Below are 72,089 nucleotides of genomic sequence, written 5' to 3'. Positions count from 1 at the left end.
GAAACACACCTTTTGCTGCACAGCTCAAATAACCTCCATGCAAAATTATTCAAGCAGTCGAGCACATTTACATGTATTAAGGGCATTTGAATGAGGTTGGTGCACTTGAACAAGCAGATGTGCACTTGCGTCTGGCTGTTAGGATTCAGCCACTGCAAACGCGACCCTGGTTCGGTCTCCGGTTTCATTCGCCAAAGAGCCAGCTCCACTATGAATAAAACATTGAATCCATTAAAAAATTTATCACCCCTACCTAAGGCATAATTATGGCACAATACGTACCTCGGGAGAGGAGAATGAAGTTGTAACGAAGAAGCATTGTGTTGTGTAATACTGCTTATTTTGTGTGCCATGAAATATTTAGCTAGTGTACATACGCCTAAACAAAGCGGTGTAAGCTGAACACGCAACTGGGATCGTATTCTCAGTCGCCGGTTGTGCAGTATATCATCCTGTATTAAAAATAAACATGGATATGTGTTGATGAAAAATCATAATTCAATCATAATTTTAAGCAAAACATGCATTTTTATGTCCAAAAGATGTTCATATTGGTTTTACAGCTTTTAAGGCGGCATTTATTCATTATTAAACAAGATTGTCAGGTGGTGCGACAACATATTCATTTAAAATAATATACATATACAATATACAAATGAATCATTGTAGTGTCTAAAATGCATATCACATGGAAAATTCCTTTTCCATTTCTTTTTGTATTGCCCTTTTAGTCTAATTCATATAAACGGACACTTTTCTGTGTTCAAACACCCAATTTTTCATAAGGAGTTGTTATGTTTTGTTTTGAACTGTAAAAATTATTTGTATACATATTTCTTACTTCATTTTGCAATTGCAGTGGGAATTGATATTTTAAATGTAAATTTGACATTTCAAACTCAATTCAAATCTAACAGGCATTAACTTGGACACCTATACAAATGTTATATTTCCAGGGGTCATACCACCCGACATTATAGGTTGAATCAACCACATCTGTCAAATGATCTAATATTTATGGGAGGGTGTCTAACATTGTTACTGCATCAAAGGGTCCTCTGGGGTCTTCTGGGTGATGTCATATGCTGTCACATGGTTTTCTTACAGTAACATTGCATAAAATGGCATTTTTATGTCGGTCGCTCTCCCTGACATTTGGAGAAGAAAATTTGTCTAGTAATAGTAATAGAATAGTTTTGAAATAGGACTGATACACTATTTTCTCTCATTTATAAGGAATTTAACGTAAAATCATTCCAATTATTTGATTAAGAATTTTACTGAGAAAATGCACTTTTTATTGCAGTTTTGTTTTCTGCTTGTATGTTCGGACGGTCGCACTCCCTGACATTTTTGGTGAACTCAAAAAGTCAGTTGAATTAAAAAAAAGAAAAGGGTTTCTTATAAAGGAAATATTGTTGATCAATTTGATATATGACATGTATTTATTAAAATTATTTTGAGGAAAAAAATGAATTCGGACACAAAAAATACAAAAAAAAAGTCATGTCATTGACCCATATTAAATATATATAAAATAAGTTTATAATATACACTCACCTAAAGGATTATTAGGAACATCATACTTATACTGTGTTTGACCCCCTTTCGCCTTCAGAACTGCCTTAATTCTATGTGGCATTGATTCAACAAGGTGCTGAAAGCATTCTTTAGAAATGTTGGCCCATATTGATAGGATAGCATCTTGCAGTTGATGGAGATTTGTGGGATGCACAACCAGGGCATGAAGCTCCCGTTCCACCACATCCCAAAGATGCTCTATTGGGTTGAGATCTGGTGACTGTGGGGGCCATTTTAGTACAGTGAACTCAATGTCATGTTCAAGAAACTAATTTGAAATGATTCGAGCTTTGTGACATGGTGCATTATCCTGCTGGAAGTAGCCATCAGAGGATGAGTACATGGTGGTCATAAAGGGATGGACATGGTCAGAAACAATGCTCAGGTAGGCCGTGGCCTTTAAACAATGCCCAATTGGCACTAAGGGGCCTAAAGTGTGCCAAGAAAACATCCCCCACACCATTACACCACCACCACCAGCCTGCACAGTGGTAACAAGGCATGATGGATCCATGTTCTCATTCTGTTTACGCCAAATTCTGACTCTACCATCTGAATTCTCAACAGAAATCGAGACTCATCAGACCAGGCAACATTTTTCCAGTCTTCAACTGTCCAATTTTGGTGAGCTTGTGCAAATTGTAGCCTCTTTTTCCTATTTGTAGTGGAGATGAGTGGTACCCGGTGGGGTCTTCTGCTGTTGTAGCCCATCCGCCTCAAGGTTGTGCGTGTTGTGGCTTCACAAATGCTTTGCTGCATACCTCGGTTGTAACGAGTGGTTATTTCAGTCAAAGTTGCTCTTCTATCAGCTTGAATCAGTCGGCCCATTCTCCTCTGACCTCTAAGGCATTTTCGCCCACAGGACTGCCGCATACTGGATGGTTTTCCCTTTTCACACCATTCTTTGTAAACCCTATAAATGCTTATGCGTGAAAATCCCAGTAACTGAGCAGATTGTGAAATACTCAGACCGGTGTCCTGACATTTCATCCTACCCGTCAGATTGTCCTACCAAGGCTTACTGCGCATGCCCACATCAATATTTTTTATTTTTATTTTTTATATTTACATTTTAAGGGTAGGTTTAGGGGTAGGTATGGATATTAATGTATATTAATAAAGCAAATCACATTAATATGATTCTGGTAGCACAATCTGTAGCATTTTACATCCATATTTAATATTTATTTATTTAAAATATTTACATAGTTTTAAGGGTAGGTTCAGGGTAGGAGTAGGAATGGATATTAATAAAGCCTCAAATCAGATGAATATGATGCTGGTAGCACAATCTGATAGGCAGCATTTTTTGCTGTCGAATCGTGCTACCTACTGTTTTAATGGGCGGTAGCAAAATCTGACAAGGTAGGACAAATCGACAGAACACCGGCCCGTCTGGCACCAACAACCATGCCACGCTCAAAATTGCTTAAATCACCTTTCTTTCCCATTCTGACATTCAGTTTGGAGTTCAGGAGATTGTCTTGACCAGGACCACACCCCTAAATGCGTTGAAGCAACTGCGATGTGATTGGTTGATTAGATTATTGCATTAATGAGAAATTGAACAGGTGTTCCTAATAATCCTTTAGGTGAGTGTATAGATGAAATATAAAACTCACAAGATGGAACTCAGATTATTTAGCTTTCTTTTATTACAAAATCACAATTCAGTCAACTTTTTCTCTGAATTAAAAAAAAGCCCCCATAAAGCTACTGTCTATGATATACATCTAAAATCAAAAATACAATAAATTTGGAATAATTCCAATCTTTTCTTGCCTTTTTGAAAATGTTTTTGATTTGAAAATCTTTTATATTTGTAATCAATTTGTAGTTTCTTTCTATATCACTTGCCTGAATGGCATCATCCTCTATGAAGTGGCTTATTTTGGTGGAAAAGTAATAGTTTTGTAGGGGTGTAACGGTACACAGAAGTCACGGTTCGGTACATACCTCGGTTTTGGGGTCACGGTTCGATACGAGTTCAGTACAATAGGAAAAAGCAAAAAATCCCCAAATGCTATAGGTGTTGCAACACATTCTCCCAGCTCGTGACATATTGATGCTTGGTCAGGACCCCTCTGCGTCACTTTTTTATGCACAGGGTACCCCTTTAGATCCCTTTTTTGACGAACAGGGTACTCCGTTGATTTCAGTGGTTATGCCCAATGTGTCAGATCAAGATGCATTTAATTCTTTGCATTTGTAAATATTTATTGGCTACCTTTATATTTTAGAGCAACTAACTCAACTCATACCCTAAACCAACCCACTTCTCAACAATATAAAAGACATTATAGGTAAATAAAAGTACAGTCACAGGTATTTATTGCAAAAACTGGCCAAAAAAAGTATTACTGATGTTGCATTCCAAGTTTTCTGAAGCCATACAATAATAGTGTCTTCGGCGGATGGAGACACTGATCACTTTTGGAGATTTTCTTTACACAAACCAGTCATTTGGCCTCCGGACACTATATCCAATATTTGTACTTTTTTAATAAATGGTGCCTGTAGTTGTATCTGCCTGTTATATCATGTGTTTCATATCATATAACACACAAAGGTTTTATGATGGGGTTGGGTTGTGTATTCAACGTGTCTGAATAGCGTAAATAAAAATGTAAATTAAATGTAAATAAAAGTATGCTGGCTGATTAAATGGAGAATCACACTCCAACATGTCATAATGGCAAAATCATAACCCAATATATAATTTCATCATGACGATAACATCCCCATGCTCAAGGCGTCTGTGTATGACGACAAAGGTTTCTCATTTAAATCAATGGAGCACCTGCGCGACAAAAAAATTACACTGTGCGTTAAAAAGTGACGTCGAAGGGTCCTGACCAAGCGTCAATATGTGACGAGTTGGGTGTGAGAACGTGTTGGTTTCTTTTAATTTATTTTAAACAGACAGTAGTGCAAATTACAGTTTGTTCCACCTAGCACATTTAGTCCCCTAGTTGGTACAGTACAGCCTCCAAGTAAACAAATGCACTCTTACATATACAGTAGGTCATTTTTTTTGTAGGGCTGATAAAAAACAAAAGGTATTTGCTCACAATCTGCTACAAAACTCAAACGCATGTTTTGTGTTATAATAGTGCAAAATAAACGGAATAATGAAAAATAATAGCCACATCTGAGCCTACTTCACCTCCCCATGAGGAGATGCCGAGTGAAGCGGCACCTGAGGCTTCCCATTTCCAGGACACACATATTTCATCACTGAACTGTAGTGAGACTTCCACGACACAAATCAGCACAAATGATTTTGTCTCATTATTACAGCAAAAACAACTTAAAGGGGTCATGAAATTGTTTTATGATGTTTCCTGGGGTGCACTTGTAATGTTAGAATGCTTTTTACATCAAGAATTGTCATGATTTATAAATAAAAGGCATTTTTCCTACCCTGATTTTAGCCCACTGCTCTGAACGCTCTGTTTTAAGGGGCGTGTCTTCTGTGAGAGTTTAGTGTAAGCACCCACTGCTGTGATTGGCTAACGTCTTTCCATTTGAAATAGTATTACTCTCTCTTTTAGCGCGTTTTTACTATTACAGCTCTCATGGTTAACTAATCGTGAAAAGTGTTGCATTACATTTAGATCTATGGCCTTATATTTCGATCTATGGCATTACATTTCGATCTATGGCATTACATTTAGATCTATGGCATTACATTTAGATCTATGGCCTTATATTTAGATCTATGGCATTATATTAAGATCGTGACATGAAAGGTTGCAGTGATGAACATTGTAGCCGATCACACACATGTTGAGCCCATGAAAGCAGTGAACTCGTCATTGCAACTCAGTTTGTGTACACTAACGAATGCTTTCATCTACACTTACAATGCAAACGTGATATACAACCCCAAATCAGAAAAAGTTGGGACAGTATGGAAAACGCAAAAAAAAAAAAAAAAAGAAGTGATTTCTAAATTTACTTTGACTTTTATTTCATTGCAGACAATATGAACACAAAATATTTCATGTTTTGTGTGGTCAGCTTCATGTCATTTGTAAATATGCACTTTCCTGTCATTCAGACCTGCAACACATTTAAAAAAAAAGTTGGGACAGTAAAGCATTTACCACTTTGTAATGTTGCCATTCCTTTTCACAACACTTAAAAGACGTTTAGGGACAGAAGACACCAAGTGATGAAGTGTTTCAGGTGTAATTTTGTCCCATTCTTCCTGTAAACAAGTCTTAAGGTGGGCAATAGTACGGGGTCTTCATTGTCGCATTTTGCACTTCAAAATGCGCCACACATTCTCTATTGGAGACAGGTCGAGACTGCAGGCAGGCCAGTCAAGTACCCGTACCCTCTTCCTCCGTAGCAATGTAATGTGTGCAGAATGTGGTTTTGCATTGTCTTGTTGAAATATGTGGATGTAACTACGTATTGTGGTACTTGACAAAGGTTTGCCAAAGTAGTCCTGAGCCCATGTGGTGATATCGCTTATAGATGAATGACGATTCTTGATGCAGTGCCGCCTGAGGGATCGGAGATCACGGTTGTTCAGCTTAGGCTTGCGCTCTTGTCCTTTACGCACTGAAATTCGTCCAGATTCCTTGAATCTTTTATTTATGTTATGCACTGTTGAATGTGAAATATCCAAATCTCTTCCTATCTTTCTTTGAGGAACATTGTTTTTAAACATTTCAATAATTTTCTCACGTATTTGTTGGCAAACTGGCGATCCTCTGCCCATCTTTGCTCCTAAAGGATTAGACCTTTCTTGGATGCTGCTTTTGTACCAAATCATACATCCAAATCATTGTACCAGTTTTCCATACTGTCCCAACTTTTTCTTATTTGGGGTTGTAGTTAAGAGATTCGTTGAATAAAACGGGAGTCACTGATAAACTCTCCTGTTTGATTGACAGGTTCCGCGCGCGCTGATCAAACGATTGCAAAGGGAGCTTTCTTTGATCACTTTCTTTATAGAATTTAATCACTGTTAAATAATAGATTATTTTCATCCTACTAAGAGAAACAACGCAAGTTGACGTTTAGTCACTGGTCTGATTTAGACAAAGAACATCTGACTACATGAATCATCACATTTCAGATCGGACATCAGAATGAACACAGTTACTTACATGTTGCATTACTGTCGAGCCCAGGCACTGCACAATATTTTGACATCTGTTGGCATGTTTATTGCTTGGTAGCTCGATCTGGTTTAACACTAGGCCTATGTTACATATGTGAATCGGCAGTGATGAAGGCAGTGATGAAGTAGGCGTTGATCTTCTTCTGCAGAGGTGGTGCTTGCCTCCCTTTGACGTCATAGATCCCCTCTTTGAAAAACCTGTCGTTTGCTGGGCTTTCTGCCGTCTTGGTTTCCTTTCCGTGAAGTTTGTGGAACGTGTCACTGAAATTAACCGAAACTCAGCGTCTCTCTTGAATCCAACATGGAAGTGACTTGAACGGAAATTCATCAGGCTCCAAAAGGGAGTCAATCCCACAGACCCCCCATGTTAAAATGCCCAACTTTACAGCAGAAAACAACATGTTTACAGCCTGGTATAAAAAAGTGGTTTTAGTCAATACAACTTAATTAACTGTGAGGGGGGTGAATTTGTTTGTAACTCATCTGTTTAAATTATATTAAGCCTTAAAGTTCTGCATAATTAAGGGTGTGGCCATATGAGTGACAGTGGATTGCCGCTGCTGTCACTACCAGCCGTTTGTCTGCTGTTTGTTAGTCTACCCACGTCCCGCCTCTTTGCCCATTTTAGGTTATCCTGGAGTAACGCGCTGCCAAAATGGTGATGGTCGGCTCCGCCCACTTTGGCATTTAAAAAATGCTCTTCAGGGGGCGTAAACGTTATATCTTTTATATCTTAACTTAAGATATGATAAGTTAATTTAGGATTTTTCACAATTTCGTATTACAGAAGCAAATCTTAACTTAATTTAGGATTCTTATCCTATCTTAAAAAATCTCATCTTATCTGTAGTTAGGAAATCTTAACCCGCTCCATTCGAGTTCGGTAATCAACTGTCAGGTCTGTAAGCAACCAACAATGCGCAAACTGCTTCTGAGGTAAACCTAAAATCAAAATGGAGAAACAACGGCGTGGTTTTAATTTCTGTGCGGCAGAAATTGAAATTTTGATAAGCTCCATTGAAAAGTTAAAGCCTGTTTTATAAATCGCCTTTTGAATTTGCATGTTCACTTGCAAAATCGCTTGGGTGTGAACACAAAGACGCACCAAAAAACGTCTCGATAATCACCCCGGTGTGCACAGGCCTTAAGACTGCATTTTTTTACTCACATCTGACACGGATCGGAATATGTTGCACATGTGTAGACACAAAAATCCACACAAGATCCGATTTCTTTGCATCCGATCTGAGCCACTTCCAAATGTGGTTTTAAATCAGATACATATCCGATATCTGGACATCCGACCTATGACTAAACATGTATATCCGATTCCCCTTTGAATTTCAAGTCACCACAAAGCGAGGGTGACACGTTTGTCCACAAATATAGCTTTTTAATGTTGTATTATGAAGCAGATGTGCTTGCGTATTCGCCAGCAGCTTTTCCATTGAGGTGGAAACTTTATAAAGGTGCGCACAAATATTCAGGAGCTGGTTTTTAACCTCTCTCCCGTGAGTTTTATCAATAAAACAGCTTCGCTACTCAAAGCTACATTATATTTCTCATTAATAAGGTGATAACTTTGCTGTAATTAAACCAACAAGCTTCACTGTTAGGCTACTCTCTCTCGTTAATTAATTCCAAAAATGTATCTTACAGTGCTTCTTTATCTATCTAACAAGCTGTAAGTTAGATAAAATAATATAAAATTATCGTTATTTTCCTGTCTGTTCGGTCAAACATCCATGTATTCATCATCTGACTGTATGCACCGAATGCCATGAATACAAGTACCTTTACACTCCTAATGTTTTGTCATATAAAATACTGTTGTCAAAGTGCAGGCGAGGGAAGATTTAGGGTATGTTTACACAACAACAAATGTACTACCAACCGAAAGTTTTTCCTTTGCATTTTTCACGCTTCAGATCTCCAGTGACAGACTTGTGCATGCAGTTATTATTAGATCATTTTAATTTGCAGGAGCCCACAAGTCATTTCTTTCTACTGCTTCCTGCACACATATTAGTACCTTCCCTCTCGCACACGCACTCAGCAAATCAAAACTTGTCCCGTGCCGCACTCCGGGTGCCGCTGGCTTATAGATGCAATAAACTGCAGCAGATTTACATTATTTACTAAATCAAAATTCCAGAAGAATAACAGTAACAGCTTTACTTATACAGATAATAGGACAAAGAGAAGAACCAAAATGAAGCCACATCCACACGAAGCCAGAGCTTTCCCTATCCAATCTTTTTTCCCTCATCTCAAGAAATATCCACGTACACACAAATCCACTGAAACCAACTCAAAACGATGGAGTATACATGCCAGACCAGTGTGTGGTATAATTTTATGAATTTCTTCACTGAGAAAATAGAAAGCATCAGAAACAAAATTGTAAATGTACAATCTTTAATGATGTCTTATGATTCAACCTCAATTATCGCCCCTCAAGAACTACTACACCGCTTTACAACTATAGGACATGAAGAGCTAAATAAACTTATCATTGCATCTAAACCAACAACATGTTTATTAGATCCAATACCCACTAAACTACTGAAAGAGTTGTTACCTATAGTGGAAGAGCCTCTTCTCAATATTATTAACTCGTCTTTATCTTTAGGTCATGTTCCAAGAATATTCAAGTTGGCAGTCATAAAACCTCTCATTAACAAGCCACAAATAGATCATAATAACCTAGCAAATTACAGACCCATTTCAAATCTTCTATTTATTGCTAAAATACTAGAAAAAGTTGTGTCCGCTCAATTGTGCTCTTTTTTGCAAGAAAATTATATCTATGAAAAATTTCAATCAGGATTCAGGCCGCATCATAGCACAGAAACTGCGCTCGTTAAAATCACAAATGATTTACTTCTAGCTTCTGACCAAGGCTGTATCTCAATACTATTTCTACTCGATCTAAGTGCTGCGTTCGATACTATAGATCATAAAATACTCTTAGATTTACTTCAAAATTACACTGGTGTTCAGGGACAGGCATTAAACTGGTTTAGATCGTACTTATCAGACCGCTACCATTTTGTCTGTCTAAATGGGGAAAAATAACGTCAGTAGACTATGGGGTGCCGCAAGGATCCGTGTTAGGCCCTCTGCTATTCTCAATATATATGCTGCCACTTGGTAATATTATAAGAAAACATGGAATTAATTTCCACTGTTATGCTGATGACACTCAATTATATATTTCATCACGACCAGATGAAAACGCTAAATTATCTACACTGACAGCGTGTGTTGAAGATATTAAATACTGGATGACGTGTAATTTTCTGCCATTAAATTCAGATAAAACGGAGGTATTACTTATTGGTCCAAAAAACTGCCCACAAAACCTCTCACAACACAACTTTAACTTGGAAGGATGTCCTGTCACTTTATCCACTACAGTAAAAGACCTGGGTGTTATATTAGACCGCAACTTGTCTTTCGAAAATCATATTTCATATGTTACAAGAACGGCATTTTTCCGCCTTAGAAACATTGCTAAGCTACGTAACATGCTATCTATTTCTGATGCAGAAAAGTTAGTTCATGCATTCATGACCTCGAGACTAGATTACTGTAATGCTTTATTAGCTGGTTGTCCTGCATCCTCAATAAACAAACTACAGTTAGTCCAAAACGCAGCTGCTAGAGTTCTTACTAGGTCAAGAAAATATGATCATATAACACCAATTTTATCATCTCTACACTGGTTACCTGTGAAGTTCCGTATCAATTACAAAGTATTGCTACTGACCTATAAAGCCCTAAATGGTTTAGCTCCAGTGTATTTAACGGATCTTCTATCGCCCTACAATCCATCGCGCTCTTTAAGATCACTAAACTCGAGGCTTCTAGTCATTCCTAGGATACCTAAGTCCACTAAAGGAGGGAGGGCATTTTCACATTTAGCTCCTAAACTCTGGAATAGTCTTCCTGATATTGTTCGAGGTTCAGACTCGCTGTCCCAGTTTAAAACTAGATTAAAGACGCATCTATTTAGCCAAGCATTCACATTATAATTACCTTTTATACTACAGTTTAATCGGATCAAAAGCATTAATATTCTGAACATCAGCTATGCTAATTATTTCCCATCTGCTTTTCTGTTGTTATCTCGGGACACTAGTCCCGAGGTAACTAGTTCGTCATCTCCTGTTTGTATCCAGCCTCTCATGGAGACTTCAGATGCCCCAACACCTGTGATGAGACGACTCGCCGCCTGTGAAGAGACGACTCAACGCCAGCGTTGTTATGGCCTAAATTAATACATGATTGATTAACTTTTTCTAACATTTTTCTTTAACATTCTCTTTCTAACATTTTTAAATGTAAATTTATGAAATGCACTTTCTGTAAAGCTGCTTTGAAACAATGTGTATTGTGAAAAGCGCTATACAAATAAATTTGAATTGAATTGAATTGAATAATTCTGCCACAGAGATGCACTAAAAACAGAGAAGAAGAGTTGTGGCTTGACGCAACAACGCCTACCCCAACCCTAAACCTGTCCTTACAATAAGGCAAATACAGTAATTAAATGACGCATATATTGATGTGTGCATGCCCAGTGGCCGTAGCTGTATCCCTTCTAGTCTTTACCTTGTGTTACCTTGTTACATCATTGTTTCACAAAATATACGGATATACAGTATATCGGTTTCAGATTTATCCACTCAAAAAATATCGGTCTCAGGCTCCTAAAACACCGGATCCGTGTGGACGAAACGCTGATACTAGTGGTGTCAACAATAATCGATTCGGCGATGCATCGCAATGCGGGGCATGCATGATTCAGCATCGATGCGGCAAAGTGCCATAATCGATTATGTCACCGTTTATTTTCTGGCCTTGAGTTAGACAATAAAGTTGTGAAGTTTCAATTACTTCCGGGGTCATAACAACAACAACAATCAAGATGGCTGAGGCGGAGGGAGATGACTGCAATAGACGGGTAATTAAAAACGCCCCCAAAGCTTGGAAAGCGGACATCTGGGCACATTTCGGATTCCGGCTTCACACCGCACGCGTTGGCAGGGCAGAAGCGGTGCGTTCGGAGAGCGGGAGCCGCGCGCCTCCGTTGTGGATTCACACTGGCAACGTTTGTCTCGTGCAGCCGAACCGCGGCTCGTATATTGCAAATACAGACGAATATTGTCCATTATGTCACATTTTCCGGTCTTCTCCTCCGAACCCCGTCTGTGTCGTGCTTTGATTTATGATGGGCAGCATATATCTGCTGCAAATGCGACCGTGTTCCCCTTTGTCTCATCCACACATGCATATAACTTGTATATAAGTAGTTCACATGATAAATGTAACATTAAAGTGAATATATGCTTCTAGTTTTAATCATTTAAACAGGCTTTTGAAGTTTGGGCAAAAACTTCTGGCAGTGTTGTGTTTATTTTATTTTTTTACTGCTGGAAAAAGTTGGCTGTTATTATTGCTTTATTTAATTTCAAATGGTTCTAAAGCAGAGAGAAGAGAAACATTTTTCATTCAAAGCACTGAAAGCAGTGATTTATGTTTTCTTTTTCAGGTTTGAAAATGCCATATCCAATACCCTGTACCATAAAATGTTATTTTATTTAATGACATTTATGTCAAAGATACAGGAGAGTGATAATACACACATAGCAGCCAATAAAATCTGTTGTTCAATATCTGACTGCTTGTATTGCCTCATGACTGATTTGCCTTGTTGTGTGCAGTAGAATTTTGATGCATCGAAATGCATCGTAGAATCGAATTGAATCGAATCGTTACCTGGCTATTCGTAATCGAATCGAATTGTGAGGGCAGTGCCAATGCACACCCCTAGCTGATACGATAAAACATTTTTACGTATACAGCTAAACGCGTCTCTGTGTGGAGTGCTTAAATACAGGGCTAAATGAGGAATCAAACCATCTACCTACCTACCTATCTATCTATCCATCCATCCATCCATCCTGAGCTTGACCATAGAGCTCCAGAGGTCACGTGACCCATTCTGTTTACGATGCCATTTTGGCAGGCAGGAACAGCCTGAGTTTCAAGGCAACGGAGTTCACTGCGCACTTTAATTCAAAAGACATAGACTTGTACATAGCAAAACTTAATATAATAAACATAACAGATCCCTATAATGCCCCCGGGGTGCTTTTCACGTGTATCGGATAGCTTTCCTGTCAGGACGCACTAGCTGTGCGCAAGTTACAACTAGCCTAGTTTTGATGTAAATGAACACTAAGTTACAACTTATGCACTACTAAATATTTTTGCGTTGAAGCCTAAATTTACGTATAAACTAAATATTTATGGAAGCCTCCGATCAGGAGTAACATTAACAGATAGAATAGCAGGCAGACTGAACTGCATCAATACACTCTTGTTTTACATAACAGACTACAATTCTTTAAACGTATATGATAATACTGACATATACACGCGCTTACATTTTAATAGAGAAAACACATGAATATATTACTATGTTAGCGGTTAACACAAACCCGTCCAAAACAGCACCGCTGTGCGCATCTGTCCCATTGGTCTGTGTTGTGCATGTAAAATAAAATCAGTTATGATCAATAAATGTAATTTCTTATTTTTTTGTTTCAGTTTATTTATTGATCCTTAATTTCGTTTCAAATTGCCTACAGTTTCTGAATTATTTATATATAAAAGCTCTTATGTTATTCATGATTAAGTGTCGTATTTAATGGGAACTTATTTTTAACATTAGTTACTACGTTACTTACTTAGTAGTTACTAACTACGATAAAATGATTTCCCCTTTGCTTTCCCCCGCCTGTTCTGGCATCCTGGCACACACCTGCTGTCCACAATGTTGAAATAATAAAGTTTAAACCGTCTGGTTTTAAATTATTGTATAGATACCAATGCTACAGCCGCTCTAGCGCTCCCCTGATTGCCTGCCAAAATGGCGGAGTTTAGGCTGTGTGACGTCAAACCTCCGGAGCTCTATAGCATCTTTCTGAATGTCTGCTTCAGAACTTTACTGATTTTATTTATGAATGTTAAAGAGCTCAAAAGATACAGCATAACAGGAATGATCCGACTGCATTAAAACAGACAGGAAGCTTGAGCAAAAAAGCTTGTGCATATTGCTCGTCGTATATTTGTTCCTGCTGGGATCCCTGAGGGATAAAATCCTAATTAAGCTGAAGAGGCCGAAAGCAGTCAGTAGCACATCAGCCCTGCTTGTGGGAAGAATTCAGCTAGGCGGGCGTTCACGTCAGAAAAGCATTTGCCATTTCATTAGTCCTCTGGGTCCTGAGAGGAATAAATTATAGACGAGAGGCTTAGCATATATATGCATGAGTGTGTGCATGTGTACGAGAGAGGGACAGAAAGTGTGCATTGACTGACAGTTTGCATTTATGCATTGTCATGTGATTATGATGTTAACTCCACTCAGACATCCCAAATGTCATCCAAACCTGTATGACTTTATTTCTTTAGTGGAACACCGAAGAATAAATTGTAACGGTACGTTTATACGACAACGATGTACAAAAATGCGTTTTCGTGTACAGGCGACAATGTTGTCAAAACGATCCCCGTTCCACGGATCCGTGAAAACCACTAAAATCGCTGTATTCTGCTGCCAGGCCAGTATGGCGACGATGTCACTTTGTAAAGAAACACATGTGCCTATAACATGGGCGTCAGAACCATTGTATGTGGGTGGGACAAGACCCACCCACTTTTTAAGACTAATGATATTGGACCCAATCACTTTTATTGGCTGCTTCCGAAACATGGAAAATGCTGGACACATTTCAAGGTAGAAAGGCATCAAGGCACGTCCGAATTTTATGTTAGCTTCACTTCCTGTCTCCTGAGATACCTTCATCTGATCGATTTTTGAAGGCAGCATATATGTATCCTTCGCTGCCTTTGATATCCCACAATCCACTGCACAAACAGTGTATAAACGGCCCCTGGTTGCTGTATTGAGTGCAGTTACAATGAATGGAACTGAGGCTTTTATGATTCAAAAAGAATGAAAAGGCTCAATAAAAGAGTCACAAAAGTATTACCAAAGTTGTGTCTGTTATTTAATGGACTTGAGATAACACAAACTAAAAATTAATAGTTGGATTTTTATTAACTAATGTTAACAAGGATTAATAAATACATTAACCAATGCATTTCTCATTGTTAGTTACTAACAAGTGGGAACTTATTGTAAAGTGTCATCCTCAATGAATCTTCCCTCTACTGCAGCTGGACTGAATCAAGTGAGGAACCGAATATTTTCTCTTGACTTTCATCCCATATCAAATGTATTTTATATACACACAGTTACAGCAGTCAGAGAAAAGATCAGGGGTCCAGAGCCCAACTAAAGCAAACAGTGATCTCGATAATGGTGACTACAAATGAAACTCAATACATCATCATCATCATCATCTAAACCCCTGTTAATCTCAATAAGAGCTTCTGTAGACGTCTGACAGAAATAAAGTCAAACTAATAGTAAGAAATGAAGCTGGTAATGCTGTTTGTGGACCTCCTCTGCTGAGATCTTCAGAGATTTAATGTCTTCTTTTATATTCAGTTGATTTCTTCAGAGATTCTGTGAATCTTGTTAACAGCAGGTGTTCATAATTGACGCTAAATCATCACTTGATTATCTGATTAACTTTAACACTGCTTCAATGGTACTTTAATTCTGTAGTGTGCACACACATGAACACTGCAGTGTTTATTTATCATGAGCATTTTGCTGTGTACTATTACATAAAACGTACCTATTTAATTTATGTATGACTGACAAATATGAATCACATTAAGTTTATTAGTTTGTTTATGTTAAAACTACGTCATCAAATGGATGGAAAATTGTAATGTAATTCAAATACATAAAACTTCAATTTAGACCAAAATAATGTGTTAATTTTACTTAACTTCGTTAAGTAGAGTTTACTTGATTCCATATGTAAAAATGTACTTAAAAAATATGCGTGCACAAACTAAAAGAACATTTTACTCCTTGTTTTTTTTTCAGTGATAGTTATGAAACTTTTATGGTGCTTTTGAGACTTTTTCTTTTGAAGAATACTCATTTGTGAATCACTGTAAAATGAAAAAGAGCAATCTTCAAAATGTCTACTTTTGTGTTTCACTGAAGAAAGAAAGAAAGAAAGAAAGAAAGAAAGAAAGAAAGAAAGAAAGAAAGAAAGAAAGAAAGAAAGAAAGAAAGAAAGAAAGAAAGAAAGAAAGAAAGAGAAAGAAAGAAAGAAGAGTTTAGAATGATGTGACGTGACCAAATACTAATGGAAGTGATCTAATCCTTTAATATCACGTTCATCGTCATACTGACACGCGTATGTCTGCGTGTCAAAACACAATAGCAATTATAGGGGCTGGCCTCCAAACTGTGATAACTCATTCTTTCTCTCCCAACCCCATGAAACGCTGACACGGCCGATCAGTCTGAGTGGCGGGCGGAAAAGCGCTGAGTCAGGCTGGACTGCACCATCCTCCTCCACAGCAGAGATGCTCAGAATGTGGCCTCATCAATAATGAAACGTTCCCTCAGCCAGCCGAGAGCCAGAGCTTCTAAAGAGCATCTCATCACCCACTGCAGTCACTTCAATATCAGCCGGGTGTCAGCGAAGGTGAAATAACGCATTTGGGCTATAACAGACGGCTTATGCAAAATGCACTGTTGGGCATTTTGGGATTGGAATAATTAAAACTGTTATTCAGCCTCATATTATAAATGACAAACTCCTGGCATGTAAGTTAATATTGCTCCAGATGTTCCCACCTCAACATTTCTGTATGAAAAGCTGCCAAACAAGGTGGTTTCCCCGGGCTTAATACAGTCTAATTTCCTTCACAAGTTGTTGCCCTACTTAAACATGGGTGTTCCTGACTGTGTCTGCTTTGAATGAAGTAAATAGCATTCAATTGTGCAGAGACGGTGAGATGTTCATCTACAGAACCTATATCGTGAAAAATGATTGCAATTTTAAAAAACTATATATAAAAAATGTATTCTTGTAATAGCAAATTAATAATAAAAAAAAACTTATGTGGAATGGAAACGTTCCATGCAGGAACACCTTAGAAGGACCATTTTTGGCTCCCCAAAGAAACTTTTCAGCAGTTCTTAAAGAAAGCATTTATTCTTAAAGTCCCCATGAAATCAAAATGGAAGTTTTTTGGCTTTTAGTATGAATATGTTAGCCTTACTGTTATCTATGAGCTAGTGTGCTCAAAAACAATGACAAAACTCACATTTAGAAGATATACATACATGTCGGATCATGTGATTGAGTCGGTCCAGAGACACGACAGCACAGAGCGGATCATGTGATCGAGTCGGTCTAGAGTCACGACAGCACAGAGCGGATCATGTGATCGAGTCGGTCTAGAGTCACGACAGCACAGAGCGGATCATGTGATCGAGTCGGTCCAGAGTCACGACAGCACAGAGCGGATCATGTGATCGAGTCGGTCCTGAGACACGATAGCACAGAGCGGATCATGTGATCGAGTCGGTCCAGAGTCACGACAGCACAGAGCGGATCATGTGATCGAGTCGGTCCTGAGACACGACAGCACAGAGCGGATCATGTGATCGAGTCGGTCTAGAGTCACGACAGCACAGAGCGAATCATGTGATCGAGTCGGTCCTGAGACACGACAGCACAGAGAGGATCATGTGATCGAGTCGGTCCAGAGTCACGACAGCACAGAGAGGATCATGTGATTGAGTCGGTCCAGAGACACGACAGAACAGAGCGAATCATGTGATCGAGTCGGTATAAAGTCACGACAGCACAGAGCGGATCATGTGATCGAGTCGGTCCAGAGACACGACAGCACAGAGCGGATCATGTGATCGAGTCGGTCTAAAGTCACGACAGCACAGAGAGGATCATGTGATCGAGTCGGTCCAGAGACACAACAGCTCAGAGAGGATCATGTGATCGAGTCGGTCCAGAGACACGACAGCACAGAGCGGATCATGTGATCGAGTCGGTCCAGAGACACGACAGCACAGAGCGGATCATGTGATCGAGTCGCTCCAGAGTCATGACAGCACAGAGCGGATCATGTGATCGAGTCGGTCCTGAGACACGACAGCACAGAGCGGATCATGTGATCGAGTCGGTCTAAAGTCACAACAGCACAGAGAGGATCATGTGATCGAGTCGGTCCAGAGACACAAAAGCTCAGAGAGGATCATGTGATCGAGTCGGTCCAGAGTCATGACAGCACAGAGCGGATCATGTGATCGAGTCGGTCCTGAGACACAACAGCACAGAGCGGATCATGTGATAGAGTCGGTCCTGAGACACGACAGCACAGAGAGGATCATGTGATCGAGTCGGTCTAAAGTCACGACAGCACAGAGCGGATCATGTGATCGAGTCGGTCCAGAGACACGACAGCACAGAGAGGATCATGTGATCGAGTCGGTCTAAAGTCACAACAGCACAGAGAGGATCATGTGATCGAGTCGGTCTAAAGTCACAACAGCACAGAGAGGATCATGTGATCGAGTCGGTCTAAAGTCACGACAGCACAGAGAGGATCATGTGATCGAGTCGGTCCAGAGACACAACAGCTCAGAGAGGATCATGTGATCGAGTCGGTCTAGAGTCACGACAGCACAGAGCGGATCATGTGATCGAGTCGGTCCAGAGTCACGACAGCACAGAGCGGATCATGTGATCGAGTTGGTCTAGAGTCACGACAGCACAGAGCGGATCATGTGATCGAGTCGGTCCAGAGTCACAACAGCACAGAGCGGATCATGTGATCGAGTCGGTCCTGAGACACGACAGCACAGAGCGGATCATGTGATCGAGTCGGTCCTGAGACACGACAGCACAGAGCGGATCATGTGATCGAGTCGGTCCTGAGACACGACAGCACAGAGCGGATCATGTGATCGAGTCGGTCTAGAGTCATGACAGCACAGAGCGGATCATGTGATCGAGTCGGTCCAGAGTCACAACAGCACAGAGCGGATCATGTGATCGAGTCGGTCCTGAGTCACGACAGCACAGAGCGGATCATGTGATCGAGTCGGTCCTGAGACACGACAGCACAGAGCGGATCATGTGATCGAGTCGGTCCTGAGACACGACAGCACAGAGCGGATCATGTGATCGAGTCGGTCCTGAGACACGACAGCACAGAGCGGATCATGTGATCGAGTCGGTCTAGAGTCACGACAGCACAGAGCGGATCATGTGATCGAGTCGGTCCTGAGACACGACAGCACAGAGCGGATCATGTGATCGAGTCGGTCCTGAGACACGACAGCACAGAGCAGATCATGTGATCGAGTCGGTCCTGAGACACGACAGCACAGAGAGGATCATGTGATCGAGTCGGTCCTGAGACACGATAGCACAGAGCGGATCATGTGATCGAGTCGGTCTAGAGTCACGACAGCACAGAGAGGATCATGTGATCGAGTCGCTCCAGAGTCACGACAGCACAGAACGGATCATGTGATCGAGTCGGTCCAGAGTCACGACAGCACAGAGAGGATCATGTGAACGAGTCGGTCCTGAGACACGACAGCACAGAGAGGATCATGTGATCGAGTCGGTCCAGAGACACGACAGCACAGAGCGGATCATGTGATCGAGTCGGTCCTGAGACACGACAGCACAGAGAGGATCATGTGATCGAGTCGGTCCAGAGACACGACAGAACAGAGAGGATCATGTGATCGAGTCGGTCCTGAGACACGACAGCACAGAGAGGATCATGTGATCGAGTCGGTCCAGAGTCACGACAGCACAGAGCGGATCATGTGATCGAGTCGGTCCAGAGTCACGACAGCACAGAGCGGATCATGTGATCGAGTCGGTCCTGAGTCACGACAGCACAGAGCGGATCATGTGATCGAGTCGGTCCTGAGACACGACAGCACAGAGAGGATCATGTGATCGAGTCGGTCCAGAGACACGACAGCACAGAGAGGATCATGTGATCGAGTCGGTCCAGAGACACGACAGCACAGAGCGGATCATGTGATCAAGTCGGTCCAGAGACACGACAGCACAGAGAGGATCATGTGATCGCGTCGGTCCAGAGTCACGACAGCACAGAGAGGATCATGTGATCGAGTCGGTCCAGAGACACGACAGCACAGAGCGGATCATGTGATCGAGTCGGTCCAGAGTCACGACAGCACAGAGCGGATCATGTGATCGAGTCGTCCAGACACACGACAGCACAGAGCGGATCATGTGATCGAGTCGTCCAGACACACGACAGCACAGAGCGGATCATGTGATCGAATCGGTCCAGAGACACGACAGCACAGATAGGATCATGTGATCGAGTCGGTCCAGAGACACGACAGCACAGAGAGGATCATGTGATCGAGTCGTCCAGAGAGACGACAGCACAGAGCGGATCATGTGATCGAGTCGTCCAGAGACACGACAGCACAGAGAGGATCATGTGATCGAGTCGGTCCAGAGACACGACAGCACAGAGCGGATCATGTGATCGAGTCGGTCCAGAGTCACGACAGCACAGAGCGGATCATGTGATCGAGTCGGTCCAGAGTCACGACAGCACAGAGCGGATCATGTGATCGAGTCGGTCCTGAGACACGATAGCACAGAGCGGATCATGTGATCGAGTCGTCCAGAGTCACGACAGCACAGAGCGGATCATGTGATCGAGTCGGTCCAGAGTCACAACAGCACAGAGCGGATCATGTGATCGAGTCGTCCAGAGACACGACAGCACAGAGCGGATCATGTGATCGAGTCGTCCTGAGACACGACAGCACAGAGCGGATCATGTGATCGAGTCGGTCCAGAGACACGACAGCACAGAGCGGATCATGTGATCGAGTCGGTCCTGAGACACGACAGCACAGAGCGGATCATGTGATCGAGTCCGTCCAGAGACACGACAGCACAGAGCGGATCATGTGATCGAGTCGGTCCAGAGACACGACAGCACAGAGCGGATCATGTGATCGAGTCGGTCCTGAGTCACGACAGCACAGAGCGGATCATGTGATCGAGTCCGTCCAGAGACACGACAGCACAGAGCGGATCATGTGATCGAGTCCGTCCAGAGACACGACAGCACAGAGCGGATCATGTGATCGAGTCACTGCAGACCAGATAACGGTTTGAATTCTTCACAGAATGCTGTATTTTAAAGTGCTATGTAGGAGATTAAGAGGAGATTAATGGTTATAGATTAGGAGGAAACTGTGGTTTTACTGAGCTCAACGGCTCTGAGCTTTGACATAAACTAAACGCTATTGGCTATTTTGAAAAAAAGAGGGAGGAGCTGTTCGATATGTCCTGCCCTCTCTTCCTGTTTCTGGGAAAATTATGTCGACACATTGAATAATGCTGAGCGTTTCATTGCCTTTCAGTGGGCCTTTAAGGCCCCTGATATACTCACGGCTGAGTTCTTGTTTGCTCTTTTGTTCGGAATACAAGTGTAGTGATATACTGTTAGGGAACATCCAAAACTGCCCACACTGCTGAGAGAAACGTTTAGATGAATATGTAAATATGTGCTGCATGCTTTCCTCTTAATATCAAAACAAACACCAACAAAATTGACATAAGAAAGCATCTGATCATAGCAATGTGGATATGTTTGCACAAACTCTGCACTCTAGTAAAGTCAAGTAATGTTTATTTATATAGCACTAACTATAGACTGCTAAAAATCAAGCATCTTTACCGTATTAAAAACAGTGTAACTGTCTTGTAACATCAGAAGTACAACTTCATTTTCTACTATAAAGCAGCTCTCCAATGTGTTCATGTTTTCACTCTTGGACGTCTCTGACCTCTACGGACTAAACAGGACAAATCCCAGCAGGCACAGGATGTGGACTTTATAATCAAGTGGACAATATCATCTGATCACATTTTCTCTTGCTTTTCCTGCCATAACAAACACGGTTACAGCAGAGAGAAAAACGAATGTTAAAAAGTCAAGTCAAACAACCCAACTAAAGGAAACACTGAAACCGAACTTTATTTTCAATAAAAAATCAACATTAAAACCTCTGTTAATTCTCAATAAGAACTTCTATAGACATCTTACAGAAATAAAGTAAATCTGATTAGTAATGTGTGAAGCTGGTAATGCTGTTTGTGGAAGTGTTTAAACCTCCTCTGCTGAGATCTAGGAGATTTAGGGCCCTATCATAAACCCGACGCAATGCGGTGCTAGGTGAAACGCAATTGTTTTTTGCTAGTTTCAGCCTGACACAGTTATCATTTTCAAATGCACTGAAAACCAGGTGTGTTCAGGAGCATTGTTGGCGTGTTGCTATTTCGAGGAACTGAAAACGACAGTATTTTTGGTGTTATTTAAAGGGCGTGAAGGTAATATGTGCCTATAGGCGGGTGCACAGCGCGTATACACTCTGCTTGTTACACACACAGGGACGTGCAGCAGCACACACACATTTTTTAAATATTAAAAATAAAAGGATTACAATGTAAAAGATTATTATTGTGTACATAAAGATAAAAATGCCTACATGTCATGATGGATAGTTATTGCATGCATCATAATTACCTATTTGCAGTAATGACGAATGAAATTGGCTAACTATTAAACCAATCGTGGCAATACACACATGTATTTAAACTGACTCGTCAGGTTGAGGGTGTCTATATTCCACCATGTAAATAGCGAATATGCCATGGTGCGAGCGCAACTGGCTTTTAAAGGGATAATTCACCCAAAAATGAAAATTAGCCCATGATTTACTCACCCTCAAGTCATTCTAGGTGTATATGACTTTCTTCTTTCAGACGAATAAACTCGAGTTTAAAAAAGTCGAGAAAAAAGTCCTGGCTCTTCAAAGCTTTATAATGGCAGTGAATGGAAGTTCATAAAAGTGCATCCATCCATCATATAACTGCTCCACACGGCACCGGGGGGTTAATAAAGGCCTTCTGAAGAGAATTGATGACTTTGTGTAAGAAAAATATCCATATTTAAAACTTTATAGACTAAATAACTAGCTTCCGGCGGTCAGCGGTAGCAAGTCGACTTGCGCCAAAAGAGTAACACCTGGCGATGTACAGGAGCATCTCAAGCTTTGACGTCTCTCGTGGATAGGGCTGGGCAACAAACCCAAGCCCCTCTTCTCATATATCGAAATCCTCCGCTTAAAAATATAAGTTTTGCTCTATCCTCTGCGCTTCTGCGTTCGTCAATACGAATGAGTCAAAGAGTTCAAGGGTCAAGGGTCAAGGGTTACTCTTTCACTGTAAGTCGACTTGCGTACGGCAATCCGCCGGAAGCTAGTTATTTTAGTCTAAGTTTAAAATGTGGATATTTTTCTTACACAAACACTCCACTTCGCTTCACAAGGCCTTTATTAACCCCCCGGAGCCGTGTGGAGCAGGTATATGATAGATAGATGCACTTTTATGGACTTCATAAACGACCTAACCATTCACTTCCATTATAAAACTTTAAAGAGCCAGGACTTTTGTAATATAACTCAGATTGTATTCGTCTGAAAGAAGAATGTCCTATACACCTAGAATGACTTGAGGGTGAGTAAATCATGGGGTAATTTTCATTTATGGGTGAACTAACCCTTTAAAAGGGAATGGGAGATGAGACTCTGATTGGTTTATTGCACGTTACGCCCAAAACACACCCATGACGCATTAAGAGACGAAGTACAACCCTTTTGAAGTGGATACTCCCTATGTGCACCTTCAGACCATGAGCTTAGATCTGTAAAATAGGGCTCTTAATATGCTGCCATACATTTCACCCTTTTTATATGATTTTTTTACAGTGCGGTGCTTATTCCAACCATAATTCAACGTATGACTGACGTTGGATGACGTCAAACAAACGTTGGGTTTACACGCCAACCCGAATTTAATTTCCTGGTAGACTTGTGACACACTGTGTTCGCTAGGATGAACCAGAAAAAATTTTCACGCGAAAGAGGGCGGAGCCTCCGCGTACATAATTTGTTCGAAATTACATCACATCAGTTTGCTCTCCGATTTTGCTTGAAGTATATCGGGCCGTTTAGTGTGAAGAACATTTTATTAATCTAAAGAACCTTTTTCCACTATAAAGAACCTAAAGGGTCCATGGGTGTTAAAGGTTCTTCATGAAAACGTAATTGATTTTGATAAATGCATTAATCCCATATAATGTATTTTTCATATCCCCATTCCAGTTTATTGATTATGGACTGTGACCTCTTCATTGTCATCAGGGCTTGGGTTAAGAGATTGATTTTCCACCCGGCTATGTTCATATAGGCCTCAGTTCACAGGGTTCACAATAAGGACACCCGATGGTTAGATGGACTCGCTAAGATATGGGACATGGGTCATGAATCGGCTAGAGTAGTGCATTCACTGCCATAATATTTCTGAGAGACTAGCATGCTCAAAGTATTCTTCCTATCCGTCTCAACAAGGCTCACATTTGGTATTCATAACCATGGTATTTCCATTGTATAGGTCGGAAAACATAATACTGTCATGGTGCTTTTTGGTACATATTCATTTATATGCTTTCTTTCCCATTTCTAAATGTATTCAATTTAATAGAAAGGCTGAGTTATTTAAAAAGGTTTTGCGGAAGAGGCATTAGTGCGACACTGAAAAAACGACTACTAAAATATTCTGTGCATTACTGTTCACACAGTGAAATAAGTGGTGTATTCAATGCTCTTCTCATTCCACCTTACACACCATTTTTCTCTCTATAATTTGTAGGCCTAGGCTGCAGACAGATGGTGTGACGCCATATATCAGAGAAGCAATCTGCACTCCCATCAAACATTTACACATCTTCACCTCCCTTTCTGCAGAACACACACACTCACACACGCGTTGGGTTTTCATGTTTTATGGGGACTTTCCATAGACACGATAATTTTTATACTGTATCAAATTGGATATTCTATCGCTAAACCCTAAACCTACCCATCACAGAAAACGTTCTGCATTTCTAATTTTGCAAAAAACATCACCGAGTATGATTTATAAGCTGTTATCCTCATGGGGACCAGAAAACGTCCCCACAAGGATAAGGATTTCGGATATTGCCATCTTTGTGTGGACATTTTGTTTCCATAATGTAGGGTTTACCTGAACCACACACACACACAAACTCACATATATCCTAGTAAAGTGCACTGTTTATCCCAGTCCTCTTCTCACTTAGCTCTGGATTTCTGTGGATTCCCCCTCCCCCAGCTCCCTGCTCCTGAAAAAAAGCTCCCGGGAAGCTCAGTGGTGCAGTGTTTCAAGACTCCCCCATGTGGGAGCTGTCCTGAATGGGTCATTCAGAGGCCATCTCGCAATACGCCAACACATGGTCCAATCCAATTAATACGTATAGTCATGTGTCAATATATTGGCTGATCTATACAATCTATATGAGCTATAGTCGAATTCGTGCTTGTCAAGACATTTTTAACACTTTGCTTGGTGTCATTTCTTAAAAATCTGTCAATTGACTCCTTAATTAATATTCTGTGGTGATTGTTTTATAGACTGAATATTCTCACACTATTACATTGTAGTATTTGAGAACAGTTTCCCAGTTCTTTATATTGCTCCAATGTATGCAGTGTCAGTAAATTCCAAGTCTGCGCTATACGCTTGCGGGGAAAAAAAAATTTGTTTGGTGAGCTAATAAAATATTAAAACTCAAATCAATATTTTGTGTACAGTTATTCAATTGTCATTCGGTATCACAGACTCGCTCTCTTGTTTCATACGAACGCAGCTGCTGCCATTTTGCGACGATTGTTTTGTACACTGTAATGGATTATAAGATTTTACGATTTTAATACAGTTTCATCTCAAATCAGTATCTCTTATCCCATAATTATTTATGTGGTGAAATACTGTGTAATAAGTGGCATGACTGTACCGTATCTCCCTTAAATGTCCGCTTCACGTAGGGGTCCAGATCTGTCGGGGTTTATTCTGCATTCAATAACAACCGGTTGGATGTACATTATCCCTTACATATTATATTTCTTTTTTTAAAAAGTATACATTTACATTTTTGTATTAAATATGTTTTTTTTTTGCATATACACCGATCAGGCATAACATTATGACCTAACATTATGTCCTAATATTGTGTTGGTCCCCCTTTTGCTGACCCATCGAGGCATGGACTTCACTAGACCCCTGAAGGTGTGCTGTGGTATCTGGCACCAAGATGTTAGCAGCAGATCCTTCAAGTCCTTTAAATTGTGAGGTGGGGCCTCCAACTGGATGCTCCATTGGATTGAGGGATTTGGAGGCCAAATCAACACCTCAAACTCTCAAACCATTCCTGAACCCTTTTTGCTTTGTGGCAGAGCACATTATTTTGATGATAGAGGCCACAGCCACCAGGGAATACCGTTTCCATGAAAGGTCTGTAACAATGCTTAGGTAGGGGGTACGTGTCAAAGTAACATCCACATGGAGGGCAGGACCCAAGGTTTCCCAGCAGAACATTGCTCAAAAAATCACATTGCGATGCACTGTGTATTCTGACACCTTTCTATCAGAATCAGCAGTAACTTCTTGATCAATTTGAGCTACAGTAGCTCGTCTGTGTGATCGGACCACACAGGCCAACCTTCGCTCCTCATGTGCATCAATGAGCCTTGACCTGTCATAATGTTATGCCTGATCAGTCTATATATACATATATACATGCAAATATTTCTTAAATATATACAAGTATGTGTGTATTCAAATTTACATAATAATTATACACAGTACACACACATACACTCCACTAAAGGATTATTAGGAACATCTGTTCAATTTCTCATTAATGCAATTATCTAATCAACCAATCACATGGCAGTTGCTTCAATGCATTTAGGGGTGTGGTCCTGGTCAAGACAATCTCTTGAACTCCAAACTGAATGTCAGAATTGGAAAAAAAATTGATTTAAGCAATTTTGAGCGTGGCATGGTTGTTGGTGCCAGACGGGCCGGTCTGAGTATTTCACAATCTGCTCAGTTACTGGGATTTTCACGCACAACCATTTCTAGGGTTTACAAAGAATGGTGTGAAAAGGGAAAACCATCCAGTATGCGGCAGTCCTGTGGGCGAAAATGCCTTGTTGATGCTAGAGGTCAGAGGAGAATGGGCCGACTGATTCAAGCTGATAGAAGAGCAACTTTGACTGAAATAACCACTCGTTACAACCGAGGTATGCAGCAAAGCATTTGTGAAGCCACAACACACACAACCTTGAGGCGGATGGGCTACAACAGCAGAAGACCCCAGCGGGTACCACTCATCTCCACTACAAATAGGAAAAAGAGGCTACAATTTGCACGAGCTCACAAAAATTGGACTGTTGAAGACTGGAAAAATGTTGCCTGGTCTGATGAGTCTCGATTTCTGTTGAGACATTCAGATGGTAGAGTCAGAATTTGGCGTAAACAGAATGAGAACATGGATCCATCATGCCTTGTTACCACTGTGCAGGCTGGTGGTGGTGGTGTAATGGTGTGGGGGATGTTTTCTCGGCACACTTTAGGTCCCTTAGTGCCAATTGGGCATCGTTTAAATGCCACGGCCTACCTGAGCATTGTTTCTGACCATGTCCATCCCTTTATGACCACCATATACCCATCCTCTGATGGCTACTTCCAGCAGGATAATGCACCATGTCACAAAGCTTGAATCATTTCAAATTGGTTTCTTGAACATGACAATGAGTTCACTGGACTAAAATGGCCCCCACAGTCACCAGATCTCAACCCAATAGAGCATCTTTGGGATGTGGTGCAACGGGAGCTTCATGCCCTGGATGTGCAGAATTAAGAATTAAGGCCGTTCTGAAGACGAAAGGGAGTCAAACACAGTATTAGTATGGTGTTCCTAATAATCCTTTAGGTGAGTGTATTATGTAAACACAAACTTTTATTTTGGATGCGATTAATCGTTTGACAGCCCTATAGCTTTAACGTAGTATTAGTAATGTCTTTTTAATGTTTTCTTCATCTAATGTTTATATTTTATTTCAGTTTATGACCAAAATGACTTTTAATAGCTTTAGTTAACAATAACAACATGGCCCATCAAGCCATTGGCTGCCGTTTGCGGATCTCAAAATTGTCAAATATCAGCCAGTATATAATGATCCATCATTTTCTTTTCAGCCATATCTACACCCTGCCTTCTTGTTTTAAACATTAATTACCAGAATGCATAATTTCCAACAGCATAATGCAGTGACATTTCCACATTACAATGGCCATACATTGCCTTATAAAGAGTCCTTTCATGAGTATGCTTAAAATGTAGCTCTTCTGAATCCTTTTATTAATATGCGAATGCAGTCCATTCAGAATGAGAGGACAACTATCCAGTGACAAATTGCTTGTGTTGGTTAAGCATGCTGTCTCCTGGGCTGCAGTGGGAGTGAGGCGTAGGATGCAGCGATGCGCGGTGTGAAGGTCCGCTGTCCTTGTGTGGGGTGGCATGCGGCGGCTGCCGGGGCTACGTGGGCAGCGTTCGGTCGGCTGTGTGCGGAGCAGAGCGAGAGCGTCACAGTCAGAGGCACTGATGCATTCAGCGGGGCAGACACAGAGCCTAGAGCCGCAGTGTGAACACAGCCTCGTCCCCTGGGCCTTCTGCACACAGACACAACGCTCATCGGAAATAAGGCCAGTCTTAGGCACTGGCTGTGGAAGAGTGGTTCAGTCACTCGACGTAATCTAGATAACTGTAGCTATATGAAACCGTTGCCCTGTTATAGAAAAGTGCCATCTCATACACACCTTTTCTTATGCTATGTTTTTTATTGCACTGCACCTTCAGATTTAAACCCACCCATCATGTCATTCCTACATTATTAGTAGACAATGCAGTAATATTCCATTAACAACAGCCAGGACACATTTGCAATAAACCCCCTAAGCTAGGAAAGGGTTTTCTTAAAGCTACACTGTGTGATATTTCCCCCCATCTAGCGGTGAAAAGGTATATGACCATCCAGTGAATATTAGTTTCTGTTCCTTTCAATTCCGATTTCGTTTTAACTCCTACGGTGGCCGATTTAGTCCAAGATTAATATGGCTTCCAGTTCGACCTCGTCCACATTCGACACGGTGCCATTGAGTGTTAAAACGCGAAAGGCGAAGCTTGAATTTACGGGTATGTCCCTCTTTGGCTGATGTACTTTCAAGATGGAGGGGCAACATGGCGACCGGCATTCGAACCCCTTACCCGTATGTATTTTCAATGGCATATTATAAACTTACGAGAATATTTTATTACTTGAAAGAAGTAAATATACATTAATGAGCACATATATTTTTGAAAGAACTAAGTGTTTTTAGCGAAGAATAAACTAAAAAAGTTACACAGTGTAGCTTTAACTAACTTGGGATTGTTGCAACTGGTTCCTTAAAGTCACCATGAAATCAAAATGGACAATTCTTGTCATGTGCCCTCCTAATCTTTAAAGGGATAGTTCACCCAAAAATGAAAATTAGCCCATAATTTACTCACCCTCAAGTCATTCTAGGTGTATATGACATTCTTCTTTCAGACGAATAAAATCGGAGTTATATTACACAAATCCAGGCTAATCCAAGCATTAGAATTGGATTCGTAGTTGCTCTGTTTTTGAAGTCCATAAAAAGTGCAGCTCCGGGGTGTTAATAAAGGCCTTCTGAAGCGTTCGTGTAAGAAAAATATTAATATTTAAATTACGGTTATAACTAATTTTGTCATCTTGCTTTTATGACATGCTATTGCATTTGTGTTCGTACTGTTTTGCAATAAATGTGAAAAGACGGATGCGACAGCTTAAGCGACTCCTAAATGTGCTCGACTACGGGGGTGGGGTTTATGTAAATTTTAGGGTTTGTGATGTCACTAACTAAGTCACTAAGTTATAGGCTGTCGACTTGTCAATGCGTTGCATTGTGGGATAGAATGAGTGCACTCAATAATGTCCACTATGGTGTCGGACAACACTACAAATGGCTGGCCCCTCAAATAGTGCCCTATTTAAGGGGTATAGCGGCCAATTTCGGATTCAGCCACAGTTTCTTATAACATAATCCTCCAGGAAGTGACATTACTCCAATGGGATTCATAAATTCTCTGATGTTTTATGGTATTTGTTGGTTTGTGCTGGTCATTTTCCGTTCTGTTAGATAAAATGACAGAAATCACATGCACATTTACTGCATACATTCCCCATCATACGTTTCTATACATAGTTTAAATGATAAAATGTTATAATATAACATCCAATATATCATGTGATGTTTTGTGATATGAATTGGTTTGTCTGACTCTAAATCATTCCATTTTGTTTGATACAATTACCGCAATATTCAGATGTTGACTGTTAAAAATTTCAATTTAATTGCATGTTGACACCCTCATTTTTACCATTGTATAAATGATCAAGTATAAGTGCTGGAACTTGACCAGAGCATATTTCTGAAAGTCTGGCAGCCTGTGCTTCTTTTTATTCAAACAAACATATTAGGTTTTAAAAGTTACCGCATAACGAGATTGACCCAGTTGAGTTCTGTGAACATAATCACCTGATTAACATGAAGTCACAAAAGGCAGGAAGTGCAGATCTGAATCATTTTCAAGTATGTGAAATGTTATTTTAAACATAATCTATATCTTGTGACATTTTATATAACTATCCTCATTGACATTGCACAGAAGAAAAGGGATGAGGAGAAATGTGAGCTTCAGGGATCCATTTCTATGACAAAAGGCTTGCGTTACCAAGGGTTACTGGCTTTTTCCAAGCACGGCTCTTATCACGTCAAACGGATGCCCGGCAAATGCACCGTAATCAAATTCCTGACAGAGGGTAATTAGTTCAGCTCCTGTGCTCAAAGCAACGCCAACCGACACACCACCAGTCCAGCTACAGTCAAATAAGTCCACTCCACATTGTTGTCATATGTTATGCTAACATGGCTAATGCTGCTTAATGCCACATCCACACAGAAAGCTCTGAACTACAGTGAACAGAAATAGTGCTGCCAGTTTTAAAGGTAGCGTAGGCAATTTGTTTTATAAACACTTTTTGCTATAGGGGAGAGCGACCTAACCTAACGCTTTTTGACTTTCTCAGTTTGTGTAAATCCACTTGGGGTTCAGAGTATTTATTTTTTCCCACACTAATTTCACACATGTCTAGTACAATTATGTGGTTTTGTTTCATTAATACAGTGTATACTTTTTTCTTGATTTACCCCGAAAGAATGGAAGTGAAATGCCCCGTAGGTGGGGTACATTGTAACATGTGGTGGGGCACAATGTAACATGACCAAATAACAGCTTAAAATGTTACCTGATATAATAAAAAAAATATACAAGAAAAACTAATATATTTTGTCAACAAAATATAATTATTAACTTTTTAAAATAAAATAATGGCATTTTTAATCATCAAAAGTATAAGCATTTTTGAGTTTGACTACAAACACATTGCTAAATACAGCTATACAGCACAGTTCAAAACATAATAATAATGAATACTTTCTGAACATTAACTCTCAGACATTATTCACCTTTTCTCATGGTTTCTCAAAATAATTCATAAAAGTATAGAATATAATGGCATATTTCTAATAGGGGCTCATTGTAACGCAGTTTTAACACACACCCCGTCTGCACAACTGGGATTAAAACCGCGGCTTGTGTCTTCTGCTGGTTAGACAGATATAAGATTAAAATAATATCAGATTTGTCTTATTTTAAATAAACACAAAAAACAGAGATGAAAACTAAACTTAAGTAAGAAATTTACTTTTGCTATGGTTAAATACATGTTCAGTGATATCTTCCAGAGATTTTTTAATTTTGGCGCTATTTTTTCTCTAAATAATGTTGATATGGCAACTAGTAAATACACTAAGTTTCGTCATTCTGGCATGTGTGGAAAGGGTTAAAACATGCGTGTTACAACTAACCCCACATTAGCACCCCCTACCAGTTGAAACTCTCTTCACATCCTGATAACAATCAATAATTGAAGTGGTAACTAAATGTTAAAACATGTACATATATTGTCTGTGGAAGTCTCTGGGCCAAAAAATATTTGTCCAGTCATTGCATTCGGTCCGATGTCCTACCCGCCTGTCAACATATGCATTTACATACCTCCACGCAACTGCTCGCGCAGACATCAACGCGTAAGGCTGCAGAGCAGTAGACAGACAGCCAACAAGTGCCAACATGGTAAATCATGCTAGCAAGATGTTAAATAATGCTAGCAATGTGCTAAATCGTGCTAGCAACACGTTAACAACATGCTAGCTAAATCATGCTAGCAACATGCTAAATCATGCTAGCAATGTGCTAAATCATGTTAGCAAAACATTTTAACAACATGCTAGCTAAATCATGCTAGCAACATGTTAAATCATACAAGCAATGTGTTAAATCATGCAAACGATGTGCTCAGTCATGATAACAGCATGCTAAATAATGCTAACAACATGTTAAATCATGCTAACAATGTGATAAATCATGCTAGCAACATACTAAATCATGTTAGCAACATGCTAATTAATGCTAACAATGTGTTAAACTATGATGTAGTGTTAAACTGCATCTATGATCTTACAATTTCTGTCTATCTATCTATCTATCTATCTATCTATCTATCTATCTATCTATCTATCTATCTATCTATCTATCTATCTATCTATCTATCTATCTATCTATCTATCTATCTATCTATGTGTCTGTCTATCTATGTGTCTGTCTATCTATCTATGTGTCTGTCTGTTTGTCTGTCTGTTGAAAATCCTATCTTTTAAAATTGCTAAAATAAAACGATTTAAAACTTAAAACCTCTCGTGACGCTTTGCAGACTCTGCTGTGTGCGTTCATTTGTTTTGAAGGAGGCGTGGCTTTAGAGACGCTCTGAAGGGAGGGTGGGATCTCATGCTTTCAAAGCTAACTTGCTATTGCTAGCCACTCCAAAATTGCCTACCCTACCTTTCATGTTCATGATATCCAATTCACCATGAAAATAGCACTAAATGTATAGTCAAACAAATCTTTTGTTAAGTGTGTCAAAAATATTTGGCTCAAGGGCCTGCAGAAATCATTTATGCTCTTAGCAGATGCTTTTTAACTAAAGTGACTTTGCACATATTGCGTAAGTGGCAATTACCAGAACAGGTAGCTAAAAATACTAGTCAAGTGCTAATGTGGGGCTTCAGCGCCAAGAAGAACACCAAGAACACAATGGCAAACAGTGCCAAAACTGTGCAATTGCTAGATCAGGTCATGAAAAAGTTTCTAAAGACTAATCACAGTGCAGATATGATTGTGGAGGCAGTTAGCAGGAAAGAGGATTGTTAGCTATGCTATATTCTTCTGATTGTATTGGATCTTCCCTGCTTAAAAAAACCCAACTTAAACCAGCCTAAAGATGTTTGCTGGTCTGCCAGCCATATGGTTTCCCAGCTTGACCAGCTGAAATGTTCCCAAAATCCCACTAAAACCATCAAAGACCAACTAGCCATCATCAAGTCATTTCAAATGCATGTTGAAAAACCTGCTTAAACCAGCCTAAGATGGATTCCAGGACTTGGCTCATCTCCCAGCATGGTCAAGCTGGTGTTCAATGCCCAAATCTCATTTGAAATCCTCAAAACAGACCAGCCTCATCCCCTTGGTGGACCAGCAAAACCAGCAAACCACTTTAGAATGGTTTAAGCAGGGAATATCAGAAAACAAACATGGTGATGGTTACCTCTGTTCACAAACCCAGTGTCCAAACAGGCCTACTTAAGCCCAAAATTTACTTTTATGTTTATATTTTTTATGCATACGCTAGAGTATGCTTACAGTCGAACACGTAGCCTTTAAAAGTATACCCCATTTGATAGCGTGCATGAATGCTGGCAAGTTTCATTCTTGTCCAGTATGTGCTCTATTTTTCGCTGTTGTCGTCGTTGTTCTGTCTCATTAGTTTTATTGTTTACTGTGAAACAACTGCCCGGGCCAGTGTTGCCACTTTGTGGAACAACTGATTAGTGCAAAACAAATGCCATGCATATGTGTCAACCTGGGCATACAAAGTACAAAAATTGGTTACAGAAATCGAGCGGTGTGCGTAGTTGGTTACAGAAATAGAGTGAGTCCTGGTGATAACTAAGCAAATATTTAATTAATACAATATAATTTCTCACCGGAAGTGACATCAGAAGAGGAAAATGTTGGGCAAAAAGGTAACCTACATTGATACACAAACTGACCCCCAACCACAACTGTCAGATCTTTGTTTTCTCTCTCACAGAACGGAAAACACACAGGATCGTAGGATATTAAAAAAGGCAGTGAAGGATGCATCTATGCTGCCTAGATGAAGGGATCTCAGGAGACAGTAGAGATGCGCGGATGGGCTATTATTTCTTCCGCAACCGCATCACAAAACTCATCACCCGTCCGCCATCCATCCGCACCATCCGTGACCAATTTTCAAAGCCGCACCCGCCCCGCCCGCCATCCGCTGATTGTTTTAAGGTCTATGGGCGATGCAAGGCGCTGCTGACGTGAGCCACGAGGCTACAACGCTCTTGCCTGTTCTAGAAAAGATATTGATCCAATGCAGCAAAAAATATTTAAAGGCTAAAGTCCCTACTAGTATAGACTATTGGCTAAGAATGTTGTATCCCCAGAATATCAGCAGTGAACTCCGTCGCCGATCGGCGCACATGGACAAAAATAAATAAATAGCCTAAATAAAACGCACATCGGAAACCCTGACCTTACCTGTATAGGCTACTGGACAAATTTATCATTATAATAAAAAGCGCAATTTGGCATCATTTCAATCATTTCAACATTCTGCTATTTAGCCCACTACTAATTAATGCCTATTTCACTTTATTTTTTTGTAAAAAGAAAGAAAGCTCGAATAAAATAAGTCATTCAACAAACTATGGAGCCTCGATATTAAAGAAACGCTGACTCTATCCATTCACTGAAATTCGCAACGTGTTGTCCACATGTCCACATTTTTAATTCTCCATAACAACCACTAAACTTGCCTGCTTGCCTTGCACATCAAATTAATGGGCAAAGTTTTCCGACAATTTTTCTTACCTTATTTTTTTTGCTGTGGATGTTATTGAGCTTGTAGAAGTTTAGCTCTTGCATTCTTCTGAACATCTCGCGCTGCCATTGCCCGATGTCATTTCTGATAACACTCCATAATCTGTCTCTCTTTTAAATGCCTATTCCCTGAGTAGTGACTAGCTGTTTTAAAATATAACTAATATCGAAACAAAATAACCCAGGCAGCCTCATCTACGAGACGTTTAGGCCTCCATACTGACAGCTGGGCTCATAGCTTGCAGGTTTGCTTAGTGGCCTAGGTGCTGCAACGAGACGCAACATGATGGGAGATGAATCATCGGTCAACTTGCACTGTATTCTACTTTCTTATTGCACACTGGAGAGGAACAAAATGCTGGTAGGCTACCATAGGCTACTTAATTTAAACTTTTTTGTTACCTTTAGTGTGTGTGTGTGTGTGTGTGCATGAGAGGTAGCCTGACAAGCCAGACCCACAAGATGTTGGGTCTGGAAACTCACCATTGACAGGGCTCAATTCGAGGGGCAGGATAAACGGTTGTCATGCAATTGGATAGCGCCATAAGCGCCACATCTAACCAGAGCAAAGAAGAAGGTGAGCAGAGCTAACGTTAGTTGATAGACTTTCGCCGTATCCGGTCGGCAAAACTTCGAACATATCTTCTTTTCTTAAGAATGACTTCAGTGCCGTTCTTTGTTCTTTTCTCAAAGAAAAGCTTAACTCCAAGTCTTCCAGAGTCATGGCCAAAGCCGATTCAATAGACCGCTGTTCGCCAGCTTCTGTGTTTACGAGTAGCACGCAGAACCGCCGCAACTCTGCCGTGACGTGCCGTCATTATGTTAAGCCCGCCCACCGACTCTACACACACTGTGATTGGCTTGACCAGAGTTTGGTTTTTCCAGCTCTCAGGTCTACCGACAGTTGCTAGACTACACTTGCGTCAAAATCAATTTTCTGCCGCTAGGGTGCATCTAGATTTCTAGGCTACATGAGAGGTGTCGCTCAGTGAAACATCGGAAAGCACCAATTCCGCGACACAGATGAACCTTTATTGATATCTCTATGAGACAATGCCTATTTTATGTGCCAAAGTAAACAACGGGCAGAAAAAAGACAAAAAATTAATAAATGCATATCCTAATGTAGTACGCATAGGCCTATAGCCGCCTATGTTTGGGCAAATATTTGATTGGTTCAACCCGCCCAAATTGAATTAAAATGTTATTTTTCGTCACGTCATCCGCCCAATCCGTGGTTTATCTGCAGTCCGCAGCTGTAACCGCCAACCACGCATCTCTAGGAGACAGGAAGTGAAGCTAATGTGGGATTTAGACATTCCTCCGAAGGCAGCACTTTTAGGTTTGCAGCCATGGTTGCAAAGTACATTTCAACTAAGAACTTACTAATAGACAGTATGCGATTTTGGATGGAGCTACTGTATAATGCTAACCCTAAGCCCAATGCTAGTAAATTAGAGATGTTAGAGTTGTTAAGAGTTGTTTATGGAATATTGTATTTTGCTGTGGTGTTTTTTCAGGTTGAGAATGGTAAGTTATTCTATTCTTGTGGAAAATTGCTCCAGCACTCTATTACAGTCAATATTTCTGAAGTCACTGGTGAATATATGTTCTTTGAAAATGGACTGCTTGTGCCACACCAGGGGAAAGTCATCACCCAAGATGCACCATGGGGGCCTGCCCTAAATAGCCATCCAACAGGAACAGTGTTAAGGCCCTATAGCCACTTCCTGCTAAAGTAATCATCCTTAAAGCCCTGTCCCCAATTCTGTCCTAGAAACCCTGAGAACTCTTCACATCTTAGAAATTCAACGCACCTCTTTCCTGAATGCTATGTTTCAAAGTTGTAGATCCCAATAGACCCTGAACACTTGCCCTAATATAAAAGAACTACACAATTCAGACACTTATAACACTCCACACTCCAAACCCAGTTTGGAAACAGCACTCAGACCAAAAGACTGCATAGTCGTGCCCAATAACTGGCAAGTTTTGTCCCTGCTGGGGTAATATGTCAAGATTATGGGAACATTACCCTACCAGGAGGGTAGCAGATTTTTTTTTTAGGCAGCATCAGCTGACCATCAGTTGACCCCCCCCCCCCCCCCCCAAAAAAGGTCAGTACCTTAGTTTTAGCAACTCAACTAATGAATAAATAAGCCTCATTAAAATAATCAAATGCTTGAATAGACAACCTTAAGAGCTTTGGAATAATATTTTATAATTATTATTTAATTTCTGAAAATAATTGTACCTTGAAAATATATTTAAAAAACACTTTAACCTTGAAAGATATATTTTAAAACATTTCTGGGTTTTTTTCAATCATGGACCCTCTTATACATCATTGACCCATGTCCCACTTCCTTTATTCTGATGCATCAATAATGCATTAGATGTGCTTAAGGTTACTACTAAAGCAATAATTACACTGACAACCTGGTGGAGAGGGTGTATTTATGGCGGTGACCTCCATGTGATTCATCATCCAGTGGCGTCACATTCAGAAACATTGTTCCACAGCTGGATGCTCGCTCACAAGGTCAGATCACTGGGAGTGTGTTCGAGTGTTGTCCCCATTTGCTTGCCATGGCAACAGAAACGTGGCATGGCAGCAGCATACAGGCTTCAGGGGTAGCTGAGATGTAAGCAGAAAGACAAAAAACATCAATACAATGCATCGTATGTGACAGCCCATATTAAACTAGAGCCAAGGTTAGAGGGGCTGTATCTTCTATGTAGACTTTAGTAGTAGTAGATGCCTTTTTTTATTTAATGCAATAGAAAATGAGATGCGAGGAACAGAAGAACTGTCCATTCGATATATTGTATACCAGGATATAGGTCATTCAGCCAAAAAAATTTAAAATGAGTGTTTCTCTATTGGAATATTGTAAAAAAAAATATTGTATTTTTAATGTTTTGTCTGCTGAAAGTTCCCTGTAGATCAAATGGCAAAACTTACCCAAACAACACGGGTTCAGTTCCCAAAATGCTTAGCTTGAACACACTGTGCTGTAAGTTACTTTAACGTATCTGCCAAAATGTAATTGAATGATCAATGTACACACTGTACCGTTGTAAATATGATGACAACTCTGACTAAAGAGTTTGAGAACAGTTTGAAACACTTAATGATTTGATCCATGATGATATCTAATGACCACATTAATAACTCCTGCTCCAAATTTAGTTAAAGCGAATACAGGAACATTTGTATAAAGCTTTTCAGTCGTGATGTCAATTTGTTGGCGAGTCTGGAAGGCTAATTCACCATGTATTCGCTCAGGAATGTCCAAAGGGTTTTTAGATAGCGTTATATTTGATTTGTGAGTAAAATAAGATTAGTGGTTTACATTACAATGGTTGACTTTAATGGTTGTCTGATTTGTCAACACACTTACTTACATGTTACTGTTACAATCTTATAAAGCAAAAATTTTAATTTCCACAAGTGATCAATTAAATAGTCAGACTTCAAATCCATTTATTGACTGTACACTTGCATGTCAAACTAACAGAGTGCAACAGAAAGGGAGCACAGTAATTTTGATTAAATCTATGTCTGTTTGGTTTCCTTGTGTTTTCATTCGACTCCACCTGGGACCATCGCCCTTACGGCTCCACCGGGCTCCCTCATCCCTTGGTCAGACGTCGCTCTGCCTACGCTATGGACTTCCAGGTCTCTGGCTGCATCTCGAACCTAAACCCCTTTAGCTCCGTCGGGCTACACCTTCCATCTGGCTTCCATCAGTCCCACTTTTATGGTCATATGGTTCCATCAGCTCCATCTCTGCCTGGGTCTCCACCTCCATCGGCTCCGTCTGTCATCCCCCTTGTTAAACCTGCCAAATCTTCACCATGGTTCCTCCCTCCATTGACTACACTGTGGGCCTTCGTCCTGGCCGTGGTCTGGGTCCCCATCTGGCTCCTTCTTCTCCTGGCTCCTCCCACCGTCAATACCGCTATGGTCTTGAGCAGAGCCGATGGGTCGAAGGACCGATGTGAAGTCCAGGGCTCTGTGGATGGAGGCGGGAATCCTTCACCAAAGCGAAGCTGGGGACTGGAAGACCAAAGGCAAATCCACTTTATTGCTGGGGACAAATTGTGAATGAGCCGAGGGACTGACAGGACTCAGTGGTGGAAGGGCTGGTGAACAGGATGGCTTTGGTAGAGAATGTGGGAGAGGAAGGCTGAGCTGGAACCCTGGAAACATAAAGTTCTAGGCTGGACGGGACCAGCGAGGACACAGAAAGTTCTAGGCTGAATGGGACCAGCAGAGACACAGTAAACAGGGCTGTGCGGAACCAGTGGGGAAGGAAGATTCAGGGGTATTATTTCCTCTAAAAAGTCCAAGAAGTTCCCAGGGTCCAGGTTTAGCTCATTGGTGGAAAGTTGGCAGGGCTTCCATCACTGTCCTCTAGCTCCACTAGTACTCCCTTAGGGATGGGTGTTGCAGCAGTCTCATGCACCTGGTCAGACGCAGGCTCCAAGGCGGTACTCTGCTCAGTTTGGTTAACTGGTTCATTCTCTGCGGCAAGAGCTGGCTCTGTGTCTGGGGTGGAGATCTGCTGTTGTTCCGTCGGGCACGGTGAATTCTAACTGGGCTCTGGGTCTGGAGTGGGACTGGTGTCCTCTGCTGGGCCGATGGTGAATGCCAATTTGAGCAGTACCCATGCTACACATGCGCCGAAATCCTCACGAGGACTGCTCCCGGAGAGAAAAAAGACAAATGCTGCAAGAATAACTTATGTTTTGGTCCGATTTTCTGTCACGGGTGGCTGTATTAAAGAAGCCCATGATGAAGGTGAAATCCAGGAAATAGTCTTTTAATCCAAACACTCAGAAACAGGAAGGGGGAAACTCTACACAGGTCACAGGTACATAAAGCATAATCCTTACATACATATATTATAGCATTAATATTTAAAAAAATTACTACAATAGCATATTTGTTTATTGCAAATTGTTTGCAGGATAGCATTGGGTACAATGTGGAATATCCTATTATTGATTAATGGATGAATCAAAATAATGTATCAGAGACATTTTTATCCAAAGAGGTATCGTTAGCATATGCAAATCAGAATACCTTTAAACATCTCCACTTTGGTGGGCATGTGTGTCTGTGTTCTGTGAAGTGTGTGTCTTCACAGAGCAGTATCCTGGATTGTGCTGTAGAGATAGCAGCCATGATGCAGATTTTCTGAGCAGATGGGGCATGTGATAGGTCACATCTGGCAGTGGGGGAGGGTGAAGGGAAAGAGACAGAGCCTTTCTAGTGACCTGAGCTGAGCCGGATGTGAGAAGGTGCAGTACAGGCAGTTTTTTTCTGTGGTAATACCACAGCATCACTAATTTGCATAATGTATATTTGATGAACATGGGGGAGAAAAAAAAGATTTTCTTTAATATGTGAATGGTCTAAGAGTGTTAACTGTAGGTTGTTGTTAGATGTGGTTGCTAAAACATCAATTTGGTGCAATATCATAAGAAAAAAAGTGCAATAAAGTATTGTATTGCCAATTACCTAATAATGAATTCAAAAAAGTCAAAAGTCATAAATTTTTGGGGAAAGTACAGAACCCTGCACATGACATATGCAGAAAAAATATATATAATGTGGCCAGGAATAAAGAATTTGTTCCCATGACTTATTCATTTGTTACCTTGTTTTAGTTAATAAAACATGATCATGAATTAAGTCGTATGAACAAAATCTTAATTCTTGGATACAATATCTATAATTTCGTCTATGTCATGAAAAGAGTGAGTGGAAATCAGCATATTGTGGCAGCGTTGAGCAGTATCAGTGTTACTAATAAAAGCTGTCTCAATAGCAAGGTTGTAGCATTTAAATTTTTTCTTAATAATTTAAATCGTTCTTAATTCTTTCAAAGTAGAAGGGTAGCATTGACACACAGGTTAATTTTTCCTATCAAGTTGTGTTCGATATGTTCTCTCAACTGTCTTGAATCAGAACTATGGGTGATGCACAAATAAATCGCTCTTTTTAAATGGGTTCTCAACAGGTTAGCAAAATAGTTTGCATTATCTTCACACACTGTGAATTATTACATTGCTTATTCTCAAAAATGTTCTTTGCCATTCTTTATACAATAATGGCAGTATACTTTACAACACAGAGTATAAAGAGTGCAGGATTAAGGTGAAAATTTAAAACATTACTATGAAACATGATTGTTACCCCAAAACATGATTTTTTTTTGGACATTCTATGAAAAACTTTGGAGTACTATGTAAATGACTTGAATATGGTACTCATTTAAAATTGTTGAAGTACCATGTTATTTACATGTACCAAATGTTGCAAGATATACTTGTAGCATAGATAGCCAGATAGCTATTTTTCTTTAGAGGAATTAGTGAGCTCCATTTTTGTGTAACTTGCTATTGGTATTACTGATATAATTTTAATACACATATTGATTTTATATTATAATGGTTTGTAACCTGAAAAGCTCTTTAAATGCATGTTCATACGGGTCATCTGCATTTGGCTAACAAGTATATTTCTGCAACGACAGTGTTCCACAGTGTCTGGAAACCCTGTTTAGTGGTGTATGTGCGTGCCGGTGAATCCCGCTGCTTCATGTGATCCGGCGGCTCTCATGACCGGATTATGAACAATGAGCTCCATACAGAGGCCGCACTCGCTCGCCCCTGAGGTACGTTTCAACATCATGGTCACACACAGGGCGTTCCTCAGGGTTCTGTTTCGGGCCCGTCTTGCTTTTCACTCTCTCATTATTTTCTCTTAAATAAGGCTTGGTTGTTGGCAAAATATGCTTCAATAGAATTGTTTTTAATAAACATCAATTAGATTGGATTAAGAATTGTATCAATTTATAAGAGAAGTGTATAGCAGTACTGTAACCAGGGTTTGACATTAACACCCGCCATTTGTGGGTGTATTACAGCTGTGTATTTCACTCTCATCATAAACAACAAAGCAGAGATGTACGTGCAATGTACATAAGATATTCATTCATCATACAGTGATGGACTGTTTTTGTTCTATTTCAGCAGAAAAAATAGTTTCAAACAGATCACAGCAGATATTAAATAAAATAAAATGTCAAATCACATGAAAATATGGATATGTATTTCACTATGCTACTGTATGGGCTCACACAAAATATGCTAGATTCAAATATGTCATAGCTGATAGAACACTGATGAGAATATTGCTTGAGAATAAATCATATTTACACCAATAAATCTTATTTCTTTCAGACAAGCAACTGTGTTTCTCTGTCTAGATTAAGGAGCTCTAGACACAACCTTATCAGAGCTAAATAGGCATATGTGATGACCTATCATGTTATACATTTCATGCAGACTTGATTTGAGTGTGTACAGTGGTCATTTACATATAGCCAACAACAAATTGCCCAACAACAACATTTTGGCCAGTTAAAATGCTGTTTGGCTAGTAACTTTGGAAAACCACTAGCCACAGTGGCTGGTGAGCAAAAAAGTTAATGTCAAGCTTCTATCATGTCTATGTACGCTGCTGGCAACAATGGAAAACTGAAAAATTTCCATTATAATAAATCAAGATTTGTTGATCATAAAGGGAGCCTTCTAGTTTGTGATGCCTGCTTGCAGTGTAGAACCAGGATTTCTTTGATTTTATTCTCCAATGCTTGCTTGTATTAGAGATCGATTCCCCACTGAACATCCCAAAAATGTCATCCGGATGTCATCTTGTTGCTGACAGGAAGAGCACTAAATGGGCACTGACCATTTGGGAACAGGGTTGTTGATTAACTCAATCTCTTGATCATTTTTGACTTCCCTCTGGTGATTCCTCTGTCCATGAACAGTTGGATAAATCACATTTGTCAAGGGTGACAATCCATCACTGATTATGCATTGCAATTCCATAGATTGGCAGCAGCAAGCGGATGGAATGAACCGGCCTAATAACAAATTACCGTTAAGGTCTGGATCCTGAGGTTGCATCTCTCCGCATATGATGATGCCATGGGTTTGGAGTGTTTTATTCAACTCTCTATCCGAGTAGCCCATGGATTGCACTCCTGCATCACAGACCATCCTACCCTGCCCTCTGCCTCATCAAAGTCCCCTGCGATGCCACACTCCCAATCCAATCCAATCCGTAACAGGAAAGCCTCTGAATAAAGGGTTTATTCACACTGCAAGTGGGCTGCCGCATGTGGAGGATATTCCATTAATGTTTCTGGAGGGTTCAACAGCTGATATCATCCTGTGGTATCCCTGGCTGTGTGCACATTATCTCATAGAAGTCTGGTTAAGTTTTGAAGTGGAGTAAGGGTTGCCTTCAAAGTTGTCTTTGTCCTGTTCTATGCTGCAAGTATGTGGAGAGACAGTCCCAGTCCAGTGATCGTCACACATTATCATCCTGCTACCATCAATACTTGGAAGTTTTCTGCCCAAAAGAGCCTCTCAATTACCCCCTCAGAGACCATGGGATAGTGCCATCGACCTTCTGTTGGGTGCGCCATTGCCTAGAGCAGTGGTTCTCAACTCCAGTCCTGGGGACCCACTGCTCTGCAGATTTTGTGTCTCTCTTATCTGACACACTCAGTTCAGTTCATGGAGCTCTCTCCTAACGAGCTGATGATCAGAATCAGGTGCCTTAAATAAGGTAGACATACAAAATGTGCAGAGCAGTGGGTCCCCAGGACTGGAGTTGAGAACCACAGGCCTAGAGGATGTATATATCCACTCTCCATCCCAGAACAGAAGGCCAAAGAAGAATATGTTGGCGAGGCCCTTGCACATGTTTACATCCACCCGTCTACATCCCCTGCCACTTTGTTTACAGTTTTTTTTATTCGCTTTGGTACTATTTTCACAAGTAAGGTGTACATTTTCAAAACTCTTAGTGCAAAAATCCAAACTGCTCACACTTGTAACACAGCTCGTCATTCTTTCAAAACCTGATCTCATGCTTTCATTCAGTTGCACATATTTTCAGTCCACATAATCATTGTTTCAAACACAAGATTATTATAATATGTAATGAGAACATTTGGTTTAATCACCGAAACACGACAGTATGATCTTCTTTCAGTTTAGTACTTTAAACAATCAGTTCATCCAACAGAAAACAATGCAAGATACATGTTTCAAATCTCCTTCGTTGCTGAATTATCTACAGTAACACAGGCTACATTTGCCTCATTAGAAAATACACTTACATTACCTAACTTATGTAATTTAATCCATAATGTTTGTAATTGTATTATTCAGTGTTATCAAAAGGTGCGATGAAGTTATGACACAGCCATGAGGTTCTGTGCTATAACAGAGTTTGCTGCCAATAAATGTTCTCACTGTACCACATGACTGATTCTATAATTGAGCTTTTTAAGGGTGTTACAGTAATGTGGCAGACTCTACCATGGTCATCTGTTTACAGTATCATATGGCATACATACTGTAATGTAAAATGCTGTATTTGATGCCATCTCTTGCCCTTCTTCTGATTTCTGATCAGTCTGATGTTACACCGTCATTGACTATTTCCACTCCCTTATACTCTTATAATCTGTCTGGGTATACGTAGGCGTAATGGTTACAAGCTATACAAACTGTATATTCTCTCCCCTTACACTAACACTAACCCTAACCCCTAAACCTACCCATCACACAAAACTTTCTGCATTTTTACATTTTCAACAAAAACAACACATTCTGTATTTATAAGTTTCCTCATGGCCATGGGGACAAAAAAATGTCCCCGCAAGGACAAGGATTTATATTGCCATTTTTATGGGGACATTTTGTCCCCATAATGTAGAGTTTACCAGGCCACACACACACACACACACACACACACACACACTTTGACAAAGTAGTTATAATCTAAGATAAATCGCTTGTAATGTAAAAAGAATTCATTACATATGGTTATCCATATCGGAAATTGCAAACAAAGTAGAAACTATGTCTATATAATCAATATCTATAGAAATCTATAGGTGTACCAAATGATTCATTGATTAACCATTAAGATCAGTTGGATTAAATAACAGACAAATGTTTTAAAGTGAACGAGAAGAGATGCAAATCAAAAGTTTGATAGTAAGAGCTTTATGAAAGGCAGTTACTGTGAATGAAACATTTATAAAGAGGAAACACTTATTTTGTGTAGTGAAAAGGATACTTTGTAGTTTTGTGTATTGTATTAACACATTTGAAAATATGCTGAAATGTTTGAAAAAAGTCCACTTTTGATGATCTGTTGTGATATTAGCACTATGAGTTTTGAAAATGTACACCTTGGTTGTGAAAATAGTACCAAAGCGAATAAAAAAAACTGTAACATTGATTATCGTGCCCTTAACAGTCACTGTAAAGTACCATTACTCATTTCCCCTCATCCCTGCTGCCTTGGAGCTGCTAAGAGGAGCAACAGGCTTTATAAAGTTTGATCTACGCAGCGCCTATACCCTCATTCAAATACGTAAGGGGGGCGAGTGAAAAACAGCATTTGTGACACCTACTGGGCACTACGAGTACCTGGTCACACCAAGCACTAGTCCACGCGTTCATCACATCTCGCCTCGACTACTGTAATGTTCTTTTTTCTGGACTACCAGCACACTCTATCTCACGTTTGCAATATATCCAAAACTCAGCCGCAAGACTACTAACTCACACTAAAAAAACTGCCCATATCACTCCAATTCTGTTCAAACTGCACTGGCTACCCGTGTTATCCCGTATCACTTACAAAATTCTTCTGCTTACCTTTAAGTCACTCAATGGTCTTGCTCCAGCCTATCTCTCTGAATTACTTTCTCCTTATATTCCCCCTCGAACTCTCCGATCTTCTGGCTGTGAACTCCTCTGTGAGCGGAGATTTCGCTTATCATCTATGGGTGGCAGGTCTTTCTTTGTTACAGCCCCTAAGCTATGGAACTCTCTCCCCCTGGCTCTCAGGACAACAACCACGTTAAATGAATTTAAAAGTAAACTCAAAACACATTTGTTTAATCAGTATTATCAGTCATGACAATGTTAACTTGACATAACACAATCACAATGTTAACTGACTACCAATAATCTGTTGCATCTTTACTCTAACTGCCCACCATGCTGTCTGTAATTAATGTTTGTTGCCTTTGTTTTTCATGTTGTATTGCAAATGTAGTGCGATTTGCAACTGCAATCGCTCATTACTTGGACTGGGCAAATGTCCACTGTCCGTCTATGTGTAAACTGCTTGTTATTTACTGTATTGTGAAGCGTCCTTGAGCTTGGGAAAGGCGCTATATAAATTAAACTTATTATTATTATTATTATATGGCCTGGTCAACGCCCCTTTCATATTCCAGGGCTTCATGAACAAGGTGTTCCAGGAGTACCTCATCTACATCAATGACATCTTGACACTCCCAGAAACAGACCAACCATCATCAGCATGTAGCCCTGATGCTTAAGAGACTACAAAAGCGCCTGTGTTCCTCAAGGCAGAGAAGTATTCCTTCCATCAGAGCTCTATTCAATTCTTAGGTTACAACATCAGCTACAGATAATACAAATGGAAAGCATTCTTGGATTTGCTAACTTTTACCGAAGATTCATCAGAAACTACAGTTCCATCAATGCTCTGCTCATTTCAATTTTCTGTTTTTTTTTTTAACTCATTTAAAGAAAGCCTTCACCACTGCTCCTATTCTGGTTCATCCTAATCCAGAGTTTCCATTTGTTGTTGAGGTGGATGCATCTACCACAAAAGTGGGAGCAGTCTTGTCATGGGGGCAGGGGAATCCACCTAATCTCCATCGATGTGCCTTCGATAATTCCTCCTAACCTCATTGTCAGCCCCATCAAATGGACCAGGACAAACAGATCAATCAAGCTACTACCACTTATCCAGCTCCGCCAGGGTGTCAACGTTACATCCCAGCCAGTCTCCATTCTACTCCCCTTGAATCTGTTCATTCTTCATTGGGCACTGGACACCCTGGCAATCAACAGACCCTCTCGCTCTTCCAAGGCATGTACTGGTGGCCTTGTATGTCCCAGGAAGTAAATAGATTTGTCCAATGATTTGCCAAAGCCAAGTCTCCATGCCACTTACCAGCAGGAAAACTCCTCCCACAGCCCGTACCTAGGGGACCATCACACCTGGGAGTGGATTTTATCACATACCTACCTGACTCTGTATTTTGGTCACTGTAGACAGGTTCGTTAAAGCATGTTGTCTTGTTCTCCTGAAACTACTTCCTACTCACTGCCTTTGAAACTGCAGAGCTCTTGTCCCAAAACATTTTTATACATTTTGGACTAAAAAAACATTGTGATAGTTCCCTTGTTCCAGTTTATTCCAACGAGTATGAAGAACTTATATTCCTAAGAAGATAAGTGTTCTCTGTTTTGTCCTTGCTATTTCAACGTTCTACCATGTATGTTACAAGACTGTCCTGCATTTCCTCACGAAGTTAACCCTTTTAAACGCGGTGTCGTCGACGACACGACACATCCAACCAAGCTGTATTCATGTTACCGTAGCTCTTCCATCAACTCTTCCATCAAAATAATTCAAATTGCTCCAGAATTATACGACAATATACAGGTTATCATGGTAATTTCATACTTTCTGTCAGTATATGACAGCAGCTTTCGGGGAGAGCAGGGGAGATTTGTGAAGTTGTGAAATTTTCACACATATTGGCATGTGGTTTGTGCATATGTGCGTGCGTATGTACAGTATGTGTGCGTCCGTATCTATATTTGCGTGCATGTGTATATGCGTATATGTCTATGTGTGTATGCACGATCCTTAGTGAAAACTATGCAAACCAGTGTCACAAAAAGACTTATTTAGAGACTAATTTATGGTCAATAACTATAATTTATTGAAAGCCATTTGTTTTCTGAAAAAAATCACACCTTGCACAATTTCACAGTCAAAACATACAACACATACAGTCTTGCTCAAAAGTTTATGCACCCCTTGAAGAATCTGTGGAAATGTGAATAATTTTAACAAAATAAGAGGAATCATACAAAATTTATGTTATTTTTTATTTAGTACTGTCCTGAATAAGATATTTTTCATAAAATATGGCTGCACCCAAAATCGCGTACTATGTGAGTAGGTACTACATTTGAATTTGAACGAACTTCGTGACCGTTAAAAAAGTATGTTCTGTAAAGTATGAATGAGTGTAGTATGAATGTAATTCCGGACGTTATCATGTGACCTACCAGCATCAGTTGCGTCCCTTCACCTTCACCTACAGTTTACATATGGTCCACAAGACAAAAAATAGCTGAATTTATAAAAATGACCCTGTTCAAAAGTTTATGAACCCTTGATTCTCAATACTGTGTGTCGCTCCCTGGATGATCCACGGCTGTTTCTGTGTTTTGTGATGGTTGTTCATGAGCAGTTCAACTGCCCAACATTCCTCAGAAAAATCCTCCAGGTCCTGCAAATTCTTCAGTTTTCCAGCATCTTTTGCATATTTGAACCCTCTCCAGCAGGGACTGTATGATTTTGATCTGAGGACGATTGAGGGACTCAAACACAACTATTAAAAAAGGTTGAAACATTCACTGATGCTCCAGAAGGAAAAACGACGCATTAAGACAAATTATTTTTTGTAATTTGAAGATCAAGGTAAATTGTACTTAATTTGTCTTCCAGTAAACATGTAAGTATCTTCTGTTGCTTCCGAAGGGTACTACTAAATTAAAAAAAAAACTTCATCCTCTTCAAAAGTTCTCACCCCTGGCTCTTAATGCAAGATGCTGGAAAACGGAAGAATTTACTGGACCTGGAGTATTTTTCTGAAGAACATTGGTTGTTCCATCTAACTTACCTGTATACTCACCCTGGTTTCCTGCCTGCCTTTCATCTTTAATAAACTCCCACAATTGGGTTCACTTTCAATTCCTGAGTCTGTGTATAACACGAATTATAAGCCCTGTTTCCATTGAAATTACCCGGAACAATTTGTACCAGGAACTTTTTTTACAGAAACGTTTTTCCCCAGTCTGCGTTTCCACTGTGGTCTAAAGCACCGTGAAGATTAGGCAAATTAGTCCGGTGATGTAGGACTGCGCACGACTGCTCAGCGACGGACAGTCAGAGACGGACAGTAATAATTTTTGCGTGACAATTAACCAACAAGTATGGAGGAGATGCAATCAGCGCTGCTTTTGCTAGTTATGTTAAGCCGCGTTTCCACCGCAGGAACTTTCCCCAGGAACTGCTTTTGCTAGTTATGTTAAGCCGTGTTTCGACCGCAGGAACCAGGGTCTAAATGAAGTTCCGGGTAAATATTTCCCCCTCCAAACGGCCCTGCTCCCGGGGTAGTACTTTTTCAAAGTTCGGGAACTTTCGGGGGTGGGACTTGGGCGCTGAACATGCTGATTGGTTGAACTCACGCAGCATTTTATTTCAACCGGCATTTTTAAAAGTCTTTTGCAAGGTTCGTTCGTTCTGCATTCAGTAAATATCAGTCTTGCTCTTTCTGTCTGATGGAGCGCGTTCGTCTCAGCAATCTCACGGTCAATGTCCGTAATAGCTGATAATAACATACGTTGTCTTATTTTAAATCTAGCTTTACGAGCTTTCAGAATACGCTTTAGTATCAGTGCTCGTCTCTTTTCCGCCATTTTGTTAATGACCTCTTTATTAAAACAATACATTACTACCAAAAGCAGCGCTGCTTACATCTCCTCGTTATTATTGCAGACAGTGTCGCGCAAAAATGATCACTGTCCGTCGCTGACTGGGAGGAGCAGCCGCGCGCAGTCCTACATCATCGGACTAATTTGCCTAATCTTCCCGGTACTTTAGACCGCAGTGGAAACGCAGACAGTAGCAGATCTGGGGGGGAAAAAGTTCCTGTAAAAAAAGTTCCTGGTTCAAATTGTTCCGGGTAATTTCGGTGTAAACGCGGCTTTAGTATTGGTTTACTAAAGATTTAATTAACAAAACGGCGGAAAAGAGGCGAGCACTGATACTAAAGCCTATTCTGAAAGCTCGTAAAGCTAGATTTAAAATAAGACAACGTATGATATTATCAGCTATTACGGACATTGACCGTGAGATTGCTGAGACGAATGCGCGCCATCAGACAGAAAGAGCAAGACTGATATTTATCGAACGCAGAACGAACCTCGCAAAATACTTGAAAAAATGCTGGTTGAAATAAAATGCTGCGTGAACTCAACCAATCATCATGTTCAGCGCCCAAGTCCCACCCCAGAAAGTTCCTGAACCTCGCGAGCAGGGACTTTCGGAGGGGGACATATTTACACGGAACTTCATTTAGACCCTGGTTCCTGCGGTCGAGTACAACCCCAGAGTTCCTAGTTCCAGGGGAAAGTTTCTGCGGTGGAAACGCGGCTATAGATGCCAATAGAGAACCTTGATTTAAGAGTTTCAAGGTGAGTTTCAAGAAAAGGTGTTTTAGACCACAGTGGAAACGCAGACTGGGGGAAAAAAGGTGAGTTACAACTTCTAAAAAAGTCTAAATGTTTTTTTAGCTGCAACCATGTAATATACTGTATACATACACATATGCAGGAATACACACATGAACACACATACACTTGCAACAGGATCTGGATTTTAGAGTAAAAGCAAGTGTATCCGTATAACTGATCAATACAGGTTTTGTCCGTTTGAGGACACGCCTCCTTAAGAAGGACGACGTTACAGCATCCAACTCTCAGCCCTTAAAGAAAAGCCCTTTGACAGATGCTGTTTACAGTCTCTTATGTTGTTTATTTTCCATTACACAGTATCCGTCTTGCATTTATGTACATACACACACACTTACAAAACAGAAGTAACTTGAAGGCCAACACCTTTGCCCTGAAAAGGAAACACACTAACAGATTTCCTCTATGAGCATGTTCTTTCTCAAATACTTTACCTATAGGCCCCAATATACTCATGGGCGAAGTTCTTTTTTGTTCTTCGCTTAGGGGTAAAAAGAAGTTTAAAAAATACCCAAGCAGGGGTATACTGTTAGTGAACATCCCGACGCCTGACAATGACAGTGGTGAAAAAACAGCAGTTAAAGGAGTCCTAAAAAATGCCCCTTTTTACTAGATGTAAAATGAGTCTCTGATGTCCCCAGAGTGTGTATATAAAGTTTTAGCTGAAAAATACCCTACAGATCATTTTTATTGTATGTTAAAATTGTCAACTTTTGAGAGTGAGCTAAAACTTGCCGTTTTTGTGTGTGTCCCTTTAAATGCACATAAGCTTTCCTTTCAAGAAGGGGGCAGGGAGCAGTATAGCTAATTGTATAGTTAAAATTAAAAAGTTATAATATTTGCAGATTCCTTGTTACATCTGAAATTGCATTATACTTTCTAAACGCGTGTTCAAGTATTATAATGTTTTATAACTGTGGTACTATAACAGTTATTCATTAGATAGTATAATGCATTATAAGTCCTTTCACACACTGGACGCAATTTTGACGCACAAATAATTTGGGCCATGGTTTTATTTTTTGATCAGCTGTTTGAGTGTTTCCACACCAAACGTGAATGTGCTGTGGCGAAAAAACACTGTTTATTTTTTCCGCTTCTGTCGATTTTTTTTTACTCTAGTGGCGACAGAAAAGGCTTAAACCAATCACATACAAGGAAAGAAAGGTCATGAAATGTCCAGTTGATGTCACTAGCTATTCAATCAACATTAACCTTTGCCAGGTATCGCATTTCTCACTAGATTACAGCTGTAGTTGTAGTAATAGGTGGACAGCTGCAGCTGTGTTTACTCACGGTAGGCTACAGACAATGATAACATCACCTTTTGAGTTAAAACTCGTAGATTTTTTTCTAAACCTAATTGTATCAGTGACTATGGAAAGTAAATGCGTTTCCATCAGTATGACTGTGGCACTTAAATGTTTACATTGTGACTCAACTGGAAACAGCTCCTCCGGATCGATCGGTTCCTGAAGTTTGTGGTTTGTCTCGTCAGATGCGGTGCTACTGTCTCTGGAGAAGCTCCTCAAATTGTCCCACGCACATTTGAAAGTAAGTGTGGAACCAGCCATGATAAAGTTTTTGCTCCTGTACAAGATTAGCATACCTCCCTTCAGACTCTCTGTACTTTAACACTGGGTGCACCCAAAACCTTCTTTTCGTCGTTTAAAGAAATGAAAAGCTCGTCTTCACTGAATGATGAAGTTTCCATGTTACATGAAGTAGAAACATTATGAATGAAACTGACTTGACACTTGCTTTAACATTGTAATGAATAAAATACGGTTAAATAATGCAGTTGTCAGTACACGTCAGGCTTTTCTTGCGATATTATTGCCGCCCGTCATGTGTACAGATCATTTTTATACATGAGGCACTTTCAAACCCTGACACGCAAGTGGTTGCCGCGGTAACGGACAACAATACCAGTGCTGGCGTATATAGTCTAACTTATTTGAGGAAATCCGTTTATAATAGGCTTTTAGGTCTGAACTTATTGGTCCTGCGCTGCTTATTGATTCAGTTAATTTGAATGAAAATACATCGTATGTATATCAGATATACAGGTTTAGTTACCCTTTAAGTAAAGTGTTAGCCTTTTTTCTATAAATCGTAGAATTCTTACAAAAATGGCACCTCATAAAAGAGCTACATTTTCTTATGAGATCAGGCTGACATGTAACATTCTCCACATCCAGTGTCTTCCTTTCCTGTGCCAGAGTTGCGCAACACAAACTACAGTTAGTTGCTAATGCACTTGTTCATCCATGCCAGAGGAAAGGATTACACGAGGGCAGCACTGACCTGTTCTCTCACTGCTGCTGACCTCTACAAGGGAACACCGTGTTCCCCACTGCCTGTTTTATTAAATTGGAAAATTTGGGTTGTGTGGAAACAGCGGTGGTGGAAGACTCCTCTAAATATATAAATATTGAGTTGTGAGGTTTTTGGAAAGGGTTGAGGCAAGCCCTAGTGTAGAAAATTCCTAACCAGTCTGATTAGGAAATGGAAAGTAGGGTAAAACTGAAAGAATGATAATCTGACCTTTCAAGTCAAAGATTGCATTCCAGTTGACAGGGTCCCTACGCAGTGTTCACTACTCCCTGAGCACAGGATATCTGTTGAAGTTCACTTCACTTGACAAAATGTGCTCATTCGAAAACACCCCCAACATCATTTCACATCCCACAAAGTTTTTCCTTTGCGTTTTTCATGTAAAGAAGACAACATTGTCGAAACGATCCCCATTCACATGGATCCGCGACAATGAAAATGGATCCGGGCCAAAGACACACTACACACCTATAGACTGAACATGTAATCCACTTGGGCATGATGTCAGTGTTCTCACAAATGATAACGGAATCGTTTTAAAAAACTTGCACTTTGAAACACGTTTTCAAAAGTTTGCATTTTCAGGCATCCAAAATTTGGCTGGCTATCACCAGACCAAGCTCCATCTTTTAAGATTGAACATTAGTCCGGGGAGTCTGCTCTGTATTTTCTACTGCACAAGAGGCGTGATAAACAGGCATAGTTCAAATGACTCTGTACACAATTGGATATTCCTTCAACCAATCAGACCACAAGAGGCGTGATCAACGGGCATAGTTCAAATGACTCTGTACGAATTTCGATATTCCTTCAACCAATCAGACCCCAAGAGGCGTGATAAAAGGGCATAGTTCAAATGACTCTGTACACAATTGGATAGTCCTTCAACCAATCAGACCCCAAGAGGCGTGATAAACGGGCATAGTTCAAATGACTCTGTACACAATTGGATAGTCCTTCAACCAATCAGACCACAAGAGGCGTGATCAACAGGCATAGTTCAAATGACTCTGTACACAATTGGATAGTCCTTCAACCAATCAGACCCCAAGAGGCGTGATAAACGGGCATAGTTCAAATGACTCTGTACACAATTGGATAGTCCTTCAACCAATCAGACCACAAGAGGCGTGATCAACAGGCATAGTTCAAATGACTCTGTACACAATTGGATAGTCCTTCAACCAATCAGACCACAAGAGGCGTGATCAATGGGCATAGTTCAAATGACTCTGTACACAATTGGATAGTCCTTCAACCAATCAGACCACAAGAGGCATGATCAACGGGCATAGTTCAAATGATTCTGTACGAATATCGATAGTCCTTCAACCAATCAGACCACAAGAGGCGTGGTCAACGGGCATAGTTCAAATGACTGTACGAATTTCGATATTCCTTCAACCAATCAGACCCCAAGAGGCGTGATAAACGGGCATAGTTCAAATGACTCTGTACACAATTGGATAGTCCTTCAACCAATCAGACCCCAAGAGGCGTGATAAACGGGCATAGTTCAAATGACTCTGTACACAATTGGATAGTCCTTAAACCAATCAGACCACAAGAGGCGTGATCAACGGGCATAGTTCAAATGACTCTGTTCAAATTTCGATAGTCCTTCAACCAATCAGACCACAAGAGGCGTGATCAACAGGCATAGTTCAAATGACTCTGTACACAATTGGATAGTCCTTCAACCAATCAGACCCCAAGAGGCGTGGTCAACGGGCATAGTTCAAATGACTCTGTACACAATTGGATAGTCCTTCAACCAATCAGACCACAAGAGGCGTGATCAACAGGCATAGTTCAAATGACTCTGTACGAATTTCGATATTCCTTCAACCAATCAGACCACAAGAGGCGTGATAAACGGGCATAGTTCAAATGACTCTGTACGAAATTGGATAGTCCTTCAACCAATCAGACCACAAGAGGCGTGATCAACGGGCATAGTTCAAATGACTCTGTACGAATTTCGATATTCCTTCAACCAATCAGACCCCAAGAGGCGTGATAAAAGGGCATAGTTCAAATGACTCTGTACACAATTGGATAGTCCTTCAACCAATCAGACCCCAAGAGGCGTGATCAACAGGCATAGTTCAAATGACTCTGTACACAATTGGATAGTCCTTCAACCAATCAGACCACAAGAGGCGTGATCAACAGGCATAGTTCAAATGACTCTGTACACAATTGGATAGTCCTTCAACCAATCAGACCACAAGAGGCGTGATCAATGGGCATAGTTCAAATGAGTCTATACACAATTGGATAGTCCTTCAACCAATCAGACCACAAGAGGCATGATCAACGGGCATAGTTCAAATGACTCTGTACGAATTTCGATAGTCCTTCAACCAATCAGACCACAAGAGGCGTGGTCAACGGGCATAGTTCAAATGACTGTACGAATTTCGATATTCCTTCAACCAATCAGACCCCAAGAGGCGTGATCAACGGGCATAGTTCAAATGACTCTGTACACAATTGGATAGTCCTTCAACCAATCAGACCCCAAGAGGCGTGATAAACGGGCATAGTTCAAATGACTCTGTACACAATTGGATAGTCCTTCAACTAATCAGACCACAAGAGGCGTGATCAACAGGCATAGTTCAAATGACTCTGTACACAATTGGATAGTCCTTCAACCAATCAGACCACAAGAGGCGTGATCAATGGGCATAGTTCAAATGATTCTGTACGAATTTCGATAGTCCTTCAACCAATCAGACCACAAGAGGCGTGGTCAACGGGCATAGTTCAAATGACTGTACGAATTTCGATATTCCTTCAACCAATCAGACCCCAAGAGGCGTGATAAACGGGCATAGTTCAAATGACTCTGTACACAATTGGATAGTCCTTCAACCAATCAGACCCCAAGAGGCGTGATAAACGGGCATAGTTCAAATGACTCTGTACACAATTGGATAGTCCTTAAACCAATCAGACCACAAGAGGCGTGATCAACGGGCATAGTTCAAATGACTCTGTTCAAATTTCGATAGTCCTTCAACCAATCAGACCACAAGAGGCGTGATAAACGGGCATAGTTCAAATGACTCTGTTCAAATTTCGATAGTCCTTCAACCAATCAGACCACAAGAGGCGTGATCAACAGGCATAGTTCAAATGACTCTGTACACAATTGGATAGTCCTTCAACCAATCAGACCCCAAGAGGCGTGGTCAACGGGCATAGTTCAAATGACTCTGTACACAATTGGATAGTCCTTCAACTAATCAGACCACAAGAGGCGTGGTCAACGGGCATAGTTCAAATGACTCTGTACACAATTGGATAGTCCTTCAACCAATCAGACCACAAGAGGCGTGATCAACGGGCATAGTTCAAATGACTCTGTACGAAATTGGATAGTCCTTCAACCAATCAGACCACAAGAGGCGTGATCAACGGGCATAGTTCAAATGACTCTGTACGAATTTCGATATTCCTTCAACCAATCAGACCCCAAGAGGCGTGATAAAAGGGCATAGTTCAAATGACTCTGTACACAATTGGATAGTCCTTCAACCAATCAGACCCCAAGAGGCGTGATCAACAGGCATAGTTCAAATGACTCTGTACACAATTGGATAGTCCTTCAACCAATCAGACCACAAGAGGCGTGATCAATGGGCATAGTTCAAATGACTCTGTACACAATTGGATAGTCCTTCAACCAATCAGACCACAAGAGGCGTGATCAACAGGCATAGTTCAAATGACTCTGTACACAATTGGATAGTCCTTCAACCAATCAGACCTCAAGAGGCGTGATCAATGGGCATAGTTCAAATGACTCTGTACACAATTGGATAGTCCTTCAACTAATCAGACCACAAGAGGCATGATCAACGGGCATAGTTCAAATGACTGTACGAATTTCGATATTCCTTCAACCAATCAGACCCCAAGAGGCGTGATAAACGGGCATAGTTCAAATGACTCTGTACACAATTGGATAGTCCTTCAACCAATCAGACCCCAAGAGGCGTGATAAACGGGCATAGTTCAAATGACTCTGTACACAATTGGATAGTCCTTCAACTAATCAGACCACAAGAGGCGTGGTCAACGGGCATAGTTCAAATGACTCTGTACACAATTGGATAGTCCTTCAACCAATCAGACCCCAAGAGGCGTGGTCAACGGGCATAGTTCAAATGACTCTGTTCAAATTTCGATAGTCCTTCAACCAATCAGACCACAAGAGGCGTGATAAACGGGCATAGTTCAAATGACTCTGTACACAATTGGATAGTCCTTCAACCAATCAGACCCCAAGAGGCGTGGTCAACGGGCATAGTTCAAATGACTCTGTACACAATTGGATAGTCCTTCAACTAATCAGACCACAAGAGGCGTGGTCAACGGGCATAGTTCAAATGACTCTGTACACAATTGGATAGTCCTTCAACCAATCAGACCCCAAGAGGCGTGGTCAACGGGCATAGTTCAAATGACTCTGTTCAAATTTCGATAGTCCTTCAACCAATCAGACCACAAGAGGCGTGATAAACGGGCATAGTTCAAATGACTCTGTACACAATTGGATAGTCCTTCAACCAATCAGACCCCAAGAGGCGTGGTCAACGGGCATAGTTCAAATGACTCTGTACACAATTGGATAGTCCTTCAACTAATCAGACCACAAGAGGCGTGGTCAACGGGCATAGTTCAAATGACTCTGTACACAATTGGATAGTCCTTCAACCAATCAGACCCCAAGAGGCGTGGTCAACGGGCATAGTTCAAATGACTCTGTACACAATTGGATAGTCCTTCAACCAATCAGACCCCAAGAGGCGTGGTCAACGGGCATAGTTCAAATGACTCTGTACACAATTGGATAGTCCTTCAACTAATCAGACCACAAGAGGCGTGATCAACGGGCATAGTTCATATGACTCTGTACACAATTGGATAGTCCTTCAGCCAATCAGACCAACGATCCGGGTGACGTAATTTGCAGAGCGACAGAAAAATTCCAGGCAGGAAACATGTCAACAAGTGTGTTGGTTTGTAGCATTGGTCAGCGGTTTGCATCGAGCAATTTTTGCATGTTGTGCAAAAAAAAAAAGTACCTAAAGTAAAGCTAAATAAAGAAGCCAATGAGCATCGTCGCGAGGTTAAAAGGAATTGGACTCTCTATCGTCATCGTGTTAAAGGTTGGGTTTACACACTCTACCCAAAAATGTAGTGTAAATGAACATCCAAAATGCATTAAAAGGTTAAAGTTTTAAATTACAATTTTAACCAAACGGTTGGCTTTGTCCATACTAGGTTAAAACAACCCAGCATTTTTTAGAGTGTATACATGTGCATGCATGTGAATGCATGTGGCTCTCTTACAAAACCTAGCAAGTGCCTTGCTGTCTACTAGCCTACAATAAAGAGCATCCTGAAACCTCAAGAGTAATGGATCTGAAATGCACAACAACATAAGTTAAATAGTGCTCGCACATGAAGTGCACTAGAGACGTAGTTCACAATTGATTTCAGTAGTGTTTAGCATTAGTATAAATGTTGGGTAAAAATACAAAACATGGATAATTTTTTTGTTATTGAATGAAATGCGTCCACCATCTTGAATAGATGTTGCAATGAATCATGGGAGTGCCTTCTCCATTGAGAATACATTCAGTGCTGAGTATTGCCTAAAGAAGATCTAAATGACACTGCCTAATTGCCTCAAAATGCTGCTTACGTAGGCAGCTCGCTTGGTTTAGAAACAGCCTTTGTGTAGGATGTGCCATATATCTTGCTAATGAGCAATACTAGCATCAATATTTGAAAAAGCACAACGCATACAAACAATTTCGTCAACTACCCAAACAATTTAAAGCTAAAATGAGCTGAATTTGATAATGAAGTTTGTCCAGCACTCGTGATTTCCTTCTGTTGCATCACCAGCCCTTGGCTTCACATGCACCCTACTTTCCAACAAAACAGCTTAAAATCCTTCTGATTCAACTCAATTTGCAGTTGGAATGTCTCACAATCATTCCCACCCGAGTGTTAAACTGTGACGATGGACTTCAGCATGTCTGTCAGACCTGTTCGCACACAATCGTGGAATCCCACACCCATGAAGTCACTAACCAGGACCTGCTCCGAGATGTATTTCCCTTTATACAAACACATAGGGCTTGGCTAGTGGGTATGTCATCAGGATCAGGTTTCAGAGCTTTCTGGACAGTGATTGGATAAGAGAGGCAGAGGAAGTCCAAGTCGTTGTTTAATTCAAATTGCAAAGGTAAATGTATGCGCTTGCTTATAAACCCATCACATTTAGAGGAAGCTGATACTTTATAACACGTTTATGGGATCATTTATCAGCTGAGTTAATGTTTGTTTTGGTATTTCAGATGGTCTAGATGAGTAAAGAGAACTGTAATTTAATATTAAAGATTTATATGCTCTTCCTCACAAGCTTATGTATGGGAAAATTGTGCCAGTAGCACACGTGCAATGCAGAAAATCTCATTCTAAAGTATGGGGAAAAAACATAAGATTTTTGTATTGCTTTCTGTGAGCCATTTTTTTTTTTTTTTTTTGCAGTATGTTTTCTGATCAGAAAAATCTGATCTTTTCTTATTAACATGAAAACACTTTCTGGTTAATATTAGGTTTAGAGCTCATGTCTCGTGCCTGTTTATATGGAAGCTTGTTTCCGCCACAGAATAAAAAAATAAAAAAGGTAATTGCGACTTTTGTGTGTGTGTGTGTTTTGTGATTTATGAGGACACACATTTGTATAATGACATGGGTATTACACTGGTATTACAAAGTAAATATGAAATATGAAAACATTTCACATGTAAAAGAGCTTTAAAAACATACTAAACAATGTTTTATTAAAAATGTAAAAATGCAGAATGTTTCCTGTGATGGGTAGGTTTAGGGGTATGTGTGTGTGTGTGTGTGTGTGTGTGTGTGTGTGTGTGTGTGTGTGTGTGTGTGTGTGTGTGTGTGTGTGTGTGTGTGTGTGTGTGTGTGTGTGTGTGTGTGTGTGTGTGTGTGTGTGTTTGTTTGATGGATAGGTTTCGGGGTAGGGCTAGTGTAGGGGGATAGAATGTACAGTTTGTTCTGTATAAAAACCATTACGCCTATGGAATGTCTGCACTTAGATAGCAAAACAAACCTGTGTGTGTGTGTGCAGTCATGCTCAGCGTATTCATACTTAGCTTCCTCACATGATCAGTATGCGTGTGATACTCAGGGCTGTGTTTTTCGTCACAGGGCTGTGTCACATGGCCGGGGAATTATGATAGCGGATCAGAGGATCACACCCTATAGCCATATGTTTGTGTGAATGTAAAGCCATGTCCTCCTTAGATTACTGCCCTCCTACTGTACAATAATAAGTCAATGTTATGTTTTTACATTGCATGGAGTTCTGAAAGTTCAAAAAGAGCATGTTGGTGTAATCAATGAATTCTGAGATGAGAAACTTCATCTCTTTTTTTTTGTTAGTTTTTTAGAAAGCTTGTTTATCTTCATCATTATGGAGCAAAGAACAATATCTGAGTTATTTACTCACCCTCATGTCATTCTGAACCTGCATGACTTTCTTTCTTTAGTGGAACACAAAGGAGACGATTAGGGGAATGTCCAAGCTGCTCTTTTCCATACAATGCCCCCAAAACAAAAACGTGTTACCATTGAGTTATAAATTTTTTTCTCTGAACGTTTTAAACATCTAGTCTTTTTAAAGGGGGGTAACACACACAAGTCTCATGTTTATCTTGAGTACCTATAGAGTAGTATTGCATCCTTCATATCTCCAAAAAGTCTTTAGTTGTATCATATTTATAAAATACAGATACGCTGTACCAATTCTTTCCGAAAACACCCGAGCTCGTGCAAGCATGCAGTGGGCGGAGCTAAAGAGAGCACACACTTACACACACACAACACACACACACACACACACACACACACACACACACACACACACACACACACACACACACACACACACACACACACACATTATCCCTCCCCTGGATAACTTTGGATTCACTATTCGTCCGTGTTGTTGACATTATATGCACTTATGTGGCGTTTGCCAACAAAACACAAACATTTGATGCAGTTTCACTCACCGCCTGCGGTTTACACTCATGACTGGGAACAAACAAACACACTTGCAGAACTCCGGAAAAACAAACTGCATCCACTGTTTCCTTAACGCTGGGTTATTTGGGAAGCTGAACAAGGTGATCTTTCCCTCAAAACCAGAAACACACTTCTTTAGTGACATTGTTGAAAACAAAATGACAGCAATACTTTCATAACCTATACAAAGCTCATTGATTTGTGTCTCTCGCTCCCTCTCTGGTTGATGTGTGTGTGTGTGTGTGTGTGTGTGTGTGTGTGTGTGTGTGTGTGTGTGTGTGTGTGTGTGTGTGTGTGTGTGTGTGTGTGTGTGTGTGTGTGTGTGTGTGTGTGTGTGTGTGTGTGTGTGTGTGTGTGTGTGTGTGTGTGTGTGTGCACTCTAAAAAAATGCTGAGTTAAAAATAACCCAAGTTGGGTTGAAAATGGACTAACCCAGCAATTGGGTTGTTTTAACCCAGCAGTTGGGTTAAATGTTTGCTTAAAAAAATCCAATCGCTGGGTTAAAACAACCCAATTGCTGGGTTTGTCCGTTTTCAACCCAACTTGGCTTATTTTATGTTGCACTTGTGCATATGTAGAGTGACAAATAAAGTGATTTGATTTGATTTGATTTGATTTTAAAGAAAGTGTGTGCGCGCGCTCATCCGGGAGAAGTGCCCATACAAGAAATTCGCCCTTCCCGAAACTTGTTTGAAACCTGAAGGAATGTATTTGGCACAGAAATATTCTGTCACATGTCCAACTCATGATTTGAAATGTTGGCCATGTTTAGCAGGAGAATCAACTCTTTAACAGTGTAAATAAGTCAGAATGCATGAAATAGCATTAGACCCCCCCCCCCCCCCCCCCAATGTTTTACAACCTTTTTTTCTGGATTATGCAAGCATTAAATACACAGTGTGTAATATTTATGAGGATCCATTGACATAAATGCAATATAATATACATAACTATGTAAACATAACTAAAATAGATGCAGCTGAAATTTACACACTGCACCTTTAAGGAAACATTTGATCATTTTCAAACATTATGGAAACGTTTCAGAATGTTCAGAAAAGTAACAAGTATAATTTGATTAACTTTTCAAAACTTCCATTTCAGGAAAAAAAAAACATTCCATGAACGATAAATAATGTTTTGGTGCTTTTTTTTTTGAGAACATATATAATAATTATATATATATATAATTAAAAAAAAAATCTTTTTTTGTTTGTTCACACTTTATTTTAAGGTGATATACTTACACATTACTACATGTACTTAGTAATAACTATAAATTATGCATAATTACAAGAAACTAACCATAAACCAAACCCTTTACTGCAAAAAATGCTTTTCTTACTTAGTATTTTTGTCTTGTTTTCAGTCCAAATATCTAAAAAAAATCTTACATTAAGAAGCATTTACTAGACAAGCAAAAGTCTTATTTTGGGGTAAAATTACTGAAAATTATGGAAGTTTTTGCTTAAAATAAACAAAATAATCTGCCAATGGGGTAAGCAAAATAATCTTAATTCAAACAGAAAACAAGATTATTTTGCTTACCCCATTGGCAGATTATTTTGTTTATTTTAAGCAAAAACTCCCTTAATTTTGAGTTATTTTCCCCCAAAATAAGACAAAAACTTCTGCTTGTCTAGTAAATGCTTCTTAATGTAAGATTTTTTTAGATGTTTGGACTGAAAACAAGACAAAAATACAAAAAGTAAGAAAAGCATTTTTTTCAGTGTAACTGTAATTATATAGTAAGTACATGTAGTTAATTAATATTACTCAGTACTTATTTGAGAAAGTACAATGTAACTACGTAACCATAAAATAAAGTGTAACCAAAGTTTGATCATAATTTTGAGAGAACATTGTCACAACGTTATACAAAGTTCTGAGAAATGTTCACGTTTTTCTGGGTAAACAGTTTGCTAAAGAAGATATTTTGAAGAACCCCAAAAGGCCATTGCCTTCCATTGAAGGAAAATACATTTCTCAGAATATCTTATTTTACGTTCCACAAAAAGTCATACATTAGGGTAAGTTACTAAAGACACAATTTTAATTTTGGGGGGAAACTATCCCTTTAATCTTATTTGACAGCAAATTCAAACCTAGCATGTGGAAATCGGTCACAATGCACACTAGAACCAATGCCGTTTGGTCTCATTGATTTCTAAATTGCTGCACTGTCTCTTGAAGCACAAGGTTTGAGTGTGGAGGAGAAGATTTCCAGCCAATGCTGATTCATCTCATCATCTTTTTGGTGCTTGACTGCCCCTGGCCACTGCATGCATGGGATGTAAAAGAGTAGCTTAGTTCCGTTATTTGTGTTCATTATTTTCAGCATTTCATCCTCCCCATGGCTGTATAACTCTATATTTGAAGCATTGGGTTTAATAAGTGCTGTATGCCGGAGTTATAGTGAATAATTCTACATCTACTGTTATGAGCACACATGAGCAAACAGCATTCTTTGAATATCAGCGAGGCAAAGTCTAACCAAGTGTGCAATACTTCCACAAAAGCTGCTGTTATCAGCTTTGAGCTGGTATTCTGTGTTCTTAGGTGTGTGAGGACAAACTCTCTCTCTCTTACACACACAAACACACAGAAAACAGTGAATAAACAAACTATTTACTCTAACGGCCCAATAGTTCAGAGGATTGTAAATATCCACTCCTCCTGTTTGACATCTACGATTCTATGATTGGCTGAGACAGTGGGAGGGTGTGTGTGTGTGTGTGTGTTTAGAGAAAGTGAAAGGGTTAGTGGTTAACACAAGCCTCCTTGTAAGCTCAAATTGATTGAGACAGATCACTTACAGTCATTCCAATGATTAAAAACACCTTTTCCAGAGCTGGCAATTAGGGTGCTGGGGCGAGGCAGTGCTCTGATTGGCTGGTTCTAGACAGACACAGTGCTCTGATTGGTCAGTTAAAGACATGGAGAGTGCCCTGGTTGGTCCTTTATACTGTAGATGGTAACAGACAGTGCTCTGATTGGTTGGTTATTGACAGTAACAGTGCTCCGATTGGCCAGTTAAAGACATGGAGAGTCCCCTTATTGGTCCATTATAGATGGTAACAGACAGTGCTCTGATTGGTTGGTTAAAGAAACGGAGAGTGCCCTGATTGGTCCATTATAGATGGTAACAGACAGTGCTCTGATTGGCTGGTTAAAGACACGGAGAGTGCCCTGATTGGTCCATTATAGATGGTAACACACAGTGCTCTGATTGGTTGGTTATAGACAATAACAGTGCTCTGATTGGCCAGTTAAAGACATGGAGAGTGCCCTGATTGGTCCATTATAGATGGTAACAGACAGTGCTCTGATTGGTTGGTTATTGACAGTAACAGTCATCTGATTGGTTGGTTAAAGGGATAGTTCACCCAAAAATGAAAATTCTGTCATTAATTACTCACCCTCATGTCGTTCGACACCCGTCAGACCTCCGTTCATCTTCGGAACAGAAATGAAGATATTTTAGTTGAAATCTGATGGCTCTGAAAGGCCTCCATTGGCTCAATGGCACGGTTCACTCTCAAGACCCTTAAAAGGTACTAAAGACGTCGTTACAAAGTCCATCTCACTACAGTGGTTCTACAATAACTTTATGAATCGGCGACAATAGTTTTTGTGTGCAAAAAAACCCTAAATAACGACTTACATAGTGATGACGATTTCAAAACAAAGCATCATGAAGCTTCGAAGCGTTCTGAATCAGTGAGTCGATTCAGCGGTTTGAATCTGCAAATTTCAGCAGTTTGGCGTTTGACACGCGATCCGAATCATGAATCGACTCACTGATTCATAACGCTTCAAAGCTTCATGATGCCTTGTTTTGAAATCGTCATCACTATGTAAGTCGTTATTTAGGGTTTTTTTGCGCACAAAAACTATTGCAGCCGATTCATAAAGTTATTGTAGAACCACTGTAGTGAGATGGACTTTGTAACGACGTCTTTAGTAGCTTTTAAGGGTCTTGCGAGTGAACCGTGCTATTGAGCCAATGGAGGCCTTTCTCAGCATCAGCTTTCAACTAAAATATCTTCATTTGTGTTCCGAATATGAACGGAGGTCTGACGGGTGTCGAACGACATGAGGGTGACTAATTAATGACAGAATTTTCATTTTTGGGTGAACTAACCCTTTAAAGACACGGAGAGTGCCCTGATTGGTCCATTATAGACGGTAACAGACAGTGCTCTGATTGGTTGGTTATTGACAGTAATAGTCATCTGATTGGTTGGTTAAAGACACGGAGAGTGCCCTGATTGGTCCATTATAGATGGTAACAGACAGTGCTCTGATTGGTTGGTTATAGACAGTTACAGTGTTTTGAGCGGTAAATTCAATCATCCTGAGGCAAATGCACTCTGCTTGGCCATTTTCACCCCTCTTGCACCCACCAGTCTTTCTCTTTCTATCCCAAAAATGCTGATTCTTCTTCCTCCACACATTCCAGCACAGATCTCTCTGCTTGACTGGTTCTGTGAAAGCATACTGTTGGAATCCACTCCAGCTTCCTGTTTAAAATTCATTCAGATGTGTTGCAATATAATTGGGACAATATAAAACACTCTGACTATGTTACTGATATGTCTTTGTACATTTGATTCTCCCACTGAAGTCGAATTAGTGCCGTCCCGCAGCCACAGCTCCTAATGTAAAGCTCTTAGAACAAAGCACACTTAGATCTATTATACAGAGGTCTTTGAATGATCTCTCAGCTAAAGACCCCATGTGTAAAATGTTGCGAAATAAAATATACACATTGGTCCATATTTCTTTTTCTCTTTTCAACAATGAGATTAAGCTTTTTAGTGCTAGCCAGGGGCTCCACTAGCAATTTTGGGCCCTATGAAAGAATTTGATGTTGGGCCCTCTACCACACCAACCTAGCTATCCAAAATCTTTGTCTGCAATTTAATAATACTGACCAATTAAGCTCTGCTCGCTCAACCCAGAATGCCCCAATTGACAGATGTTACATTGATTAAAATTAAGATACAATTTTATACAAAACAAAACTTAATGAAGTGGTCACAATCATGTCTGATCAACTCCATTCATCTTAAAGGGTTAGTTCACCCAAAAATGAAAATTTTGTCATTAATTACTCACCCTCATGTCGTTCGACACCCGTAAGACCTCCGTTCATATTCGGAACACAAATGAAGATATTTTTGTTGAAAGCTGATGGCTGAGAAAGGCTTCAGATAGGCCTCCATTGGCATTCAGTACACTTACGAGACCCATAAAAGGCACTTAAAACGTCGTTACAAAGCAAAAAAAATCAAAATAACACCTTTATCCAACTTGTTCTTGTCTTCTGTGTGTGCCTCCACGACGCATGCGCGAGAATATGACGCAGATCCGGCGTTCGGACACATGACCCAGAAGCGATTTGTTTACAAGCAGAGGAAGACGCGCGTGTCTAAGCTGTTGAATTCTACATTGATCGTGCTTTAGGTCTCGGCGTAGTGCTCAAATGGGACTAAAAAAGTGTGCATTCCATGGATTCCCGAACGCTGGCGCTACGTCATATTCTCGCGCATGCGTCGTGGAGGCACACACGGAAGACAAGAACAAGTTGGATAAAGGTGTTATTTTGATTTTTTTTGCGCACAAAAACTATTTTGTTTTCGTCGCATCGTAAAATTATTGTAGTCACTGTGGTGAGATGGACTTTGTAACGACGTTTTAAGTGCCTTTTATGGGTCTTGTGAGTGTAAATGTACTGAATGCCAATGGAGGCCTATCTGAAGCCTTTCTCAGCCATCAGCTTTACACTAAAATATCTTCATTTGTGTTCCGAATATGAACGGAGGTCTGACGGGTGTCGAACGACATGAGGGTGAGTAATTAATGACAGAATTTTCATTTTTGGGTGAACTAACCCTTTAAGATGTGTCCTATCTCATGCTGTTCACTTTTCATAATCAACATAGATCGACAGATTGACAACATAGACATAAAAAAGCAACATTATAATATTTAAACATAAATATATAAATAAATACCTTAATGGCTGCAACAATTATAGCACAGAGAATTTTCGGAGAAATGTCGGAGTGGGATTTGAGTGAACGTAGTTTTACCGGTGAGAGTGAGCGGTTCATGAGTGGAGCGTTTTGCTGGATTTTGCCGAAAATGCCATCATTTTTTTTATATTTGTAACTCTTTGGTTGATTATACATTCATAATACATTACTACTAGCACTGTTACTAATAATAAAACCGCCCCAAAAGTGTGTGGGCCCTTAGAATTGTCCTAGCACAACAAAGACTACAACTACATGTTTATATTTGATCAACCTCAGCGTTGCTGCCTCATAAACTTGTATAATCAGTATCAATTTCATTCCACCAGGATTTTTTTAATAGACGTTTCCAAATTAGAAAATTGGAGCTCAAAGACAATTCCACAGGTAATGCGATACTTCTGCAGTGGCTTGTGCGGTCATTATACAATCACTCCAACATGACTTGAAGGCAACATGACATACTATATGGACTAAAAGCCATAAAACTTTGATTTTGTTTACATGAGGTCCTTCAAATATTCTTTAATCATCGTCTGTGTCTGGCTTTTTCTGAAGCTGTGTTAATACTACAGTACAGCTGGGACGTTGCTGTGGCCAACGCTACCTGGCAGGTTTATGGCCTGATGGGAAGCCTGCCGTACATGTGGCTGCCATAAATAGCAGCATGCCTACAACAACAGCACAGACGACACATGCAAGAGTCTTTTACTGTGCAGGTGATCATGGGTAAAGACTAGCTGGTCCATAGAGAGATTACTGGGAATGGCATGTGTGGGTGTTTGTGTGCTGAAACACTCAAGGTTAGGAAACGGAGTGTGGAAGCTTATACAGATAATGCGTTTAAACTTCATTCTCCTTCTCACACACAAACAAACTCACACAGTAACCTCCTGAACCTAATGCCTATAGAGCAGGGGTTTTCAAACTGGGGTCCGGGGACCCCCAGGGGTCCTCCAGATGGTTCTAAGGGGTCCCCAGAAAATTTCAGAGAATAAAAAGACAAAGTAAAAATGGATAAAGTCTACCGAACATTCTAACGCTTTCAGTTCTAAATGTTTCTCTCCTTTCTTGCCGTATACATACTTTCCAGAATTGTATATTGTAACACAGTTCGTAGTTATGGGAAGAAGGAGGCGTGAACCGGCGAACGTTTAAAAGTCGTCACTCCTCTGTGAGAGATCCGAGACTGGTGTAACACGCAGCTGACACTCATCATCCAATCACTCACTGGCCTCGCGTCGCTCTCTCGTGGCTCTCGCTCGCCCTGCTCGCCACATATAAGTTTGCTTTGTATCTTTCTAGTGAGTTTTTCTCACTATAGTCCCCTTTATCTCGCTCACTGGGGTTGTAAGGCGGTATTCTTAACGCAGTACGTAAGCTGCTTACATACATTTATTGTGAAAGTTGCTTTTACAAATAATTTTTAATTGAAAATGTCTGCTTCAGGTTTATACATCCAACATTAAGTATAGCCAATTTAAGTTTGGAAACTTACTATTTATCTAACAGTTTGAATGTTTTTTCCATACATACAAAATACAGAGATGGATTTTAGGAAGGGGGTCCCTCATAAAAGGTTCATCATGTTTGGGGGTCCTTGGCATCATAAAGTTTGAAAAACCCTGCTCTAGAGCCATGATGCGAACATACCAGCTGTCCTCCTGCCAAATCTATACATATATAATGCATAACTGTGTGTCAATGAAGTTTGCACATAACCAGTGTCATTATACCAGACCGCTTGCTTTCAACAGAAAAAGCAATGTTCACCGTGAAGCTACTGAATGAGAGGTGTGAAATGAAAAGTGTGTGTGTGAATGAGATTGGGACGTGTAGCTAGAGGAAAGTTACAGATACTGCTCTAATCACCATCACCCTGTAAGACAGAGCGAGGGAGTGTGAGAGATTGAGAGGGTGAAAGAGGGAGGCATGTTTCTGCAAAGATAAAGTGCCAACTCTCGCATGCAGCTCATGACAATAATAGGAGTATCGGAAATGAGCCAGTGGGAGAAAATGTGTGATAAGAGCTTTAGGAAATCATTCGCGTTTGAATATTTGTGGTAAAAAGACACAGTTTAAAAATATGACTGAAAAGAATAGAAATAGTGCACTAAAAGTCATAAAACACAAGAATTTCTATGTTATGGTCTTTTATTATTTTTTAAATCTTCAATATTTTACAGAAAATAATTCAAATGAATTAAAAATTAACAGTAAGATTAAGCATACCATCAAAAAAGGTACATTTAAAAACTTGACTGATTAGATATTTAAGAAAACATTTAAAAATAAATTGTATAAGTACAATAACCAAAAATGTTTTTAAATATGAGTCGTGTTATACATTCCCTGTCTGTTTGTGGACTTTTATGTTATTTCCTGTTGTGTGTTTTTCTTTGTTTTTCATGCTGATTTAGTTCTCCATGTCTGAATCCGAAATCGCCCCCTATAACCTCAAAGAGGGCACTATTTGAAGGGACAGCCATTTGTAGTGGTGTCTGAAACCATAGTGGACATTATTGAGTGCACTCATTCAATCCCACATTGCACCGCAATAACGAGCGTACAGCCAATGTACACACAACGGCTGTCCGACTCGTTTTCATTCACTCCTTCAAGTGAACTATATTAGTGGACTGATGTAGGGAATAGTGATTGAGGGTTTAGCCCATGTGTTACTATTTAACCACGCCCCCTTTGTTATCTTGTTTAGCTTGTTTTTCTGTGTATATCAGGAGGAACCTTCAGGGCCCTCCTCAGAGAGAGCCTAAACTATTGTGAAAAAAAATATATTTAAAAACTTTATTAATAAATCATCAGTTCTCATGTTATTTTAGTAATTTATAATTTGACAATAAACATCTAAATATTTTTGAGGAAATAAACCCTTCAAATGTGCCGATTCAGTTTGTTTTGTGTTGTATACACGTCCGTTTACACCATATTAGAATTTTTCCGCCTAATGCTGCTTTCACACCAAACGCGAATAGAGCGTCTGGCGCAAGTGATTTCAATGTCAATGGAAAGGCGTGTTGACGCGCGTCTGGAGGTCCTGCAGTGCGGAAGGCGCGTTTCGCGCGAATGATGCGAATTGGACGCAAATTGAGCGTCTTGCACGATACGCGCGTTGCACGCGAGTGGTGCTTTTGTGCATTCACGCGTTTAAAGCGGATTTGCGTCTGACGCCCGAGTTGAAAAATTTGAACTTTGACGTCAATTCGCGCCGCGTTAACCAATCAGGAGCCTGCTTGCTGCGGTCACATGGTAAAGTGACGTGATGAGAAACCCTGCATAATTTAAAAATACTACTATTGTGTCACAAAATGTAGTTTTAAGACTTTTTCAGGTGAGAATGTAGTTGTTTAAAGCTCATATCTGTGGTTTATTTATAAAGAGAGCGCCTATTTAAAAAAAAATAATGTTTTGTTGTTTTTGGAGTTGTGAGATCCAGGCGATCAGCGGGCACTCAGTGCTCATTAACCCCGGCGAGAGCAGCTTTTCCTCGGCTAGTCCTTCTGGCGTTTGCCACTGGCTCTGATGTCCTTTAGTGGTGCATCTTGTGTGGATCTACTGGGCGATCTTTGGTGTCATGAATCTATAATTTGTTGTCTGCCAAATCGTTTTGACTGAGGGCAAAGAGAAGTTTCATAACTTAATTTTTTATGGATATTTAAATACATACATGCAGTGAAGATAATGTAGGAGTTGCTTGGACCACATTTGTGTGGCTATTAATGCTTAATATATATTTTTAATGAAAATGAAAAGAGGCAGAGTGGTGTTTTATGACATATTTCTCCTGGAGCGCCTTGAACGCGCATCTATTTTGCTTCAAACGCTCGATTTCTACACGCGTCCAATTCGCCGCGAATGGATTCAAAATGTTCACGCATCAAACTAGATGCGGTAGACGCGATTTTGACGCTTATTCACGTTTGGTGTGAACGCAGCATAACACTTTCAGCTCTGTCTGTGATTGGTCCAGCTGTGAAATTACAGAGGGCCAAGCCATAACAAGTCAATGACAGGCGAATTTCAATTGACCAATCACATCGTTCCTTTTAATGGGTGGGACTTGTTATCGCTATGATTATAACGCTTTCCACCCGCTGGGAGGAACACGTTTGAAAAAAAAAAAAAAGCTATTGATAAAATAGATAACGCTATTCGCTATGGAAACCGCAAGCAACAATAATGAGGAGGATAACGTTGCTAATGTATTATTTCCGCCGTTTTTAAGATTAACCTTTAAAGAAAAGCTTGAGATCAGAAAAGGAAGACCTACACCAGAGCTTAATTTTGAGTAGAAAGCCAAAGCTGTTCATTTCAACAACAGCAATTATAAGCCATACAACTGGATGACAGCATCAATCAAGAAGCTAAAGCTTTACTGCTGGAATCGTTTGCTGTTTGGGTAAGTTTTTAAAAAATCTAATAGGTTACGTGACTTATTTTATTCTGGCCACCGCTGCCACTGTTTTGTTTGTTAAGCTTTAGTTGAGAAAAGTTTGCAGAATAACTGGTCAGTCTGTAAATGTACTGAGTGACCATGCACATTTGCTGTAATTATGCATAATAGTGAAATTTTCCCCAAATCATAAGTTTAATACGGTCTGTTACATATATTTAATCGGCTGCTGTGCCAGTCTAATGATGTGATTTATTATCAACGGGAAGTTTTTTAATGCGCTAATGGTCTGAGCGCTGTCATGACGCATCGGCTTACATTACATTTTGTTTAATTTGATGGTTTTGTGGTCAGTTGTCACGATATTCAGTTGAAATAACACACAGATTGTGTGATGCAATTATTTATAATGATGATTTGCATTTGTATTACTTTTTTGTGATAACCCTCACGCTCACTCTGATGTTCGCTTGTGGCATTTCTTGTCAAAGGTAACATGCAGTATTATAAAAGAGAACACTGTAAGCTGACCTTAAGGCTGATTTTATGCTTAGTTTACCGCTTTCCCCGAGAAAAAAGGGGTGAGAGGGCCAAGGTCCGAGAGTCAAAGTTCGCTACTGGTGAGTTTGCCTTGTGTTACCCGGTTTCCTTGTGGTGTTATTAAACTTCCTAGAATTTAGATCCTCTCTCTCGCCTGATCATTCACACCCCTCATGACAGAACGACAGACCATGCTATGGATCTAACAGGAAGTAACACAAGATCAGGGGAAAACAACACTGTAAAAAATCAGATTTCCAATTGAAAATGTTCTAGTGACTGATCACATCTA

The sequence above is a fragment of the Gobio gobio genome (genome assembly GCF_949357685.1).
Source record: "Gobio gobio genome assembly, chromosome: 14".
Classification (NCBI taxonomy): domain Eukaryota; kingdom Metazoa; phylum Chordata; class Actinopteri; order Cypriniformes; family Gobionidae; genus Gobio; species Gobio gobio.
Note: the sequence above shows the minus strand (reverse complement) of the source record.